Here is a 71505-nt window from a genome sequence, read left to right as displayed (position 1 = left end):
CCCCCATCAGGTCCAGCGCCTCCCGCCCACCAGCAGCCCCGTCAATCAACGCCTCCCGCTCCCTTCCCACACCTCACGATCAGCTGTTTTGTGGCATGCAGGAAGCTCTGGGGGGAGGGGGAGGAGTGAGGGCATGGCAGGCTCAGGGGAGGGGGTAGGAAGCGGTGGAGTGGGGGCAGGGCCTGTGGCAGAGCTAGGGGTTGAGCAGTGAGCACCCCCCAGCACATTGGAAAGTTGGCGCCTGTAGCTCCAGCCCCGGAGTTGGTGCCTATACAAGGAGCCGCATATTAACTTCTGAAGAGCCGCATGTGGCTCCGGAGCCGCAGATTGGGCACCCCTGGTATAATTCAACTGAAGTCAATGGAATGATATTGTATGTAAGCATTTCAGGGCTCTCAAGACCTTGGGTTATCTTCCATCACATGTGCTGCACCTGCATGTGAGTACTTAGGGCTACACTAGGTCTGAGACTTATCTGCCAAATTTCGTGGTTTATGTGGGGTTGAACTCCTCCTATTACCTTCTGTATTTTTTCTTCCCTTTTTTCTCCGACTTTGGCCTTATGAGCAGCATTAAAGCTTGGAGAAGAGGAGGAGAAAAATAGATGGGAATTGAATGGCACACAAGTCAGGGAATTCACAGTTACTTTACCTAAAACAACTGTGTGGCTCTGCCTCCTGGTAAAGCTGGATCCATTGTGCTGTGATCCTAACAACTCTCCCAAGCTAAGGAGCATTGGTCTGGGCCAGTGCTTGGATGGAAGACACAGGTGCTGCAGGCAGTGGTATGGGACTCTTCTCTCTGGTTCAGTGATGAGCCAATACCACAGCAGAGGGTTGGATGTAAGACCAAGGTCCTGACCAAGTTTGGTTACTAAAGATCTCATGGAACTTTTTACCAGGGTAGGGGTGTTTCCCCTAGTGTCTTGGTCAAATTTCTACACAGGTAATTACACTCTGTGTCTTTATATCCCCCTCCAGTTTCAATTCCACACATAGGAGTTACCAGACTGGATCAGACCTGAGATCCATCGAATCCAGTATCCTGTCCCTGACTTGTTAGTTCCAGATACTTCAGAGGAAGGGGTATGAAACTTGTTAATTCCTAATAGTTAGAGGTGGGTTTAAGCCCTGAGACATAAAGTTTAATATCTCTTCCAAGATGTATGTTTGCACTACTATAATTCAGAATGTTCTTGATATCCGTGTAAATGTCCAGTCCTGTTTTGAATCTTGCTAAGATTTTGGCCTCTGACATAAAGTGGCAGTGGGTTCCACAGCCCAACTGTGCATTGAGTGAAAAAGTATTTCCTTGTATTTGTTTTGAAGTTGCTTCATTATAATTCCTTGTTCCTGTGTTATGAGGCAGGGAGAAGAGACGCTCCAGGTAGTAGTCACTTATTTCCCTAAACTTGCTTAGTTTTTAGTGGTAATGTTGCTATTCATCCAGAGGCAGATGGATGAAATGAACCTTGTTTAGTCCATCAGTTTAAGTCTGTGCAAGGGGAGCCAGATGAGTTCAATGGAAATGCAGTAATGCAGTGTAGACTGACTAGTACTACGGTGTAGCCTCCTGCTCCTAATTTTTGATTTGTACAAGTTGTTTAGACTTAAACCTTAATTTGTACATTGGGTCAAATTCTGCACTATTACATCAGTGTAAATCCCCTGTAGTTAGTGTAATTACTCTGGCTTTACAGTAGCATAACTGTGAGCAGACTGTGCCGTGTGGCCGAGATGCTGTTGCTGTGGAAACCTTAATTTGCATTTCCTGGCTTGAACTGTCTGATTAAAATCTCACCTTTAATGTGGCATTGGCATTTGTATTTGTTTGTTGGCATGCAGCATCAACTTATCAACAGAACAAATAGGAGCAAAAAAAGCAGCCAGGCTGCACAAAGCCTAGAGGAAGGATGTAACTGTGCGCTTCTGAAAATAGCTAGATTCAGTGATGCCTCTCCTGCTTATTGGGCCACATCCCTCAGTGGTGTAACTCCATGGCCTTCACTGAAGTTACAAGCTGAAAGAATGACCCTTTATCTTTCATCTGCTGATCAAAGAGAAGTGAAAAAGGCTTATTAATTTAGGGACCCTATAAAAAGCAGATGATGGATCCCCTCACCCCCCCACTTCCCCAGATAGAGGTACTTTGCCTCTCACTGGTACCGTGCGGTGAGTGGAAAAGCAATGATGAGAGGCGCACTCTCACGTGACAGCAGTGCACAAAGTGGGCTGAAATAAGTGGGGCTGCTATCAGAATCTGGGAGCAGTCGCTTTGGTAAAACAGTGCTTAACAGGCACCTCTCAGGGGCCTAGCTTGATTTTTAATGTATTTATTTTTTGCCAGTCTGCAACCCCTTGCAACATTCCCCCACCGCCCAAAGCACCCTTACGCACTGGATAACTGGGACATACCACAGGCAGGGAAAAGATGGTGGGTGGGTGTGTTGGGGGGGGGGGGGATTGCAGACATTCCTGCTGAGCCCTCCTTTTGAGGAGCAACTTTTTAATTGCATTTCACCCTGTAAAGGTCAGGTGAGAGTGGAGGGAGATTATTTACAGATGGGGTTAATCAGGAGAGAAACACCCCTCATGTGCAGGTGTGTAGGGCTAGCAGGGGTTAAGCCAATCAGAAAGGAGGATTTCTGTGTGAAACTTGTACTCTTTTTCCTTAAAACCCCTTGCTTTATTTGGCTGTGTGACTCTTACACTTTTTGTTTTCTCTGCAATCGCCTTTGAACCTTGAAGGGCTCTGCAGCATAAAGAGAAGGGTGGTCATTTTGTGTTCAGTTCAGAGCACAAAGTCCCCACGAAGGAAGGCACTGAGTTCTCTCATCCTGGACACTTTACTGTTCTCCTCAAATAAGTAATTCAGGCCAGAAGTATCTGCTTGCACCTTGTGCATGGAGAAACATAACACATCAGGCTCCTGACTCTCTGCGGCTCTGCTGCTTGTGCTGGTGTTTGCACCAGTACAAAGTGGGTGTAAAAATGTTACTATTCTGTTTGTGGGAGCGTTTCACACCTGCTTTGTTTTAGCATAAATGACAGCACAAGCTACAGAGTGACAGAAAAACAGGCCCTAGAGCCTTTTACATTGCCCATTAGGACAGAGACCTGAGGGGCATATTATGAAAGTAACGTGAGCTGCATAGTCTGTTAAAAATGTAGCTGGAGATATGGTAAGAGGAGAGAAGCAGGCAGCCCTAGAGCAGAAGGAGGTCAGTGGTGCAAAGCAAAGTGAGGGGGAGGGATTTGGAGAGAGAAGGCAAGGAAGGATGCATGGTGTGTAAGAAGAGGGAAGTCATTCCAGTCATAGGAGGAATGTTAAAAAGGCATGAACATAAGTAGGTGGAGGATACAAACAGCAACAAGGTGACAAGAGTGAACAGAGGGCCAGGGCATTTTTTATGCCAGTTCTCCTGCACGGGATTTGAATGTTTGAACTCCAACAAGCCCAAGTAATACTGCTGAATGACCATCTAAAGCAGTGGTTCTCAACCAGGGGCACACACACTGCTGGGGGTTCACAGAGGTCTTCCAGGGGTACATCAACTCATCTAGATATTTGCCTAATTTTACAACAGGCTACGTAAAAAGCTCTAGCGAAGTCCGTACAAATTCAAATTTCATATAGACAATGACTTGTTTATACTGCACTATATGCTATATACTAAAATGTAAGTATAATATTTATAGTCCAGTTGATTTATTTTATAATTATATGGTAAAAATGAAGAAGTAAGCAATTTTTCAGTAAGTGTGCTATGACACTTTTGCATTTTTATTTCTGATTTTATAAGTAAGTAGTTTTTAAGTGAGGTGAAACTTGGGGGTACACAAGACAAATCAGACTCCTGAAAGGGGTACAGGAGTCTGGAAAAGTTGAGAGCCACTGATCTAAAGAGCTCTGCAGAGCAGGTTTCTGAGAGGCTTTTGTGTGTGTGATCCCAAAGGGCTAATCAATATCCCTGTAAAAACCAATAATAATAAGGAGTCTGGTGGCACCTTAAAGACTAACAGATTTATTTGGGCATAAGCTTTCGTGGGTAAAAACCTCACTTCTTTGGATGCCTTCTATAGATCACCATACAAGAATTATTATTATTAATAATAATAATAATTCTTGTATGGTGATCTATAGATCTCAAAGAACTTTACCAAAGGGGAAAACACCATTAATCTCCATTTTACAGATCAGGACACCTGGCTTGTTCCTCCCCTTGGAATTCTTCTCAGGAGCTTCTTGATTAATCAGACTGGAATACTCTTCAGGAGCTTCTTGATGAATCAGACTGGATACTCTTCTGAGGTGGCTGGCACCACCAAATGGGGTCCAATTAGGTTACCTTTATGGAAACGAAGAACCTTCCCATTCCAATAACTTGAGGCCCAGAAAGTCCAGGGACCTACACATTTACCCAGGCAGCAGGTCCGTGGGTAGTTTGAAACATTTGAGATTCTGGGTCAATGCACAGGCACAATCTCAACCCTTCTAAAAGGCCAACTCAAGTTGGAACTGAGAACACAGGGAACACCAGTCATACGTTCAGCCATGCCCAGAGAGGGACAGGTCCTGACAGAAGCTTATAACATGCCCTTTCTATTTTAATTATATTTTAATGACACTCAAAATAACTACACTAAAAGAACGGTATTAAGGTTGCAAAGTCAAGCACTCAGATATTAGGAAAAGCCAGAATTAAGGTTGCCTGTGTGGGGATGAGAAAAGGCATTTCCCTGACATAAAAGCCACACTCCTGCCAAATTTCAAGGCCCTGCTCCAAAGCATGGGGCACTATAAATTCTCAAAGAGAAGATTGACAGCATTCTTTTTTAAATGTGCAAACAATGTAGCCTCATTCTCAGAAACAACTGAATTGTTTTGACAGAAACTTTCCAAAAATTTTCAGCTTGAGGCAGTCATCCAGCATGGAAAATGTCAGCTCAAACTGTTAAAGTTTGGTAAAGTTATAAGCAACTGAAAACAGGGTCCTATGACAGGAAGTATCAGGCCACCTTAGTATTAGGTGATGCTACCAGCCGCACCTACTCTCAACAGATCAGCTTTGAACAGCAATTTTTGACATTCAAAATCTGTCTGAAAGGTTAGACGTCAGCTTGGTCAGTGTGAAAACTCTTTTCCTCCTAAAATCATAAATTTGGGGTTCCATTTTATGTGCCTCACATGCAGGGCTGGCTCTAACTTTTTTGCTGCCCCAGGCAAAAAAGAAGAGCGTCGCCCTGCCGTAACACCCCACCCCCGCGCCGCGCCGCCGCACCCCCCCCCCCCCCCCCCTGCCCGGCCTAAACCAAACAAACAAAAAAACAAAAACAAAACCGCCCCCCCCCCCAACCCCAACATTGGCCACCCCTTCTGAGGTGCGGCCCCAAGCATGTGCTTGGTCGGCTGGTGCCTAGAGCCAGCCCTGCTCACATGTTGATCCCGTCCTCTGCCACCAGGAGACACCCTATGTAGAATCAGGCCTTGATCTCTTCTGTTACTAACATCACAGGCAAGAGAGGAAGGAAGGCCCAGAGATTAGGGTGCTAGACTGGGAGTTAGGGTTTATTTATTTATTTCTTTGCTCTGCCACAGATTTATGTGTGACCTTGAGCAGGTCACTTAGTCTCTCTGTGAGTCAGTTCTCCAAACTGTTCCATGGAAATAATAGCACTGCCCTACCTCACAGGGGTATTTACCCAGTTTAAAGCCCTGTTTTTGTTAGATTTGTCCCTTGTTTGGAACCGATATAAAACCAGACATGATTTTGTCCAATATTTCATCATAATGCACTGCTCTGGCGGCGTGATCTCACATGCACCGTCATGCCAGTCGGGATGGAGCTGCATGCTCTGCAAAATGGCATCCTCCATGCAGCAGACTTCATACACACCCTGTACGTGCATGCGAGGTTATGCCAGCCGGGGTGGAGCAGCATCCACTCTGCAGCGTGACCTCGCACCGAGGGGATGCCCTGTATTCTGGGGATGTCTCAGTGATCATCCTAGGGGTGTTGTGAGAATAAATACTTTACAGATTGTTGAAGCACTTAGATACTAGGGGAATGAGGCTATATAAGTACCTTATCTAGAAAGCTAGATACATAGTTTTCCGGTGACAGTAACCCTAAGGAAATCCTACATGCTAACAGGATGTGGGTGGATTATGTTGTGATATTCTGGTGGACAGGTTCACCAAGTGACAAAGAATAAGAGCCTGTGGTCAAAGGTCTGCTGTCTCCCAGATAAAAGCACACATGGTGGAGGAAGGTTTAAAACTTACTGATCTCTATTCCTTTTTGGAAGGGGAAAGCTAGGGGCAGTCTCAGGATGTTTTCACAAGAAACTTTTCTCATTACTTATTCATGTTGTCCTAATATTGTTACCATATTACCTTGAAAAAATCATGAAAAGAACGTTATTAAGATTGCAAAGTCAACTCAAAAGTTAGGAAATGCCAGATTTACAGTTGCCCGTGCAACTTGCCTTTGGCCCCCTTGCGTGTATGCAGTAGGGTTGCCACCTCTGAGGTACTAAAAACCCCAGGACATCCAGGATGCTTTTGAACCCATAAAACTGGCCTGCTAGCAGCATGAACTGAGCCCACTTACAGATTTCCTGGGGCAGCTACCTCAAAAAATGGACAATCCTGGGAAATCCTGGACACGTGGCAACGCTAACGTGTAAAATGATGCCACTTTATTGACAGAATCACATACTGTTTTTTCCACAGGACTCCTGCTTTATGAAGTGCTCAGGAAAATGGCGCTTCTGAAATGGGTAGTTATTCAATATTCCTTTTTACCCTCCTCATTCAATGTGGGCACCCACAAATTATTTACTGCAGATCTCACAATCTAAACCCTGCATTGAATACACTGAATTCTCTCCTGGGCTTTCTGTGCTGCACCCACTGTAGTATCTTAGTGCTTTACAACCACTAATAAATTTTCACAACACCTGTGTGAGGTGAGGTGGTGTAAGTTGTCCACATTTTATAGGCTAGAAATGAGGCACAGAGAGACAAAGGAAAAGAAGTGTCCACTAATTTTGGGTGGCCAACTTGAGACCCTGAGGCCTGATTTTTCAGAGTCCTTCACATTATTTAGCACTTTATATGTTCAGAGCTTAGCCCCCATTGGCTTCAGCCGCAGCAGTGAGTGCTCAGCACTTCTGTGACTCAGACCCCAGGTTAAGCACATCTTCCCCCCATTCCTTGTCTCCTGCATTCTAGTCAGATGTTTCTTCTTCTCTTCTTCACTACCTGGTGCTACCAGGTTTGGGCGGAGGGGGTGCATTGGAAGTACACACAGGAGACGGAGTCTGTCTGCTTTCAGTTCTGGTGCCTGGTGCCCTGGCAGCCTGGAGGAGCAAGTGCAAGGAAAGTCCTGCTCAGTCCGGCAGTCCCTGGATGGAGCAGGCTTAGTCACTTTGTGGGAGGTGCATGCGAGCCCGGTTGGCAGGCAGGAGCTGTGAGGGGATGTGGAGCATGTCCAGTGCAGACGGATTGGTCAGAGAACTTAGCTGCCAAACTTTCACAAGCCTCTACTGAGCATGTGCAAACAGAGGTTTTTCAGAGACTTCTAATTCAGCCAAATTTGGGCAGATTTTCAAAGGGACAGTAAATGATGCATTTTTAACATTGCCAAATTTCAAGTTCCTGCTTCAAAGCATGAGGGTGCTAGAGAAACTCAACAAAATGGTGGTGAGATTTTGTTAACACTGGCAAAACAAGGCATTGTCCCCTCATCTTGTCCTTGGAAATGGCTGTTCTGGCTGAAATTTCCCCCAAAGAAATTCAGCCTGAGGCAGACACCTGGCATGGAAAATTTCAGCCCAAAGAGTTAAGTTTGGCAAAGTTCTAAACAACTGGGAAGTATAATGGGAAGAGTCAGACAGCCTTAACTGCAGATGGCACTCCCAGCTCTGCCTACAATAGAAATCATGAGCCAGATTTATCCTTGCATGGGTGCAATCACTGTGTGGTGGAAGAAATCTTCACCTTTCACTTGACTGATCTTGAGCTTCTTTCAGAGACCCTAGTTAGTGCTCTCTCCTGCGCTCCCTCTAGATACCCAACCAATCGGGAAGAAAAGGAAGTCACAATTGTGACGAACTGGGACTGTTCTTGCTGGGGTGTGTGAATGCTGACAGGGGAGTGTGACTAGGATGGTCTGCATCGGGGGATGGGAGTCTGCCCGAGGGAACATACCTGAGTTTGTAACATGAGAACCCAGACGGGTTGGAGGCCAGGTGACTCCGGGGCCCGGGAAACTGAACAAAGGCTGTGGGAGGGGTCGCTGAAGGGAGAGTGCTGGAAGCAGGCTGGAGAGATGGCTGGGAGGCAGAGATGGCTCTGACCCCCCAAAGGGGGGTGGGCTGGGATGCCCTGGGACCCCAAGCTGGACCTAACTGAGGGAGGCCCTGTTGTCTGTGCCTGCAAGACCTGTCTTGGACTGTGTTCCTGTCATCCAAATAAACCTTCTGCTTTACTGGCTGGCTGAGAGTCATGGTGAATCGCAGGAAGCCGGGGGTGCAGGGCCCTGAGTTCCCCAATACTCCGTGACAACAATTAGGAGACCAAATGGAACAAAGGGACAAGAAATAAGATAAGGTTGCTGGTTCAAATCCAAAGGTGGCTGGCAGAGAAGGGAAGTTACTACCAAAAGACAAGTGTGAAAATATGAGATGGCCATCAGTTCCTAGTGGATATGTGTCCACATCATTTACATTTGACAATGACTGGCCCGCTCAGAAGAGAGACAAAAATCTGAATAAAATCATAAGAATGGCCATACTGGGTCAGATCAAAGGTCCATCTAGCCCAGTATCCTGTCTTCCAACAGTGGCCAATGCCAGGTGCCCCAGAGGGAATGAACAGATAACCATCAAGTGATCCATCCCCTGTTGCCCATCCCCAGCTTCTGGCAAATAGAGGCTAGGGACATCATCCTATTGGTTATTAGCCATTGATGGACCTATCTTCCATGAACTTATCTAGTTCTTTTTTGAATCCTGTTATAATCTTGGCCTCCACAACATCCTCTGGCAAGGTTGACTGTGCGTTGTGTAAAGAAATACTTCCTTTTGTTTGCTTTAAACCTGCTGCCTATGAAACTTCCTTTTGTTTGAATGAGTCATGAAGTGTGCACTCCCCCTTTAACCTTGGAAATGATTCCTCCCAGGCACTCGTACTGGTGGGTGAGGTGTGTGTGTGTGTGTGTCAATGCTGCACTGTAGCTGCTGTTTGTGCTGTACCTGTTCTTTGAACAAATAGAGGATTTCACTCTTTTGCTGTCAAACCAGCACCTCTTATGTGCGATAAATTCATTTAAACTGTGAATTAAGTCATGGTTCCTAACTTTGTTAGCTTTTTTCACTGCCATTGCATGTGGACCAGATGTTTTCAGAGAACTGTCCATGATAGGAAATAGGGAAAGAACAAGTTAAAAATTACTTGGACAAATTAGATGTCTTCACGTCACCGGGGCCTGATGAAATCCATCCTAGGAGCTGACTGGGGATACATCTAAGCCATTAGCAATTATCTTTGAAAAGTCATGGAAGACAGGAGAGATTCCAGAAGACTGGGAAAGGGCAAATAAAGTGCCAATCTATAAAAAAGGAAATAAGGACAACCCAGGGAATTACAGACCAGTCAGACTAATTTCTGTACCCGGAAAGATAATTGAGCAAATAATTAAGCAATCAGTTTGCAAACATCTAGAAGATAATAAGGTGATAAGTAACAGTCATCATGGATTTGTCAAAAACAAATCATGTCAAACCAACCAGATAGCTTCCTCTGACAGGGTAACGAGCCTTGTGGATGGGGGAAGTGGTAGACGTGGTATATCTTGACTTTAGTAAAGCTTTTGACACTGTCTCGCATGTCCTTCTTATAAACAAACTAGGGAAATACAACCTAGATGGAGCTACTATATGGTGGGTGCAAAACTGATTGGAAAAACATTCCCAGAGACTAGTTATCAGTGGTTCACAGTCATGCTGGAAGGGCATGAGTGGGGTCCCGCAGGGATCAGTTCTGGGTCTGGTTCTGTTCAATATCTTCATCAATGATTTAGATAATGGCATACAGAGTACACTTATAAAATTTGCAGACAATACCAAGATGGGAGGGGTTGCAAGAGCTTTGGAGGATGGGATTAAAATTCAAAATGATTTGGACAAACTGGAGAAATGGTCTGAAGTAAATAGGATGAAATTCATTAAGGACAAATGCACAAAGTACTCCACTTAGAAACTTGCATACATACAAAATGGGAAATGACTGCCTAAGAAGGAGTACTGCGGAAAGGGATCTGGGGGTCATAGTGGACCACAAGCTAAATATAAATCAACAGTTGTAACGCTGTAGCAAAAAAAGTGATCATCATTCTGGGATGTATTAGCAGGAGTGTTGTAAGCAAGACATGAGAAGCAATTTTTCTGCTCTACTCCACGCTGATTAGACCTCAACTGGATTATTGTGTCCAGTTCTGGGCGCCACATTTCAGGAAGGATGTGGACAAATTGGAGAGAGTCCAGAAAAGAGCAACAAAAATGATTAAGGATCTAGAAAACACGACCTAGGAGGGAAGATTGAAAAAAATGGGTTTGTTTAGTCTGGAATAGAGAAGACTGAGAGGGGACATTATAACAGTTTTCAAGTATGTAAAAGGTTGTTACAAGGAGGAGGGAGAAGAATTGTTCTTCTTAACCTCTGAGGATAGGACAAGAAGCAATGGGCTTAAATTGCAGCAAGGGAGGTTTAGGTTGGATATTAGAAAAAACTTCCTAACTGTCAGGGTGGTTAAGCACTGGAATAAATTGCCTAGGGAGGTTGTGGAGTCTCCATCAGGAATGGTCTAGATAATACTTAGTCCTGCCACGAGTGCAGGGGACTGGACTAGATGCACTTACCAACATTGAATTTCGTCTGCCATTTTGTTAGTCTCACCCAGTTTTGTGAAATCCCTTTGTAATTCTTCACAGTCAGCTTTGGACTTAACTATCTTGAGTAATTTTCTAACCTCTGCAAATTCCACCCCACTGTTTATCCCCTTTTCCAGATAATTTATGAATATGTTAAACTGCACAGGTCCCAGTACAGATCCATGGGGAATCCTGCTATGTATCCTACCTCGCTCCATTGTGAAAACTGACCATTTATTCCTACTCTTTGTTTCCTTTCTTTGTTACTGATCCAGGATAGAACCTTCCCTCTTTTCCCGTGATTTGTTACTTTGCTTAAGAGTCTTTGGCATGGAACCTAGTTACTGTCATGTCTTATAGAGCAAAAGCTCACCCAGTATCCTTCCAGTATATTACACCTTTTCTCTGCACGAGCCATGAGAGCTAGAAACTTACTTTTTTTAGATTAAATCTGAGATCTCACACAATCATGATTCCAGGAGTTGGGGCTTTAAGAAAAACTACAAATAGCACGAGACTGAGTTGGCAACACTGAGACCACTGCAGGGAGCATAGGATAGGAGTCAGGGAAAGGAAAAAGACAAGATGGTACAAATTCTGTTCTTTATGTGAGTTTGGGCTGTTTGCTTGCACCAGTCAGAATTTATGATCAAAATATTGATGATCAGAGTAGTAACATTTAATGTTTTATATCAGGGGTAGGCAACCTATGGCACGTGTGCCAAAGGCAGCACGCGACCTGATTTTCAGTGGCACTCACACTGCCCGGGTCCTGGCCACCAGTCCGGGGGGCGCTGCATTTTAATTTAATTTTAAATGAAGCTTCTTAAACATTTAAAAAACCTTATTTACTTTACATACAACAATAGTTCAGTTATATATTATAGACTTATAGAAAGAGACCTTCTAAAAAGTTAAAATGTATTACTGGCACGCGAAATCTTAAATTAGAGTGAATAAATGAAGACTCGGCACACCACTTCTGAAAGGTTGCTGACCCCTGTTTTATATCTTTAAAGTGCTATGTAGATAGGATCAAATTGAGGGAAGGAAGTCCCTTATCCCCATGTCGCAGGGTGACTGTCCCCTTTAAGGAAAGTTGTTCCCCAGCTGGACCAGATTAAAAGGGTGGGGGTGGTCCTTGGTGCTAATAAAAGTGAGAATGGGAAATCTCTCAAGAGAAAACTTTCCGATAGCCAGGAGTGGAACATGCCTAGAGAAGAGAGGGTTGGGCAGGAATCCAGGGCTTGGGGAAGAGAACTGTGAGAAGGCTTGAGTCACAGACTGGGGATGAAACTCCAAGTGACTGGGTGCAAATGTGGTGGGAAGATGTGGCAGTAAGGAGGCTCTGCATCCTCTCCTATGGAGCAGATTCAGGATGGAGAAAGAGAACAAGCTGCTGGAGCCTGGAAGTAGCTTTCACAGTGGGCCCTAGGGAAGGGAGCAAGAACGTGAGGGAAAGAAATCCCAGGGGTCACTGACCTGCTAAGCAGGGCCGGCTCCAGGCATCAGCCGAGCAAGCTGGTGCTTGGGGCGGCAGCTTGTAGGAGGCGGCATTCTGCCCAATCCTAGGGCGGCATGGCCGCTTTTGTTGTTGTTGTTGTTCCGCTCTGGCCGCCCTGTAGGGGGTAGCAGCGTGGAGGACGGGAGCGCCCTGCAGCAAGCCCAGCAGGGCAGCCCGCGTCCTTCCCTCCCAGCCGACCGGAGCGGTGCGGAGCCCTCCCGGCAGGGGGCATGGCGGGAGGGGCTGCGTGGCAGCGCCCCGCTGAAGCCCTGGCCGCCCCCTTCTCTCTCTCCCCCTGCTCCCTCCCCCCACTAGCCGGGGCACATCTGCAGGGCAGGGAGTCCCCCTGCACCCTGGCTCCGGCCAAGCTGCAGGGTTTTTTTTTTTTTTGCTTTGCTGTTCTGGCTGCCGCGTTGTTTTTTTTTTTGTTTTTTGTTTTGGCTTGGGGCGTCCAGAAAGCCAGAGCTGGCCCTGCTGCTCAGAGGTCGGGGGTAAAAGGGAATCTGGAAGGAAGAAGGAATTCTCAAACCAGTGGGACTGAGAGTGAGCAGTGGGAGTGCTTGTTTGGCACCACTCTGGTGAGAGTCTGAGGAAAAAGTAAACCCTGATGGGGGGAGAATTTGGAGGGGGTCACTATTGAGGTATTGATGGTGGTGAAGAACATTGTTACAGTCAGTGAAGCCTTAGAAGGGGTGGGAAAAAAGAGGGGGCCTACCTGGGGGGCCGGGTACTCCTACAACCTGGAAACGATGCTGCTGCAAGAGGGTGTCTGAGAAGTGAGGGATTGTTACGTCCTGCTTTACAAATGGGGACACTGAAACGCAGAGGATTGAGACTGGCCCAAGGCTACAAAAGGAGTTGGTGAGAGAGCTGGCATTCTTGCTTCCCAGTCCTTTGTTCCACCCACGAGCCCTTGCTTGCAGCTGCTGTCTGGGATGACTATGTTGAAATTTTTGCCTAGTATGAGACGCTGCTAAAGTCCTGGAAATACCCTGAGCAGCTGAGCTGCATTTTGCTGAGGCAAGAGGATGATGTTCAGCAGAACATTCGAACATCTCATCTATTTTTGGATTGCTTTTCTGAACCCAGGGTCCCTTGACTATGGTTTGATGTTTGTCAGTTAAGCCCTGCAAAGAGCAACTGAATCAATGTCCAGAAACACTATAAATACCGACCATGGTTTTGAACGAAATCTTCATCCCCATCTCCATTGTGTGCATCAGCAGCAGCAACTGCAGTTTCTCTTCTCAAAAAGTCGCTTTACAGACAAACCATCTCAGTAAGGCGGCTGCTCTCCCCCGCCCTTCCTCACTGAATGAAACTTCAGCTTAAATTGTCTGTGGTTAGAAGCTTGCTTTTAACAGACTTTTCACAGACAGAATTTGTACATCTGTATTAGGAGATGAGCCCTGAGCTGCAAAGGTCAGATCCCAGGATGAACCTTCCCAAAGTGGCAGCAGCTTTGGTTGACCGTCTAAATTGGTTGAGTGACTCCACAAAAAATGACACAGGCAGCTAACAAGGAATAATGTTGATAACAAAACAGCCAAGTAAGGCAGAAAGGGCAACAGAAAACTCTCCTCCTCCCCCACTGTGTGTGGTTCAATGCAGACCTACTACCCTGGGAGTGCAGGCCCAAACTTCCCGTAGGCGTGTTCCCCAGACAGCCACTCTAGTAATTAAGTAGGGTTACCATACGTCCGGTTTTTCCCGAACATGTCCGGCTTTTCGGCACTCAACTCCCCGTCCCGGGGGAATTGCCAAAAAGCCGAACATGTTCGGCTCTGCTCCTCCCCTGACTCTTCGGCTCTGTTTAAGAGCCGGGCTGCCCGAGCGCTACCGGCTTCAGGCAGCCCCCATACCTCCGGACCCTGCACCGCCGGAGCCCGGGAGGGGAAGTGCACGGCTGGGGGCGCAGGGTCCGGAGGCAAGGGGGCTGCCCGAAGCCCAAGCGCTACCGGCTTCACGGTTTGCTGGGCAGCCTCCAGACCCTGCGCCCCCGGCTGGGCGCTTCCCCTCCCGGGCTCCAGCTGCACTGGGGAAGCGCCGGCCGGGGGCGCAGGGTCTGGGAGCTGCCTGGCAAACCGTGAAGCCGGTAGCGCTCAGGCAGCCCTTTCCGCGTGGCTGGGAGTGGGAGGGGGCGGAGGAGGGGGTGGAGTTGGGGCGGGGAAGGGGTGGAATTGGGGCAGGGCTGGGGTGGGAAATGGGCGGGGCCAGGACCCCGTGGAGGGTCCTCTTTTTTTATTTGTTAAGTATGGTAACCCTAAATTAAGATATTGGTCAAAGCTATTTTTTTCCTCTACATTCAATATAGTTAACAAAGCCTCTTCAGCTACAGAGCAGGCCTTCCAATATCATCTGGGCAAATAACTCCAGTGCAAACATATTAGCCTTGCCTCTAATGTTTGAACAATTTCCTTTGCTGGGATCCTCAGCAGAGAGATTTTCTAAGATTCTGTTTTTCTATAAAATAAGTAATTTGTGGCACTCAATTTGCAAGGACACCCCAGCTCTTTTACACCCCATCATCTCATTATCTTGCACTTACACCCCTCTCCTTTTACCTCTGTTGTGTGAGAATTCTAACTATGAGCTCTCTCACTCTATGTCCTGATTATCTCATACAGAAAGGACCCCCTAGTAATTGCTGGAATTCACAAGTGAACTGAAATTGTTATTTTTATCTACTTCCTGGGTGTTTCAGGGTTGTATGAGGCATCACAATGGTTTCTAACTCATTTTTTTCCATTACAGTGCCAATTCCAGATGAACAAGCGTCACAGGCTAGACATGAGATCAGCCCAGCCCAGTTACTTATTTATGAATCACCAGGGGTCCAGGAAGCAGAGAGGATCTGTTCACAGAACCACACAGGGACTAGGAGCTCAGAGAAGGATTAGATGAGGGTAAGTAGCATAAAATGAAGGTCATAGAGTCACAGAATTTAAGCCAAGAAGGGGTCACCAGACCATTTAGTCTGACCTCCTGCATGTCACGGGCCACCCACACCACCCAGCCCCTGCACACTAAACCCAGCAACCAAAATTAAACCAAGGTATTACAGCCCACCGGAGACTAAAGTATTATGAACCACAGGCAGAGAATTGGAGGGACTGAGGTGCACCAGTGACCGAAGCCCCTGCAGCAGCATGAAAATGATTAAGTGAGATCCACCCAGATAATCCTGGCAAGTGACCTGCACCCACACACGGCAGAGATTGGCCAAGGTGCCTGTCAATCTGATCCGGGGGAAAGTTCCTCCTGTCCCCGATATATGGCCATCAGTTAGACTCCGAGCAAGACCCAGCCAGGCAAGCCCCTGAGAGAATGCCCCGAGAGATTACCACTAGCAGCCCACCTCATCCAGTGTGCCATCTTCAGCTGTGGCCATTGCTGATGCCTCAGAGGAAGGAGCCACCCGCCCAGCAGAATATAATGTGTGAGGGGGGGAATCCCTTCTCGACCCCTGCAGATGACCAAACGAAAACCCTCAAGCAGGAGATTTTAGGAACACCAGACATGAAACTGAAGGGACCCTCAGGGCTGCTGAGCACTGCCCCTATCATCACAAGCAACCCCCTTCTACAATCACACTCAAACTGGTCCAGCTGCCTCAAAACTAATTGTTTTCCTCCATGATTCCTATAGGGTGGCTGTTCCAGAACCTCACCCTGCTGATGGTTAGAAACCTCCTTCTAATGTCCAGCCTGAATTTGTTAGTGGCCACTTTACACCTATTTGTTCTTATGCCAACATTGTCCTTTGGCTTAAATAAATCTTCTCCCTTCCTGGAGTTTTACTCCCCCAATGTATTTTGAGAAAGCAATTATATCTCCTCTCAGCTTTCTTTTTGCAAGACTAAATAAGCCAATCTCCTCCAGCCTCCTCTTATCAGATAGGCTCTTCAATCCCCTGATCATCCTAGTAGCTCTTCTCTGCATCTGTTCCAGTTTAAGTTCATCTTTCTTCAGCAAAGATGACCAAAACTGCACACAGTGTCCCAGAGCAGGTCTAACCACTGCCTTGTACAATCGCATTAATACGTCTCTGCCTCTACTGGAAATGCCTCGCTTAATACATTCTAGGATCATATTTGCCTTTTTCGCAGCCATATTACATTGGTGGCTCCTAGTAATCCTTGATCAGCCCACACGCCCAGATCTCCATCCTCCTCTGTCACTTCCAACTGGTGAGCCCCCAGCTGGTAGCAGAAATTCTTATTATTAGATCCTAAGTGCATGACTTTGCACTTCAAACTATTGAATTTCATCCCTTTTCTGTCACTCCAGTCTTCAAGGTAATCCAGATCTTCCTGTACAATGTTCCAATCCTCCTCTGTATTGGCGATGCCTCCCAACTTCATACTGTCAACAAATTTCATTAGTGCATTCCTACTTTTCATGCCAGTCATAAATAAAAGTATTAAATAAGATTGGTGCCAAGACCGATCCTTGAGGAACTCCACTAATAACCTCCCTCTAGTCTAATAGTTCACCTTTAACTCAACCCGTTGTCCTCTCCCCATGAGCCAGTTCCTCATCCACCTCACAATTCTTGTACTAATCCCTATCTTCCCTAATTTAACTAATAATTTCCCATGTGACGCCATGTCAAATGCTTTACTGAAGTCCAGCTATATCAGATCTATTGCATTTCCTTTATCTAAAAAATCAGTTATCTTCTTGAAGGAGGATATCAGGTTAGTCTGGCATAGTCCATGTGGCATTATTTCCCTTTTTCCATTTATCTCCATGAATTTAATTATTCTTTTATTCATAATTTAATAGATCTGTGCAATTACAGGTGTAGTGCAGGCGATGTACGATGCAAAGCAAAGATGGGAGGGTCATGCAAGACAATAGGTGGACAACCCACATCAGTGACTGGATCCCCAGAGACCACAAGCGATTGCTAGGCAGACTGAAAACGTGCTGGGCTGATCCCATGACAAAACTCTTTGGCCAGAAATGGAAAGAACGTGCTCATAACAAAATAGAATGGTGTGGTGTTGACTTGCATTTGTGGAGAGACAGACAAGGACAAGCCGGACAAAGGTGACTTTTTTCCCCTTCTTAAATATAGGTCTGATGTTAGCTGTTCTCTAGTCACATGGTAGCACCCCTGACTAGATAGATTTATTAAAAATCCATGCCCCCAGACTGGCGATCTCATGTGCCAGTCACTTTGAAAAAGGCAGGAGCACTCTGCGAAAGCAGGGAGTGGTACCAGTGGGAAGACAAGGAACTGATGCTGGAATACATAAGAAGGGAGACAGCAATGCACAGGGAAGACAGAATTTCATCCCCAGTTGTTTAACAGCTATTTGGAAGCAACAGAGAGATGGGGAAGATTCTGTGCTGTGCCTTAGATATGTCTGCACTGAAGCTAGAAGATGTAAATTCCAGCTCTAGGAGCCAGACCTGCACTAGAGCAAGCGTGCTGAAAACAGAAGTGTGGCCACAGCAGTGCAAGCAGTGGGACGGGCTAGGCGCCCTGAGTATGATCCCATCTGAGTCACTAGGCGGCTAGCCACTGACACCATTGGGGCTACATTGCTATTTTTAGTGCATTAGCTTGCTCAGAGCTAGCGCGGGTAAGTCTCCTTGAGGTGGAATTTACACCTTCCAGCTGCAGTGCAGATGTACTCTTAGAGACACAACACAAACCTCACGGCCCAGGGGAAATGTGAAGGGGAAGAAGCAAGGAAAAGGTGGTTAAAAGTTACCTAGTGCCCTTTTGTTTCTGGATTGTTCCAGGGAGCTACCTCAAGTTAGCAGCCCAATCCGAACTGCCTGTGGGTGGCAGCCTAACCCAGTATTGCTGTAGTGCTCTGGCCCTGCTCCTGTAACCCCTGCCATTTGCATATCCCGTCTATTCCTGGCGGAAGCCTCATAGGACAACCTGCAGCTGTCTGATGCGGTGCCTGCACTGGTGGAATTCTCTCAGGACTGGTCCCATAGCAGCATACAAAGGCTGATGTGGCGGTGCTGTTATTGGGCTCAAAATCCCACCCATTGCCTGCAGCTTTATCACAATGTAGGGTTACCATATTTAACAAATAAAAAAAGAGGACCCTCCACGGGCCCTGGCCCTGCCCATTTCCCACCCCCAACTCCGCCCCTTCCCTGCCCTAACTCCGCCCCCCTCCTCCCTCCCACTCCCAGCCACGCGAAAAGGGCTGCCCAAGCGCTACCGGCTTCACGGTTTGCCGGGCAGCCCCCAGACCCTGCACCCCCGGCCGGCGCTTCCCCAGCGCAGCTGGAGCCCGGGAGGGGAAGCGCCCAGCCGGGGGCGCAGGGTCTGGAGGCTGCCCGGCAAACGGTGAAGCCGGTAGCGCTTGGGCTGCCCTTTTCGCGTGGCTGGGAGGGGGAGGGAGGAGGGGGCGGGGTTGGGACAGGGAAGGGGCGGGGGTTGGGGCGTGGCTGGGGTGGGAAATGGGCGGGGCCAGGACCCCATGGAGAGTCNTGCCTCCAGACCCTGCGCCCCCAGCCGGGCACTTCCCCTTCCGGGCTCCGGTGGCGCAGGGTCCGGAGGCATGGGGGCTGCCCGAAGCCCGTAGCGCTCGTCTCTTAAACAGAGCCGAAGAGTCAGGGGAGGAGCAGAGCCCCCGCGGGAGGGGAAGTGCCCGGAAGGTATTTTTCCTGGACATGTTTGGCTTTTTGGCAATTCCCCCCGGACGGGGGTTTGATTGCCGAAAAGCCGGACATGTCCGGGAAAAAACGGACGTATGGTAACCCTATCACAATGGGCACCTACACCAGCTTCTCCTGCCCTTCTCAGCCTTTCCCCAGTCATTCAATTACTGTGCCAGATAAATGGAAGGAGATGATGTACCTCAATTTCAGGCACGCATAAGGCAAACATTGCCCCTGTACACGTTCGGGTTTGTATGGCTTTTGCACATATTTAAGTATTTAAAAAGTGCGGGTTGGAAACAAAAGGTCATGTGTACTTTGCACATCAGTTACACTGGTCTTTAATGCAAATCAAACAATGCATTCCCTGTTGCATCATAAGTCATTTGGAAAACAGCCAGAAAATAACCTCACTACCATAAAAACAAATAATGTATCAACTAGGCTCAGCACAATTACAGAGAATTTTACAAGGGTGGTTTTAATGCAAATAACCAAAACAGACCAGCATTACAGTACATTAGCTAGCTGTTGCCCTACATCCACTTCCCCCACTCAGTTTCAAACTACATGCAACCACAGACTGCAAGCAGGGTTAACAGTCACTTCTCTGTTTAGTAGTACATAGGTCAGAGCCAGCGTGACTGCCTGGTCAGTGTAGCCTTGACTGACAGATCCCCATGCAAAATGTTTTCAGATCCTGATGCAAAATGCAGCAGACGTCTAATAAAAACATTAGATACAGAGATACCAGTGCAGCCAGTGGATATCTCCATTTTAATTTCCGTCTACCAAAAGCACACTCCACCCTCGTCGTGCACTTGCTCAGTAGGGTTTTGTTCTCTGTGGGTTTGTAAAGTCTGAGAAAGATTCCTTGAGCCATGGAAATATTGGGCATGCAGGGTCACCCAGGGGCACAGTGTGGACAGAAACACCATCAATATTGGAATTGGTAGGGGATACTGATAATGCAGTTCCCATTTTGCTCACTCTTGAAAGTGCGGCCTTTTATTTTTTATTTTCGAATTCTGGCATTGTGCACTTGATCTGGCCACCCTATGGACCTTTTCATGGATCTCCTGCATTGATCCACTAAGGCCTACATTACCACAGAGAACACTTTTCTGTTAATGTACACGTGGGCTTGTTGAGAAGAACACAGAATAGGTTCTATCAACAGCTTTGGCACAGTTCAGCAACCCAACTGTCTGTATCTTCAGTGATCTTTGGCACATGCACATGTATGCTCAGTATAATATATACCCCCATTTTCTTCTATTGTAGGGGCTCATAGCTGTACCTATTTTAAGGTTGCCCAACGCTTCCCATTACAAGACCCTGTTTTCGGTTGCTTATCGATTGCCAAACTATAACCACTTGGGCTGAAATTTCTCAAGCTGCCTCGGGCTGAATAATTTGGGAAAGTTTCACCCTAAATGCTACAGCCACTTCTGCAAATGACCTTTTCTTTGAGAAACACTAGTGTGCCTGTGCTCTGAAGCAGGCACTTGCAATTTGGTAGGGGCTGGCCTTTGCATCAATCTTGGGGAAAAAATCATTTTGCACAGGCTCAGTAGAAAGCAACAGAGGGTCCTGTGGCACCTTTGAGACTAACAGAAGGAAGGTGCTACAGGACCCTCTGTTGCTTTTTACAGATTCAGACTAACACGGCTACCCCTCTGATCCTTGAGGCTCAGTAGAGACATCCTAGAGTTTAACAGCTAAAATTTCCAAAGGTTCTGTTCTCAGTGAGGATACTCAAGCCTCTCATAGATCTTAGTGCTGATCAAATTGTGCATGTGCCATCCCCACAGAGTGATGAGCATGCCCCAGCCCAGGGCTATGGGGTAAAGCTGTACTTTCCCTCTGATTGCAGCTCCAGGCCTGGGTGTGGCTGATCCCTGCTGGCACCCAGGCAGTGAGGAGAAAGCTGTCTGACTCGACTGCAGAGAGGACAAGAGCCAGACTGGGGAAAGAAGGAGATTGGGGCAAGGAGGCTGGTGAGAGTGAGACTGGAAGGGGGAGAGAAACTGGGAATTTGAGGGGGGGGGGGTGAGACTAGGACTTGTTGTGCAAGGAAACTGGAACTGGCAACTGTGGGGAGAGTGGGGTTTTGACCCCAGACGCACCAGAGAATGTATGAAGTCACTGAGGGGCTTTGCTACTCCTATTGATTTGACATGGAAGATGCTCAGCCACTGCAGTGATGGGGTCAGTATAAAACTCCGATAGACAAAATAAAGACTGTATCATAATGCATATGCACCAGGTAAGCACATATGCAAGTAAGGTTGCACAAGCAGCGTACATCTGGCATTTCTTTACGTTTGAGTGGTTAACTTTGCAAACGTAATGTTCTTTTAACATAGTTTTTGTCTGTAATTTATAGTGAGTGTTTCTAAAAAAATGCTCTTTGACTGCCCCTTTATTGCCATCTGGTGATCAGAGCAAGTAATTCCAGTTTCCTTTATTACTGGGTTGTTAACTATGGCCTTTATTTGCACTGGAGTTTTTAATTTGAAACTGGAGAAAGCCTGCTGGTGCAAATCACATTTTGCGCTGGGACAGTGCATTTACAGTAGGGGCTTGCACTGGTGCAGGTACAGCTGTGTAGCTACCAAAAACCCAGTACAGGCCTACCTCTAGCTTGTTTCTCCTTCATGGATTTGAAATGGATAAACTGTAGGATCAGCCTTATTCTTCTTATTGGGAGTCTGGCTGGGAACACTGATGGTCCAAAACCATGTTCTGATTGGCTAGTTGAACCTTTTATAGTGATTACATGGCTGTGCACTAACCCACAATAGTGCACAATAAAACCTCCTGAATAAAAGAAACAGAATGGGGTTGACAGCCAGGAAATTAACAAGGGGAAAGGGGCTCTATAATAATTATCTTGCCTCCTATTTTTAAATTGAGTATTACAAACATTAAGTGAAAAGGCAGCCAAACCCCATTTTTATGCCTCCTTGCTACCTGCTTCCTCTTCCAGGCCCCCCTTACTTTCCATCCCTACTAACCCCCTTCTGGGGTGCATTTAAACTTGCGTTGTCTGTTTCAGTATTGAAGTAGCTCCTAACTGGGCACTATACAGTTGAAGGTCCCAAAGCCTGGAGACAGCCTACCGCTCTCCAGAGCTGCTCAGCTCTCTGGCTATGATGGAAGAGGAAACAGATTCTCTTTCACCTGCCGCTGCCCAGCCTTGGAGCAGAGCAGTGCAATGCAGTGCTGGGCTGCTCTGAAATCGACTTGGGCTGTACAATGCTGAGGCGAGGTAGCTTAAAGATGAACTACAAAGGGAAAAAAATGGGTCTGTGCTTTTCTTCTTCCTTTTTACAAGGGGGGAAGAAGGCTTGCAAGGTGGATTTCTTCCCTCTCCATTATTATGATTTAATCTTAGAAATGAGCAGGGCTGTCCAGTCTGGGCTTACGTGTGCAGGGAGAGCCTTCTCTGCTCTCAAGTGGGAAAGGGAGGCTGGGTGACCACAAGTACTCCTGTTCTACCTTTTCTCCTGCGTTTATTAGGCGTTTGAGTTAAAGAGGGAGCAACAGTTTCAAACAATCTTCAAACAACAGTTTCAAACAATGAATAAACTCCCCGCCCCTCTCCATTAACCTGCTTCAGTACCCGCGAGCTCATCAGCCCGGGACGGGGCTACTCCAGCTGGCCGGCCAGGGAGGGAGCAGCGAGCGCCCAGGCCGTGCGGTGTGGATGGGATGCAGAGTGTGGAGGTGGGGGGCGGGTGCAAAGCCGGCCCGAGGGGAGCCCCCACGGCACACACCGCCCCCGCAGGGTGCTCGCGGCTCGGCAGCTCGCGGGGACGGGGGGAGGGACGGTCTCAGCTCCGGAGAGGCCGGGGCCAGGCCCGCTGCAGGGAACCTCCCCCCACCCCTCCATGCGGCGCCTCCTCCCCATCACCCCGCAGCGCCGGCCCAGCCCCACCTCCCTGCCCGGAAGTGATCGCCCCGGCCGGGGTTAAGGGCCGCGGAGAGGTCGGGCCGCCGCCGCTGCCAGGGAGAGGGTGAGTCCGGGCAGCCCCTTCCCCTGCGTGTCCCTCCCCGCTGCCATCGCAACCCGCCTGAGCACCTACTGCCGCCCCCTCTGCCCCGGTGCTCTGGCATCCTTCCAGCCTTGCTGCGCCTGGCCCCGCTGCAAAGCGCCCCCCGGGCCCGGGCCCGGCTGCAGGACCCGTCTTCGCGCAGGACCCAACCATCCTCCACAGACCTCCTGCATTTCCAGTGCGTCCATCTTCCCGGCTTAACTCCACTGGGTGCCTCCATCCTCCCCCCTGGGGTGCCCTGCCTGACACCCGGGTTGTGAACGCGCCAGGGACACCATCTTCTCTTGGGGTGTGAGGCGGGTGTTACTGCGGTACAAATATAATAACCCCCTTAAAGTTCCCTCCACTCAGGGCTTTGAGCGTGAGACACTGATCTCCAGTGTGAAGCTACCTTTGGTTCAGCTGTTGGACTAGCTCTTTAAGGACTCTTTAAACCATTGCAGGCTGATGAGCTTTTGGGAGACTGGGCAGAGCGACCAGAGATGCTCCAGCTACAGAGGATGAGGAGGCTTGCGGGGGCAAACTGCCTGCTCCGGAGACACAGCACTACTTGGAGGAGCTCTACCAAAAATGCATCGTTTTCGGAAGTGCTGCAGCTGGAGGATAAAAAGCTCACTGGTGTAGTTTTCCCTCTCCAGGGTCTAGAGAAGTATCTAGCCTCGAACGTGAACACTGCAAGCTTCCGGACTTTCAACCCCGGCCTGGATGACATCCACAGGGCAGAGGCGCTTTTCAAACCCTCGGGCAGACACACGATTGATTATTTCAGTTCTGCTGTCCGCATGGACCATGCACCACAGCTGTCACAGCCTGAGGTGAAGCCATTTCCAGGGATGGAGAGGGAGGCGGTATCCTTGCTCCTGTGGTCAGAACACATGCTGAGTGGGGGGGAGCAGGGAGTCCATCCTATACAGCATCGTCCCTATCTCCCCTTCCCTGAATTCATGCATTTGGGTGCTATAGTTTTGGCAGTTGGTTTGACCACATGGAGCCAAAAGAGAGCGTCTCTGTGCAGCCTCAGCCCTCTGTGAATCATGGGGGCTGCGTCAGCATGATCTTATGTAGGGAAACCTGCTCTGCACTGTCAATTCCCTCGGAGCAAGTGGTGCATTTTTGTCCACACTGGGCAGGCGAACTGATGGAAGCGCAGCTTTTGAAGGGCCTGGGGTCCAAGGACTAGACTAATGCCTGGGCTTTTTGCAGATGTCCCAAGATTTTACAGAGTTGAAGGACTAAGTCCCTTATCAAGGGAACAAAATATTTATCCCTACAGATAGGACAATTACATGGAAATTTCATGTTGTCAGGGTACTAAGTTTTCAACCTAACTTGGCCCTTCCAGCGACTTTTCATATAGGAGGGTATCAACTAGCACAAAGACATTCCCTGAAAGCGAGTCTGTCTTAGTTACATATATGGCCCCCAGCACCATGCTATCTGAGCACCTCACAATCTGTGATGACACCCCTGTGAGATAGGGAAGTGCTATTATCCCCATTTTACAGATGGGGAACTGAGAGGCTACATGACTTGCTCAGCTTTACACGGGAAGTCTATGGTATGGTCTAGAACTCGGCTCCCAAGACTTACGTGAGTGCTGTAGTCACTGGACCATCCTTCCTCGTCTAAGGTGGTAAGGCCACAAGAACTAATTGAGGATTTGCAGGAGTGACCCACTCCTGTTGCACAGGTGGGGTTGGATGAAGGAGAGAAAACTAACAGTAGTATCTCCTTTCTCCTGTCTCTCTCCAGGTGTGCTTTGTGGGCAGAAGCAATGTTGGGAAATCCTCCTTAATAAAGGCCTTGTTTTCATTGGCTCCCGATGTTGAAGTCCGAGTGTCAAAAACTCCAGTAAGTGTCGTTATGGGATTCCCTCCATCTCAACTGGAAGTTCCTGCCAGTCAGGGGAGATGAGAGAAAGAGGGATAACCTTAGCTCTGAGGTAACACAAAGCTCTGGGAGCGTAAGCTGGATTCTGTTCTGGCTTGTGCATCTTCAACAGAAATTTTAAGGTTCATTTGCAAAAGTCCTATTACTGGAAATATGAGGTGAAAAGAACCTAGCTTGACTCTCAGAGCCCAGGGTAAGTTTGCAGGGCTAACAGTTGGGAGGAAAAAAAGAATCTTATTACTCATAAGTTGGAGCATACTTGATGTGCGGCCGCTGAGACAAAACAAACACACAGCCCTACCAAGCTAATTTGTAGTCACTTTTTGAGAGTAGTTTGGCACTCGGAGCTAAATCCTCCTGTTCAAGTAATGACTGTGGAAGGTCTTTGAAGCAGTGGAACTGTCGCAGTCTGCTCCACACGGAGAGGAGCAGGCCACAGGGAGGCTGTGCAAGGGGCCGCCATACCCTATGGACTCACAGAGGCCCAAACTGAGAACCTCCCATAGGCAGAGACTAGGTTCTCTGGCTATGTGTGAAGACCAGGATCCGTAAAGCAGTGGTTCTTCACCTTTCCAGACTACTGTACCCCTTTCAGGAGTCTGATTTGTCTTGTGTACCTGCAAGTTTCACCTCACTTAAACTATTTCCTTACAAAATCAGACATAATGTGCTGTGACACTTTTGTATTTTTATTACTGAAAAATTGCTTTCTTTCTCATTTTACCATGTAGTTATAAAAGACATCAACTGGAATGTAAATATTGTACTTACATTTCAGTGTATACTATAGAGAGCAGTATTGGTCCTGCTTTGAGCCGGGGGTTGGACTAGATGACCTCCTGAGGTCCCTTCCAACCCTGATATTCTATGATACGACTTGTTTATGAATTTGAGTTCGTACGGACTTTGCTAGTGCTTTTTATGTAGCCAGTTGTAAAACTAGGCAAACATGTAGATGAGTTGATGTACCTCTGGAAGACCTCCACGTACCCCAGGGGTATGCATATCCCTGGCTGAGAAACACTGCTGCCGAGTGTTTTCTAAAATCCTTTCTGATACCATGGCTAAATAGTATGGTAAGTACTAGTGTTCTGGTGGCACCTTAAAGGCTAACAGATTTATTTGGGCATAAGCATTCGTGGATAAAACACCTCTTCATGAAAGCTTATGCCCAAATAAATCTGTTAATCTTTAAGGTGCCACCAGACTCCTTGTTGTTTTTGTGGATACAGACTAACGCGGCTACCCCCTGATACTGCTCTAGAGTTGTAATTTCAAAAAATGTAAGTCCAGTACATCATGTGCCTACTGGACTCTCCTACGTGGGCTCATACAGCATCTCCCTCCTCAACTACATAGATTTGTGTAGTCACATTTAGACAAACTTAAGCTTGTGTATCAGTCGTTGGGATGGTATCCTGTTTCTACTAAACCATGAAGTGCTTCCCTCATTCAGTCAGCTTGTCAGTTACCCAGGATACATTACAAAGTCTATTCAGAGTTTCTAATGAATCTAAAACACTTTCCAGTCTTCTAGGCCCATCGGATTCTTGGTTCTTGTCCATATTCAGCTCAGATTTTTAATGTTGGGCATAAAGTACCTTTTAAATAATCCCATGGTCATTTAGTAATATTTAATAAAGCCCAACCTTTCTCTCTCCAGGGCCACACAAAGAAAATGAATTTCTTCAAAGTGGGGAAATACTTTACGTTGGTGGACATGCCAGGCTATGGCTACCGAGCCCCGCAAGACTTTGCTGACATGGTGGAGGCCTATTTACAAGAGCGTCAGAAGTAAGAGAGCCATTGCATGCTGTCGTGTTTTACCTGCAATCTCACAGTGCATCAGAACAGTGGGATGTTTGCGGAGATTATAAAAAGGTGGAGGAGTTAAGTGTAGATATCAAGAAGGCATTACCAACAATGGGGTGGAATGTATTAGACCACGGTATAGCTTCCAGAGTGAAGTGGTGGCATTACCATTGTTTGAGTCCTGTTTTGAAGCTTGGATGGATCAAAGCACTGGAAAATATTCCCCTTAGGTGCTATCCTATATTGACTCCTCTCAGGATGAACTAGATAAGACTAATTCTCTTTTCCCATCTCCAAATCCTATGAGGTAGCGTCTCAGTTCTCTTGCTAGTTAACGTAGAAACAACCATTGTTGCATTGCCCCTCACTTGTGTTACTATCTGTATCTTTGTTAGCTTGAAGAGGACGTTCTTATTAGTGGACAGCTTGGTAGGATTTCAGAAAGCAGACCACATTGCCATAGAAATGTTGGAAGAGTTTGGGATCCCTTACGTTGTAAGTTATACTTTCTCTTTAAAACACGAACCAAATTAAAAATGTAAATTGGCCGGGCTCAAGGGCATTCTCTAAACATTTTGTACCTTCAGCTAGACGAGCCTCAGCAGTAGAGCTCTAGCAGTGAGTTAAAGGTGATCTGCACAGGGAAAAAAATTGTCCCCGCCTCCCCCTTTTTTTTATTCGTACTGTATAGGGAGGCCTGAAAATCTGTCTTTTTTTTTAGGTCTGAATTTTCAAAATTGACCTTATTTTTGGTGCCTACTTTGACACCCCTTAAAGAGGCCTGATTTTAATAGGCTGGGTGCTCAGCGTTCATGTCCTAGTATCCCATTTAGATAGGACATGGAGCAGTTTGAAAGTGGTGGGAGGGTGATACATCTTGGCAAACATTTCCAGGTTTACAGTAAAGCAACATTCTTCCCCCCCTGCTCCCTAAATCTTCTCTTTATGGATTTGTGCAGTTTGTGTTAACCAAAATCGACAAAGCTCCCAAGGGACTGTTGATTAAAAATGTCCTGGAGATCCAAGACTTCGCAGAGAAACACACTCAGGGGTGCTTTCCTCAACTCTTCCCAGTCAGGTAAAGCTCACTTCTACTGATGTCTTAATTTTAAGCACCTGAAAAACACCAAACTCACTGAAAGGTATGACAGTTTGGGAGACCGAACTCCTGTTTATGCCCAGAACAGGTACAATGAGCAGTGTCAGGGCAAGTTATCCTCATGCTGATCCCCTCCTATCTGAGGGAGAACCCCCTAAAGAGGTGAGAGGAGAGTTCAGCTTTCAAGGCCCATTCCTCGTTTGGTCTTTCAGATGAGACTGGCAGCAGAGGCACAACATATGATGGTGGGTTTTGTGGTGTGAATGCCTGTCTGCGACTACCGCACTCATTCTAAACAGACCACGTATGGGCAATAGCTTGGGACCAGGTTTGAAATGGTTGTGGCATTCTTAGGCATACCAAGGATAGTACTTGCAGTTATGCTGCCCAATACAAATTAAGGCTACTTTGCGCTAAGACTGTATACAAAGTATCCCCTCTGCAGATGGGGGAATAGGCAGAGAGGCTAACATGCAGTTCTACTCTGAAAAAGAGCAAGATAAAAATGGCATCTTACGTAACGGCTCTGCTGCCTGTGTGTAACTTTAACTTCAATGTTCTTATTCCGGTTAGCCCTGCAGAGCCTGTACAACTGGGAGAGGGAGCTGGGTTTTGCTTTGGATCTAGCATTAGCAGAACAGGTAACCAGTTTCTGATTTCAGGCCCAGCTCTGCCCTTGGTTACATCTGTACCACCTCACTGAACCAAGCTGCATGGTACAAATGTAACCGAATGGAATTTGGCATATAGAATCTTGTACGGGGGGTGGATGTGTTGAAAAGAACCCAGCTTGACTCTCAGTTTCTGGGGTGAGACTGTGGCAATTTAAAAAAATCTTTGTGTAAATAGAGCAAGGTTGATCTTGAGCATGTCAAACATGGGACCTCAAAATGCTGCTTTTACAGTGTCAATTTTCAGAGTAGAACTATGCTAAGGCCTAGAGCCACAAAGCTATGTAGGCTCCTAAGTGACTTGGCCAAGGACACACAGAAAAGTTGTAGCAGAGCTTGAGATAGAACCCAGATATCCATTGCTCTGCATTTGTGAAGTCACTTACAGCAAAAGGCTACCAAAAATCAGCATGGGGTAATGTTCTACGCCACTTGGTATGGGTATTATTGACTACCCAAAGCCTGTGCTTTGAGTATCATATCTCCTCTGCGGGGTTGCTGCGCCCTTATCTCATATCATAGGATTTTTTATTTGATATTGAGCAGTGAGCAATTGTCAATTTGGGGAGATCAGCACTGGATTTTGTAAGATAACGTGTAAAGGAGTACACCAGTTTGTAACTGTCATGATAACATCCCTTTATAATGAGATCATGAATTAAGTGACGAGTCACAGCCAAGGTTCCATTGCTGAGCACGTTATACCTGATAAAAGTTCAAATGTAGTTCTTTATGGAGAAACATAAATGAAATCCTAGGACATTGAAGTCAATAGGCCAGAATTTGACCCGTGACATTTAAATTAAGTGGTGTGTGTAACTGGGGAAAATCCTATGTAACATTTTTTCCTTGTTTAAAAAAAAATCTCAGCAGAGAGCCCTAGTAAAAATATTAAACATCACTTTATTTTGAACATGTCTTGTGAAGTTGTTAAACTTGTACTAAGGGTTGCTGAACTCTAAACCTCAGCTGCAGAGTGTAGCACTCTGTTATTATTGCAGCAGTAAACTAAATGGAAGAATTAACACCTAATTTCTTTGGATAGAAAATGTTTAGGGCACCACTGAGGTGTAATTTCAAACTCTTGTGAAGCTGCATTTTTGCACCAGAAAGACAAGTACTTCCTTCTACACACAAAGCTAAGTGAAGGGAATCGGTGATGTACCATAAAATTTTTTGCTGATTCCACTCTGTGATTGTGCAGTGGGTAGAGTTAAAGTTGCTGCAGGAACTATACATTTCCTGATAATTTAGTCCCACAACAATTGATGTTTTAAAATGTATCAAACAATTGGCTGACTTTGAAGTTACCTGTTACTTCAAGGGACGGTGGCAGTTAGCAGAATTAGGCACCTGCATTTAAAGGAAGCAAGGACCTGAACATGTAAATCTTTGTTTCTACAGTTCCATAGAGTATTCTGGCATCCACCTGCTGAGGTGTTTTATAGCCCATGTTACAGGAAACCTTCCCATGATGAATTCTTGACAGCCACAACTCTCCTGTTGTATTCTACTCATCCAGCACAACAGGTACCAACCATATTGCTCTGGACATTGCTTTTTGCTTTGTAAATAAGATAAAATAGTGAAATTATTTTGAGGGTTTGTAACAAGTTTCCTTAAATTTTCATTAACAAGTTGTGATTCATGCAGCAGAATGTTATCTATGATTTTCTAGATGCATTTATTGGTATTAATTTACTAAATTGACAAAAAATAAAGGATTTTTAAAGCTTATGTTTTAACAAGCTTCCACTTGTTTCCCTTCCTTGTTATGAAGATAGCTTTCATTTAAAACCTGCTTCACAATTAAGGCTTAGATGCTAGAACATAGCGGTATAGCAAGAGAAACACCAACAGAGTGCATGTGGCCCTGGCTATAGCAACATTCTTTATTCACTGATCAGCTGTGACTGTCAGTCAATTTGTTTTAATACAGATAATATATGAGAATAGGGTCACCCTATGGAATTTGAACTTGTTGATGTATGTGTTCAGTTCTAAATTTTCATGCTTTCTTTAGTGGTGACAAGGAAGTAGCAAGAACACTCTTTCCTGCTGTATTGCTGTAGGGCTTCCTACCTGGAGGTGGAAAGGACCTGTCCTTTAAGAAGTTATGAGAGGATGATGCCTGAAAAGAAAGTCTGGTACACAGGCTGCGTGGAGTTATGTGGTACCTCCACTCAATGCCCCAAAAGAAAATTACCCTAATGTAATCGAGCAGCAGTGGCTACAAGCTGTGAGGGCTCTCCACCACCCCATCAGTTCCTAGGAGAAAGAGCAGATGAAAAGCTGTGACTGGTGAGAAGATGACGACTGCTTTGACAGCACTTGTTAATGGAGCACTCTGCTGGAAGAATTAGTACTTACGTAGCATCTATTGCCTTAGAGAGCAAGGCCTGAGGATTTCAAAGGGGTGGAGGTTACCTCTCCTTTTTGCACTGTGTTCTCTTGCTTAGCACAGACTTCATTGTGGACCTCTCAGGGAACAAACCAAAATTCTAAAGTGATGACAACTGACCATAAAGGAGTGAACTTCCATGGCAAATGAGGTACATGCTGCATCTCTGGCCCTACCTTGTCCCTCAGTGGCAGCCTCCTATTCTTCAGGGGCATATAACAAATGTGGAATAAACTTCTCACACTAAGTTGCATCTGTCCAGCAATGCCCACTAGATGGCATAGCTGTAGTGTTACTGATGGGTAAGATTTCCTTCCCAGAAGATCACCCATTCTTAAGCTCAGTTTACACTGGTGGGGTGTGGAGTATTGGCTGTGTTCTCACTTGTCACTGCAGGGGCTAGCTGTATGCCATGGCAACAGGCTTCAAGAGGGGGGAGCAGCTGCAGCCTTTTACTGGGGTAAGGGAAGGCTTAAGTAGGAGGATGTTACACTGCTAAAAATAGCACTGTAGAGCAAGGAGGTAGGTGTGTGTGTGCCCACACACACACCCCTACCTTTCCAGCCTGGGGGTTCAGGTATGTGCTCTTCACTGCAGCAATGCTGTTAAATACCAATACTATGTCTGTACTCTACATGTGACTTAAGTGTAGATTAAGAGGGTGTGTGGTCAAGTTCATGTCTGTTCATAAAAGGAAATGCTTTACCTAACCTAATTGACCTCAGAAACTCATTGTCATTAGATGTTAATCCTGCTACCTGATAGTAGCCACTCCTAAAAACAGGATCTGGGAGTTGTTGGAACAGTAGCCTAATGCAGTAAACTAATTCTTATGTGCTGTAAGCAAAAGAGATTGATCAAAGTACTTAGGAGTTAAATCCATCAAGCAGAACAAAGGGAGAGTTAGGGCTATGACTCCATCTATAACCACTGTTAGAAGTGCTTAGTGTCATAACAGCAGAGGTGCTGTCCCAAATGGTACATCTCTCAGGGGCAAAGAGTTTCCTGGAGCACATGCTATGGCTCAATGTCAGTTCTTGGTGAATAGTTTCAGCATGCTAGCAAACCTTTTTCAGAAGCATCCACTCAGTTTTGGGTACTGCATGCTCTGGACTCTTGCCAAGTTAAGCATCCAAAATTAATGGACCCTTGTGAAAAGTGTCTTAAATCCTATAGCTTCATATACATCTGCCTGCCGAACCCAAGGTTCTTATTTAAAAAAAAAAATCACACTACACCAACTGCTATCAAAAATCTTTATGAAATACTTTTGATATTTTTAAATACACACAGTTTACATTTGTAAGAATTTAATATATACATACTTAGGAGTAACAGCTCTCAAACAGCACATTGTGGACCAGATCCTGTAGTAATTATGTATGTACAAGGACCATTAGATTGACTGCCTTGGGAGTTAGTGGAAGGAATGCAGGACTGGCCCACATTACAATGGTGCTACAGGAAAAAAAATGCATAAGTAAAGGCCTCCATGCAAGGGTTATAGAGCATTAGCTTTACTTTTATATTTGGCTAGGATTTGTTTCAGGTTATCCAAGAGGTCTTCAGACATAAATTCTTCAAACACTGTATCAGCTTTTGCATTATGCTCAGCCAGGTATTTCTAGGAAGAGAATGTTACTGGTGAGATTTCCAACTTCCGTTTTTAACCTAAAAGACATGCAGCTTCTGTGTCAGCACCATGTGCATCTTTTATTATTATCCACTGCATTGGAATAAGGCCATCTATTTATAATTTAAATAGTAAAACTTGTTTCTTCAATAAAAAAATTAACCAAATAAACTCCAAGATCTGACTCGATAGTAAAGTAACTAGGTTGAAAACAGCTGTGTTTGACAGTGGCATGTCACCAAACTTTGTGAATTCCTAGGGCACAAATCTGATCCCTAGGAGTTCTTGTGAATGAAAGACATACTTGTGTTGCCTATTAAAATAGTCTCAACTCATAGGCTGCTGGTGTAAAAGCCAATCCTGTTCTTGAGGGAGGTTAGTATAGCAGAACACCAAAGGAGCATGGATAATTTGTTGATTTTTAGGAAGCTTTAGATCCCTCTTAAATGTCTGCAGAGTGACTGGGAGCTCTCTGCCATAATGCCTTTTCTTCACAGACCTAAAACGACTTTTTTTTTTTTTTTTTTTGGCTATTTCCTGGTACAAACCTTCAGAGAAATCCAAGTTTCATTGAAGTTAATGGTGCAGGATGTCACTCTGAATATCTAAGTATGCCTCTTCTCTCCCCTAGTCCAGCATTAGTTGTTTCCACATTTCTCCTTCCCATTGAATGTGTAACATGCAATCATGCAATCTGAAACTTGCACTTGGATTACAGTGTCCTAACCATTTACCTTCCCCAGACCCGAAGAAGTGCTGTGAAGCTCGTAAGCATTGTCCCTTTCAGCAACAGAAGTTGGTCCAATAAATATTACCTCACCTAGCTTGTCTAATGGCCTAAGCATTCATCTCCCTTCTGTAGCCATCCCCTGCACCGTCACTACGAGTGTAATTCCATTTTAGAAGGGGTTTTGATGGCCCAATACTTTCACTAACCTAGATGGATTTACACAGCAAACTGCACACTCTTTATGGCTTAAGCCCTCTTGATTAAAATTGTTTTCCCTGAATAAAGTTTCTGGCAACATTAATTGTGAGGCAGATGCTCTAGGGATAGTCAGAAGCCCAGAGTTCTCTTTCTACTTCTGTCATTTCCCTGCCCTTAGCTGAATCCCTGGCCCCTCTCTGTGCTTGTTTCCCCTCCCACAGTTTGTTGTCTATTGTAATGCAAACTATCAATCACATCCCACCCTTTGTGGATTGGTTAATAAGCCTTTGAACTACAGGAGAGGCTATTGTCATCTTTCCAAAATGATCTCTACTTTTTGCAGTTCTGATAACAGAGGGTCTGAACAAACTAGAACATCCAACCACATCAGCAGTACTGAACACCAACAATTCAAGTATTTGGAGACCTACAGTGTCTCCTTTTTCAAATACAGCCCAGGAAGAACAATTGCAATTGTTACTGCTATTTCATCCTACATTCAATCAGTGTGGTGACAGCTGTTTTAGGTGAGGTTGGCAGAACATGGTGCTGTATTTTTGCAGCCTCCAAGCTCTTTGGCAAAAGCTTAATAGACATTGGAAGCATTACAAGGGGTCATTTTACCAGTAAACAGGTCATTTTACTGGCTCTGCCAATAATTTGAGGGGGAGGTTGGGAAGATGAGCTATGGAGAGTGAGTGTGTGCGCACGCACACACACACAATCAGTCATGAAATATCCATAAAAGGAACCCTAGAACAAGAGACTATTAAGAGGCTATTCTCAACACCACACACTGGTTGGGTGCTCTGCTTGCACGTGGCAGTTAGTTTCAGCACATTTTTAATCCACATGGAATTTGCTATTGTGTCACTTTGGGAGAAATTGTGGATTTTTCTGTACAGGAAGGGAGAAGGTTCAGCATGCCCAGACAAACAGGAGAGAGATTTGTTCTTTCCAAGGAGCTTGGAGACACTAACCAGTCACTCCCGAGAGAGAGAGACTGACTGACTTTTGGGGAGAACAGACAACCTCTTTCTTCATAACCTGCCATGAACTGGGCAGGACTTGGAGAAAGAGAGAGAGAATTAAAGAGGGGTGGCGTGGAATTGAACTGACCGTAAATTGCCTTTTGGGCAATGTATATTTCCTAACCATGCTTTCGTGTTAACAGTAATGGGTGTGACTTACCTCTACAGACCCTACATGAAAAGCCACCATCTCCAGGACACGGTACAACTTATCAAGCAGTTGCATTTTCTCTTCATTTGTTGTCCTCACAGCAATCTGGTGTCTGAGGAATACAAATATATTTCCTTAATTGCATGCCCAGGCCAAAGAGAAACCTCTTCATTTTAAGGTTGACAAAATGTAATAAATGTTAGAAAAACTCAATAGGCTGGATAATTTAAATCAAAGTAATTTAAATCAAGGCAATTTAAAAATCACCAAATGGAAAGCTTCGATTTAAACCTACTTTTCCATTTGTACTTCAGTGTCTTTCTAAAGGAAGGTGCATTCTCATTGGAAGATGCAACTATTAAAATGTTAATTTACAACTAAAGCCTTTTCACTAGATTTAGTGCATCTTTTTGCTACCTAAGAGGATACACTAGAACTATCTACATTTAAGCAATTATGTAGCTTAATATTTTCAGATTAACTGTACATTTTTAGTACGTTAGAAAATTGTGAGTGATACTGCTTATTTACTAGATAATTTACTTTTTGCTCTGATTTGTGTCAAGCTGTAGTAGGATGGTAACTGGAATTTAAACAAACACAAAACAGCATATAAAATACCACCTTAAATGTTTTGGCTAGATAATCTCTTATCAAAGCATGTTCCACCTTTACAACTAAATGATTTATTAAACAGAGATTAACTACTCAGTGGATTAAACTGGTTATTTCAGGTGAGCTTGGGAAAATTTTCAAATATGCCTAAGTAAAAGTGAGTTTAAATTCCTAGTCTCACCTAAGTCTCTTGAAAATAAGACTGTCTCCTAAATTACTCAGGCTGACCTATTGTGCCATATTTAAAAAGCTTGACCTCAAAAGTTACTCAGGAAAATACATCTTCTATATAGAAAACAGCTATTAACTCAGTTTGCTTGTTTTTTAAAATCAAGGATCATGGATTCAGCATATTTATTTTATTTCATATTTTAAGAGATAATACATTTAGACCTTAACATTTTGTTTCAAATCCAGATTTTAAACAGGTTTATTTTTATAAAAAATAATTTAAATAAAATAAAAATCCAATTTCAAATAAAATCTAATCCTGAAACTAAGACTATAGATAAAATTGAGTACCTATACAGTTTATACATTCTCTAGCAAGCATCTAGCCAATTCAGCATTGTCAGACATTACAATAACCTTACATCTAATCTCTCCCAATACATTTTTAATCAGTTCAAATATATCAAAAACTCTATAAAGGCAGTGAACCATCCATGTACACAGGAGTATTTTTAGGTATTATATATAGATGTAGTCTAAGATGATCAATCTTAGTTACACAACAGTATTATGCGTGCTTTGTAGTGTTAAAAATATTAACATTCTGCAGCTATATGTGTAGGGCTAGACTTTGAATGTGCATGGTTTATGTAGCATGGCACAAGATAAAGCAGGGGACAGACTCAGATTTGAATTCTATTCCTGGCTTTGCCACTGGCCTGCTGGGTGACTTTGGACAAGCATTTTCCCTTCTGGTGCCTCAGTTTACCCTTCTGTAAAATGGTGGTAATATGGACTTCCTTTGTAAAGCACTTTGAGATCTACTGATGAAAGGCTATAAAAAGAGCTAGAAGGTATAATATTAGGACTTTTATATGTTCAACAAGTGTGTCAAGTCTTTGGGCCTTTCTGTAGAACTTGAAAACTCAAAGACTCTTGATAGATGGGACATGGGATTGGAATATGTAATAACTAACATTCACATGGCTGGATATTAGAGAATGCATGAACTGTAAAGGATACTGAAACCTTTAACTACAGTCCAGTCACTATTGAAAGTTAACTTCTGAATTTCACAGTGTATGGAAATGTGTCCAAACACATACAGGTATTTCGGACTCACTATGGCAGACTCACAGTAGCAAGGCTGATTAGAAATGGGCTTTTCCCCTCAAATCAATTTAGTCAGTCAAAAAAAAAAAAAAAAAAAACACACCAGGGTTAATTTTCAAAAAGTGAAAAGGTTTCTTGACAAAGTCCATTTTCCACTGGAAGTAGCAGGCACTTTTCTTACATTTGTCTTAAATTTTAACCAGCCCTTGCTATGCAGGCATTAATTAATACTCCATACTGCAAGGTTCTGGGAGGAGAGAGAGTTAGTGATATGGGAACCATAGTATATGTGCAAGACTAAGGGCTAGTTACGTACTCAGTCAAGGAAATCTTATACAAACTACAGAAATTCACCATCAACCCTCCAGAGTATGGTTTTCTCTCTACATTGCAATGCAGTCGACTTCTCAGGAAAAATCTGTTTTAAAAAGACCGGCTGGATATGTGCACTTACTTCTTCTGAATTTCGTGTAGCTCATTCATAGCTTCATTGAGGCCCTCGTTGACTCCAGCCTCAATTAGGTTTTTATGCATCTCTAGAGCTTGCAGTTCAGCTGCACTTTTTTCCTCTTCTTCTTCAGCCACCTAAGGAAGGATAAACAAATTCTGATCAGCAGCATGTTCCTCAGACTAAGTTTACCTACCAATAATAAAAGTCCTAGAACTTGCTAGGAGAGTGGACCTCCTGCCAGCAGAGGAATACAGGCAAACCCAAAGAATTCCCCCTATGAGAGGATCAAACCAAGGCCTCAGCAGGACAAACTTCAACTAGTAAAAATTATTGACCCCCTTCCCTTCCCCCCACCCAAGATTAAACAGTTGCTTTTTGGTTATATTGATAAAGAGGTGACAAGTAGCAGTGCAACTCACAAGCATGTTTTAAAAGACAAAGCAAGTGTTCCTGGGTAAAGGTTCAACAACAGTCTGGCAAGATGATGCGGAATGGGAGAGGACCATACTTGACTAGAAATAGTCCCAAACTTAGATCCCTTTAATAAAAACAAGTAACTCCTTAAAGGTTTCCTTTTTCTCTCTTTTCTTTCTAAGAGGAGCCATTGTTCTCATGGGCAGCCTACCACTCAGCCCCCAATCTGAGTGGGGTTCAAAATGACTTAGCAAGAACTATGAAAAAAGAAACCGAAAGAAACACTTCTCTCCTGTATCCATTAGATCAGCAGTTCTCAAACGTTAGCAACCCGAGGACCCTCATTTTGATTTAGTATTTTTTGCAGACCCCCAAGTTCCCTGCTCAGCCCCAGGCCCCACCCCCACAGCGCCACCCCTGCCCCTCCTCTTCCCTGCCTCTTTCCACCCCCTCCCCTGAGTTTGCCCTGTCCCTGCTCCTCCCCCTCCCTCCCAGCACCTCCTGCACACCGCTGGCTTGCAGGGGGCCCTGGGAGGTAGAGAGGGGGAGGAGTTGATCAGAAGGGCCCGCAGACCCCAGTTTGGGAAATGCTGCACTAGACGAGTTGGGCATCAGGTCAGGCATGAACTGTAATGAGCCAGGCATCATGAGAGGCTGTACACCCTGAAGTGTCCTTGCAGCACCAAATCTGAAATATTTTGTGAACCATTTTATTATTTTTTTTAAAGACGTTTTGCCCTGTCTATGCACGTTGGCACCTGCCTATACCAGCATGCTGCCTGGAATGGTTTTTGAGAACCTCACAGGCTTTTTCTACCCCCTCCCCTCCCCCACTTAGTGAGGAACAAGTGAGATTAGGACTGGATTAAGGCAGTCGGGGGCCCTAAACACATCACAGTGTGGTGCAAGTGAACTCAGTTTCTGCTGTAGAGAAGCCATCAACCAGGCAGATCCAGGTCCAGAAAGGGTTGCGGAAAAAGGTTGCAACAAGATATTTGTTCCAAGAAAAACTGAGTGTCTAAATACTTCCATCTGAACAGAAACTGGGAACCATACCTGCCAACTGTTCAGAAAGAAATGGGAGGCAACACATCAACAACAACCAACATCCAAAGGGTGGGTGTGGGGAAAGGGAGCTCTTCTGCTGGAAGTTAGGCAGAGGGATAAGCAGTTTCTACTCACGAGATGCCACCTAAAACAGGACCAGCTGACTGTCCAAAGCCATACAATGATTCATCAGGCTAAATTCAGAGTGACAGAGGGTGTAAGTCAGCGCAGAATTTAGGTCCTTCTTATTCAAAGATTTCTCATTTATTTTCACTTTAGAAAAGTAAATTCCTACCTTGAGCTTCTGCTGGTGATGGTCATCCAGCTTTTGGGCTTCGTCTTTCAGCAGTTTTATGTTGCTTTTCTTCTCTGCTATCACCACATTCAACTTCAAGAATAGATTTGGTTTAAAAAAAATAAAAACACCACACACCATATGTACAGCCGCCTGGAAATACCTTGCAAAACCTCAGAGTTATCTAGAACTTTAAACAATAGACTACCTAGATGGAGCTGAATCAAAGGTCAAGGACCCTTACTCAAGTGCTAGAGATAAATGCTCAGCCTGAACTCACAATGTAGATATTAAGATAAGGGAAATACTGGAGAACTATTTAATGTCATGTTAATTTTCCCACATCAGGAAGCCAGATGAATTTATGTTCCCTCAGAAACAGAGAAAGGTGCTAGTGCGGTTGCAGAGTCCATGGAAAATTTTCACTGGAAAAAATAAACAGATGCTCAAATTTTGTACATTACCTTCGACCCATACAAATCATTTTCAGTGACACTGCTATAATTCTACAGTAGTCTGCACTTATACAGCAATAGGAAGATAACCCTTTTCAATGGGCATCTGAAAAAGGCAGAAAGTGAATGGACTTCTAATAAAAACTAACGAACAATATAAACTATGTATTTTATAAAATAAGTGTTTTTGTCTCAAGGGGTGATGCAATGCATTTCCCTGTGCACTAACTATTCTATCGCACACCTTCAGTAAACTTTCTCCTGGTTTCCTACATTAGAGCAGGGGTCTCAAAGTCCCGGCCCATGGGCCATCTGCAGCCCGAGAACTGCCTGACTGCGGCCCGTGGAGGAGAGAGGCATGCAGCCACGCTGCTGGCAATGTCTGCAGCAGGCGCTGCCCTCCTCCCCACAGCTCCTGTTGGCTGGGGGAGAGGGATAGAGATACCATCACCAGTTGCTGGGCAGAGTCAGCCATGGAGGCAGCATCACTTTTTTCCACAATGAATATAAACAAGTCAAATACCGAACACAACTATCTGATGCACACCTTGCTGCAATCCTGAAGGTTTCAACTGCTCAGTCACTGAGGCCAAACATCAACAAACTGACAGAACGGAAGTGTTGCCAGGTGTCTGGCAAAACACTGAAAACTCTCTGGCAGGTGAAGAACTATATAAAGTTGTTTGACAGTTTTATTATTTCTGAGAAATTCGAAATAAAAAATACAATATAAACATTTTCTTTTCTGAATACCATCTTCAGTGACATTATTGGCCTGCTGGGAGGATTTGAGGACTGGTACTGGCCCTAAGGTAAATTGAGTTTGAGACCCCTGCACTAGAGGGATAAAGTTCATTATGAACATACAGTATTACTCACTCTCCTGGATTAATTTCAGCAATCTTTGCTTCTTTAGAGAGTAACTGGACACCAATGTACGTTAAGTATCAGTGTGCGGATCTCCGCTACCTAGCCCAAGCAGTAATGTTTGCTGGAACACTTCAGTGGCTAACAGGATCTTTTGTCCTGCTGCCACCTTCTCCATGGACCCAACATAGGGACCAAGCCAGTGTCTCAGCATTTAGCAGATTCCTGTTTTTTGTTGGATGGCTTGTGGAATGATTACAGTTCTGAATTACATGTCCTACATGTGCAGAGGCTCAGGGTAGAGGTATAATATTTCAGATTCAAGACCTTGTACAGTGCTCAATTCATTTGCATGAATTAAGCAACGAAGGCTGGAGAGCTGAGGTGGTGAACTGCTGGTGCTGACTACAAATGACTATTTGTGTTACTAACAATACAGGGTCTACCTTAGCACACATAGCGCCTACAACTCAAGTTAATTCACTGGCTGCTTTTTTAGGAATAACCTGTATTTCCTTCTCAGGTCTGGAGCTCTGCTGAAACAAATCAAGGAGCAGCAGACTCATTGCCAACTAAGAATATATTTTGACTCTAAATTTCTCTCTATATTCATGGTTTAAACCTATCACTTAAATTGGTTGTTTCACCATCTTACAACACTGGTCACCTTATATAGCCTAGGCCTGGTATTTCTGCTTGCTGAATTCGTTTACTCTTATATGTTCTTGAATAGGAGAAAATCCACATTTGCTTGACCGAGCTGAGATCTGTAACACCTACAGGGAACTTGGTAGCTGGGCTTGCAATCCATACCCTCTGCTAGATAACTAAGTGGGAAGTTTGCTTTCTTCCAGAGGTATTTACGTGCTTTCACTGCACCAAACCATACACATTTGGATGAAAATATTTTGTGGCAGGTGTTCAGTTAAAGAATGTGGATTTAAGAGAAGTTACAGAATATGATCAGTAGGTTTCTCTAACCAGCAATGCCAAGAATAATATATAGCCCACTGACTCACTGCCTGAAGGCCACCATTCTGAAAATATTTACTATGTAAACCCCGTAAGCAAAGATGTATAAAGCTTTTAGAGCTCACCTGTTCTAAGGAATCCTCTAAAATGATTTTCTTGTTACTAGCTTTACTTATTGCCTCTTCAGTCTCATCTATTATCTGCATAAGCGGAACCTGTAATGCATATTGAAAAAAAGACACACACAGATAAAGAGCCATGTGGTACAGTTCTGAAATTTACAAGGAATCGCTGACTGAATTCTGCCCATTAATGGGTATTCAAAATCTCTCCGCATCTTTAAAACAGACTTTTTTTTTTTAAATCAGCCTGCCAAAGAAATGTTTCCTCCCCACATCCCCAAACATGTATTCTCCCCACCCCCTACCCCCACAAAAGTTACTCCTGCCAGGTAAGACTCAGCCCTACATCAGTGGCAGGTCACTGTTCTAACATCACTGAAACAGTAGAACTAGTGTAGCACTCAAGACCCACAGACAGTTCAGAGATGCAGCCATGTAATGGACAGATTTTGCCAGGTGGTAGGTATTTTCCACCATTTTTCAAAGAGGCAGCACAGCTAGGCAGGGGAGAAGGAATAGAAGCAGTGCAGTAGGCTGGAGATGGTTGCAGGAAAGGGGGCACAATATATGGTGCAGCAAACAAAGAAAAGAACAAGTGAGATGAAGATGGCTTTAGAATTCTCCTCTGAGGGATTGTAGCTTTTAACCAATCCCTACACTTTTACTCCTGAGGGAATTCTGCGCCACTGCACACATGCAGAATTTTTTTCCCCCTGCAGAAAATACATTCTGCCTGAGAAGTGCTGCAGTTCTGCCTTTTGCCCAATTCTGGTGCCACAGAATTTTTTCCCTGCCGGGGGAGGGTTGGGGGAAGGGAGGAGGGATTCTGCACATGCGCAGTGGCACAGAATTCCCCCAGGACTAGAAATTCATCACAGCACCCTGCCTGTGGCACCAGGTTACAACAGAAAGAGTGGGGCACATGGGGCTGCTGGGGAAGGGAGCGGCGGGTGTCTCACACTGGGGTTCAGAATGGCTAGTGAGGGGGCAGACTGGGGCACAGGCTTAGGGGAGCTAGTAGGCTGACAGCGTTGAGCCAGGGGCTGAATGGGAGTGGGGAGGGAGGCAGAGACACATGGGGATGGGGGGTGGGGACAGCGGCAGATATGCCTGACTGAATGGGAGAGGTTTGGGGTCAGCCAGGGTCTGCATGGGGGAAGGTTCCCCATCTCCCTAACAATCCCTCCTCCCTCCCCCCCCCAAAAAAACCTGTTCCATACTTTTCACCCACACTCAACAACACTCCAGGTATACTCCAGGCTCCTTCCCTCTCCCTCAGTTCCTCTGTTACCCCTGACTCCCCGAAATCTTTGCACTGCTTCTGACAGGTGCAGGAAATTAATTTAAATTACATTACAGAAATGTATTACTCAAAGTTCCGTATTAATATGCTTAGTAAGAAATCTATTTATAAAAAATAATAATAATTTTTTTTGGGGTGGAGGGAGGGAAGACGAGGAGGTCTATATTGTGTTATTTTGACAAATAAAATATGCAGGATTTTAAAATATGTGCAGAATTCTTAATTTTTTGGCACAGAATTCCCCCCAGAGTAAGTTTTGTTTGTAACACAATTATGTCTGTCCCTCCCCCTTTGATTCAAGACATCCGGCTTGTTAATGTGGCCCCCCCTCACCCTCCATTCTGTAGCAACGAGTGATGGGTGAAACTTTTTCTTTGCATATTTTTATATATATATATATATTTTTTTTTTTTTTTTTCCAACTAAAAAACAAACCAACTGAAAACAAAACATTTTGGAAATATCAATTAGATTAGACAATCAAATATTGAGTTCAACCTGAACAAAGTAGTTTTAGTTTTTCGGTTTGAGGAAAAAAAAAAACAAAATTCAGTTTCTGTTCAAGACACCCAAGTTTTTCCCAGATGTTTCCGTTCAGACACAAAATGGAAAAAAAATAATAATAATATTGATTATTCGTTCAGCTCTATTGGCAACATCCCACGCAGGCTAGACTGTACTGCAGCTGGAGTAGGGATGTTCAAGGACGACCTTCCTTGTATTTTTCCTAACATTTTACTGCTGAAATACATACACTGTTCGCAGGACTCAAGTGTTCCAAACAAAAGCAGTTGTTAAAGCACACCTACGTTGATCTGCCTTCTGTATTTGGAGAGAGAATGGGGTCCATCCTCCGGGTTAAACTTAATCTCAAAATCGTGGCCTCTGGAATTTTCCATGCCTGCTGGGATTAGCTTCAGCTTCCGAGCCAGTTTGTGATAATCATCCAGCTGTGCTTCAATCTGGGAAATATGTGGAGTTAGAGGGACAGTAAGAGAGAGACACTGAATAGAAAAGGCCAAAACATAGATCACTATTGTTGCCACCTCTAAGAGGGTGCCACTGCCAGGTGGCTTCAGAGATGCAGATATTTTGAGACCTCAGAAAAAAAAAATCTTTAAAGTATTAGTCAGCACTGGAAGCTTTTGAGTGAGACGACCATTTCTTCTATTTACGGAGCAGCTTTTCAGCTATCAATCTCAAGGCACTTTACTAAGGAAGGTCAGCATCATTCTCCCAATTTCAGAGATGGGAAAACCAGGGCACAGAGAGGTGATGTTATTTGAAGCTCAATGGCCTGTAGACACTCAGACTTGAGTGGTTTTTAGCTGTCCATTCCTTTCTGAGCAGCTGTATTTTCCTCTCCTGGATAAATGCCTGCTCCACCTATCCCCTGAATATTCAAGGAAGATTAGCTAGTCTGCATCCTTGGAAGCTGCCTGTAAGGAGTACAGATGGTATTGTGGCAAAAGCATGGGAATGGGAGTGCAGAGTTCTGGGCTCTGTTCTCTGCTCTGCCACAGATTTCCTTGTGAACACGGGCAAGACACACTTCACGGCCCCGTGTCTCAGATTGCCTATCTGTAAAATTGGACTCACGTGTAAAGCAATTTAAGATATTTGGCTGGGAGGAGTCTTACAAGTGATAAATAAATTAAGAATACAGTTGAGCGACCCAGCCCTACAAATGCAAAGACTGTCAGAGGTACTTATATGGCCCCCATCACCACAGTAGCTGAGCCTCACATTCTGATGCATTTATTCTCACAACACCCTGGGAACTGAAGCCATGTCAACTGACTCTCAAGCTGGCACCCTAACCATAACTGGGCCATCCTTCTTTCTTGTCTCTGGTGTTAGTCACTGACACAGCTTGGGAAACTTTATGAAGCACAAGGGCCTGCTTCTAAATGGGGCATCTCACTGTGGCAATAGTCATGGGAAAGAGAAGACTGTTGAGTCTGTACAGTCCATGGGACAAGGCATCAGACTGGGACTCCGTCACTAAGCCACCTGATGTAAGTCAGCATAGCTGTATTGAAGTAAAAGAAGTTACACTAGTTTATGCCAGCTGAGGATCTGGCCCCTTGGTTCAATTCCTAGTTCCGCACTAAATTACTGTGTCTTGATCAGGTAATGGAATTGCTGTGTGCCTCAGTTTTGCCATCTGTAAAATGGGGATAATGATGCTCAGGCTCTTCAGACTATTTCAAGCTCCTGAGCGGTCTCTGCAACTACAGTTGAATGCAATATACATGCCTGCTGTGGCCTCCCGGGGCCTGGAAACTCAATGATTCAAATGGGCATTGAATCAGGCCTTGGCTGCTGATGCACAAACAAGTACATGAACAAATTCCAGGCCTATTGGAAGCAAAGGCAAAAATTTGTGCTTGTTAATTGTAAATCATTTTTAAGTTGTTAGAGTCACTCATCTTGGCCTGGTTTAGTGTCATTAGAAAAATAATTCACAGCAACCTCTTAAATTCCCAACTTTTTTTCTTTTGTATTTTGACCCTTAATATCCAAGCTGCAAAGTTGCCAGATTGAAACCATTGGCGGGACCTGGGACAGGCACTCACTGACTCTTTGCCTCTTGCATATTTTAGCTCCTCAGCCCACAGCTGCTGCCGTTCTGTCTCTAGCTCCTTGGTAAGCTTGTTGATAGTTTGCTGAAGCTCATCTTTCTCATGGTTTATTCTCTCGATGTCTACAGCTGTGTAAAGCTGATTATCAACAGTGTGCTGCAGCCGGGCATTTTCCTGCTTCATCATTTCAACTTCCAATTCTGCAATCAACAACAACAAAAAGAGGAGCTACAGATCTCTGGACATTTACTAAGGGCCACAGTGACGCCACCCCTGCTTTTCCAGTATAAACATCCCATTCATCAGTCAGGTGTACTCCTAGCAGTAATACAGACATGTACTGCTTCCATGAATGGCACTCTCCATCTTTAAAGTGCTCTACAAACTTAAGCCTCACAGCACTTTTGTGAGGTAGATTAAAGTGGGATCTCCTCAGGCTCTACATGCACTTTTCAGAGGGCTATGTCCCTTCTCCCCCAGTGCTGCCGCTTTGTTCTAGGTCAGGGAGATCGACTCAGATCTACTGTTTTTTAAATGGAAGGATTTTCACTATTTAGGGCTGAGGGATTTTCCTTTAATTTGAGGCAAGAAAGCTTTGGTGTGAGATCAGTCTCTGCTTCCTTCCCTCACTGAGCTATGGGACAAGGAGACCAACTGTAAGGAAGCTGGTCCAAGAAGGCAGAGTCTACCCCCGAACCTCATCATCTCCCACACTTGACACCCGGACAACTTTCATGTTTCTGCCTCAAAAGACAATTCTTCTCCCCCTAAAAATCAAGGCCGTGGCTTTTAAAGATGCATCCAGCACTTTCTTGTCCAGGAAGCACTTATCCCTGTATGTACTGCCCCACTCTTTTCCCAGAAAGTACAACAAGATTACTAGCCGAGTAAAATCCACTTTAGTACAAATCCATCCATGGAGCAAGTGTATGTCTGTTTCAGAGCCTTCAATCTGCAGTACTAGCCAACAAAAGAAGTGATGATACATCATCATCAGCTATCTCTGAGGCAGCTTCCTTCTCACCTGATGCCTCACACGCCTCAGTGAGGCTACGTATTTTCTGATCCAGGACAGCTGAATGAGATTCCAGATTAGTCACGTAAGCCTGATATTTTTCAACATCAGCTTGCAGCGAAGCTTTCAGCTTCCTCAGCGTTTCTAGACGATCCTTTGAGGAAAAAGAAGAGTGTTAATAACCTAACTGGTATAATAACTTTTACAGTGGTTACTGGAAACAACAGCAGCTCAATCATCGATTTTCAGTTGCACCCTTTCTTGAATCAGCTGTTACCAAGACAGATAATTTTCCTCACAAGCCTAAATGGTGGTGAACCCTGCCACTCTGTCGATCCCTGTACAATCCCTACCCCGAAAGCCTCTTCTCTCCTTTATCTTATTTGGGTCAAATTTTCAGTCTCAGACTACAAGTGATCGTTATTCCCAGCCTGATAAATTAGAATTTAAAATTCTATCATTAGAACACCAGCTAAATTGAAACATTAAGAAATTACAAGCTACAGGAGGAAATAAGATCAGAGGTGAGGCTGTCATGCATCACAGGAGTCTAATAATGCTTGAGTCTCGTGTACCAGATGCACTGCAGTAATAAGTCACAGCTCTGTAAGGACAGAGAAGCCTCAACTCATATTTTTCTTGCATTAATTTCATAGCTGGCTTTTTTTTTTTTTATAAACTAAAGCAGGATTCTACTATGAGAGTCTGAGACACTGACTTGACTCTTCCACCTGCTGGGGCCAGGAGTTGAGAGTGTCCCAGGTGATACCTATAGCTCTGGAGATAGTTTCCTTTGTATCACCTCAGCCCCTTCCTATCACTTCAGGAAGCAGAATTTCAGGTGCCCCTGATTCAGCTGTCCCCGCCACTTGCTCAGTATGTACATGTTTCTGGTGAGATTACAGTACCTGGAACCCCAATAAGGGAAGACCCAGCTTTGATATAGTTGAAAGAAGTAGAAAGATGGTTTACTAACCGGCTCACTTTCCCTCTCTCTCTCTAGCTTTGCAATCTCTTCATTCAACCTTTTGTTCTCTGCTTCTAAGGTCTTCACTTTGGAATGGTCGACTTTAAACACTTTGTCTGCAAGAAACCACATGGGGTTTGAATAACCCTAGAGCCTCGATAGTCATACCAGACAACAGTGCCACAATACTGTAGTGCAGCAGTTCTCAAGCTTCATTGCACCATCACCCCCTTCTGACAACAGAAATTACTACATAACTGGAGCCCAAGCACCGCAGCCTCAGGCAGGGGGAAGAGGAGGGGGCCAGATCCCTTCTACCCCAGACTCAAGCCTTTGGGCTTCAGCCCTGGGCCCCAGTGAATCTAACGCTGGCCTTGGCAACCCCATTAAAATGGGGTCGTGACCCACTTTAGGGTCCTGACCCACAGTTTGAGCACCACTGCCAGGCACTTCAGAAATGTTTACAGGCAGACGGTATGCAATAACAAGAGATGACATTGCCAACAAGAGAAGCCCTGTCTTGGGAACGAAATAGTCTGAAGAGGAAAATGGAAGTCAGTTTCCACTATTGGAAGTGATTTGCAAAGAGAAACCACACCAAAAAAAGATTCACTCTTAAGAAGGAGAGCTTTGCAATATCCTATGAGCAGGCAGATGAGCAGCTGCTAGTTCTAGGAGAGGGTGTGGAATCCTGACCCAATATCAAACCAGCTGTTTTTAATCAACAGATGGTGAGCTTAGGACATATACACCAAAAGTGACCAGTGATTTTGAGTGCCCAACTTGAGAGGCTATAAAGGAGCTTGGTTTACAGAAAGTGATGAGCACCCACCCTCTGAAAGTCAGGCCCCTTTAAGGCACCTCCAGTTGGGCAACCACAAATTAAGGCACCAAGTCACTTTGCACTTCTGAAAATCATGGCCATAGTGAAGACACTTAGACCCGCACTTTTAAACATCAGCATTTTCCTAAATAAGATACCTAAATATGAACGTGGGTGCTTAACTCTAGGCACTCAATCCACAAGTAGGCACCATCATTTGAAAAATGAGGATATTGGCCTTACTATAACCCCTGTAAGGAAGGCAATAAGTGCGACAAGGCCCAGAATTCTACTAGCCTGCATGTGGTTTCTTGCAATAGCTAATTCAGATGGCCACACTCACTTAGTTTTGCCTGCAGTTCTGCATCCATCTCTTCAAAAGCATCTCCTCCATTCATGAAATGATCATAACACTTCTCAGTGTACTCCATAAGTAGCTGAAAACAAACAATGTGTTTTTTAGAGCTTTTTAAAAACACATTAAGCAAGCTTGACATACAAAGCCACATGGCAAACCAACACCTTAAATATTATTAAAATGGACATACAAGGTCACAAGTTCTATTTTAAAGCTTGAATGTAATGACAAACCATCCTTTTAAATCTAAGAAGGTGCTTTAGGGCAAATCCCCAGTTAGAAGATTGGGTTATTTTTGTTGCTTTTAAAAAGCAGCTTCCACTTCGGGATCTTTTTGTTTCCTGGCCTGGGTGTCCACTTGCTCATTGCAGGCTGTAACTTGGGTTTCTCTAGGCTTGATGTCAGGCCCAGAGCTAACCAGAACTCCATGGGCAGTATGCCAGGTGCCAAGGAGGGAAACTGACACAGGTATGTGAAAATCCCCTTCTGGCCTCCACCAAAAAGAAATCAGACTGAGACCGCACAGACCAAGAAGCTGATTTTTATTTGAGGTGGGAAAGGTACTCCCAAATCCATAACTTGCCATGTGATTTACGGGTGAGCAGAGAGGAGTAGTTAAACAACCAGCTGTCTTCTGGGCTGCAAGCTTTGAAAATAGCTGCTCCTATTTTTGAGAAGCCAAGCAACTGGCCACTGGGGTACAGGGAAAAAGCCTTTGACTTGCATGTGTGGTCCCAAAGTGGGACCCCTACCAGGAACTGGCCACTTCCCCTTGCCACTTCAGCCCAGTGGCATAAGCAGTATGTTCCCTTCATCTACTCCCACTGCTTCTGTGAGAAGAGCAGTATGTGCTGACAGTGTTAGGAAAAAGAGGTGGCTTCAGGCAATGGTCCAAGCTATCAGCCACTTGACAGGGAGGAACGGCGGGGAGAGAGGAGGGGGCGCGCAGAAATCAAGGGATGGCAGATCTATTCCTCTCCTTCAGCACTGTATTATACAAGTACAAATGATGATAAAGTACAAACATATCTGTCTAAAATGATTTGCCTTTTTAAGAGAGAACACTTCTCATCCATACATCAATGTATTTTACAGGGGTAGACCAGTGTCATGCTCATTTTACACAGGAGAAAACAAAGCTAAAATAAATTGCCCACAGTCACATAGTAAGTCAGTAGCATAGTCAAGAATTTAATCCACTCTGACCATCATCCCTCCTCCCCAACCCATGCATTATCCACCAGATGAAATTGCCTCCCAAAGCATGCTAGAAAACAAGGCTGTCCTTTTCTCCCGTCCCTTCTGTAATTAATCCCATGGCCAGCTAAATCCCACTCCAGTTGTAAACTGTAGGTATCTAACTCATTATAGAAAGCAGTGTGTTTTTTTAATTATTATTTTAACAACAGTTCTTACCATTTACATTCTGTCCAACTCTTTTGGAAGAGCACTGAAAACAATACACACTTGAGTATGAATGGAAAAAAGGCTGATTAAAATCTAAATTAAAAACCCCATACAAAATGGGAGTACATTTACTGCATTCGCTACTTTTCCTGACAGTGTCGTGAACATTGTCTGACGAACAATTAATATAGTATGATACCTTATTAACTACCATTTCATCTTCAGTCTCTCCTGACCAGCACTGAGCATCGACAAGAGCATCTGAGTTTCCTCTCATGACACTGTAGATCTAAAAAGGGACAGAGTGTAACTCTCACAAATTAGAAGTGTACGGTGTTCACTGCAGATTCTTATTCGATATCACCCCTCACTAGCCTCCATATCAGAGTCATATTTGTATTAAGAAAACAATGTAAGGAGGCAGAGCTAGCCCCATCGGGGTGGGTTGCACACTCTTGGAGCTCCCTGTTTCTTTGGTGTAGAAGCCTCCTTTTATCTCTAAACAATAAGCTAAACCCCTGGTACTACAGCAAAATGCTGAAAAAAGGAATCTCGATGATTCTAGGCCAAAGTCTACTCCTGGGAGAATTCTGCGCTACTGTGCGCATGCATAATTAATGAGCCATGCATATTTTTAATTTTTTTTGTGCAGAAAAGAGTTTCAGCTGAAATGTTGCTGCAGTTCTGCCTTTTTCCCCACCAAAGGGTGCTGTGGCACAAGAACAGCAGCAGCTCCCAGCCAGCAAGGGAAGAGAAAAAGCCTGCCTTCTTTGTAGCGCCCGTCAGGCCAGGTCAGGAGACAGGGGCTATGGAGAGACAGACAGCATGGGGTGCTGGGGGGGAGGGGAGTGTCAAACAGGGGCTCATAAGGACTAGTCAAGGAGGGAGGTGTAGGGCCAAATGGTGATGGGGAGGGGGTGCTGAGCTACATAGGAGCAGGGAGAATGCTGGGTGTGGACACAGAGAGATTTGGAGACATGGACACACAGGGACCGGGGAGTGGCTGGGTGGGGGCACAGAGGGACATGGGGACAGGGAGGAGGTTCAGGGCCACATAGGCACAGGGAGAGTGGGTACAGAGCAACATAAGGATAGGGAGTAGGTGTCTGAGTGGGGGTGGAGGGACATGTGGACAGGGGGTGCAAGGACACATGGGGATTCAGGAACATATGGGAACAGGGGCAGATGTGCCTGACTGAATGGGAGAGGCTAGGGGTCAGCCAGGAGCTGCAGGGGGATGCTCCCTAACAAACCCTGCCCTCCCCCCACCAAAGAAACCACCCTGTTCCACACTTTTCCCACCCTACAAGATCACACACAGGCTCCTTCCCAGCAATTACTTTCCTCTCCCTCAGCTCTTCCATTACCCCTGACTCCCCAAAACCTTTGCACTGCTTCTGAGGGGTACATGAAATACAGTTCTGTTTTGTAGTTTAAATGAATTCTTACTCAGTTCTGTATTAATGTGCCTAGTAAGGAATCTATTTCTCAAAAAACATTTCCTGAATCTTTTTTGTTGTCCTTATTGTTACACACATACTTGCTGACAGGTATTTTGAAATAAATGATCAAAAATAATTGAAAGTGGTGTGATTATATTGTTATTTATTTTAAAACATTGTGCACAGATTTTTTAATTTTTTGTTGCAGAATTCCTCCAGGAGTAAAAAAAATCTCCTTCGGCAAAATTACATGGGAAACATTGCTCTGTTAACACAGTAATTTGGTCCAGGTAAGCCCCTGACTTCACAGAATAGTGTTACATCTGTTGATGGAGCACTGGATTCTGTGTTAGTAGATGGTTGGCTGTGACACAGTGGTGGTAGGAATGATGGAAAGAATGGATGACATACCCAGGATTAATGGGAGTGATACAACGTTCTGCTCAGAGCAGCCTGTTAAATTGTCAAGGGGGGAAAGAGTTCTCTTCACTAAGTGTCAGTATATTTTGTCTGACTTTTACAGTGAAAAACAAGCCCCTGCACACCACCTAGATAACTGACACATATCAGAATTAATGTAACTGATGTGGTCAAAAAAAGATTCATACTGCAGGGATCATAACCCATTCTCTTCAATCTGTTAATGGCAATACATTTCAAAGAGACAATTAAAGAATGGAATAGCAGATTCTGAGGAAACACTATGAAAATCATGGGAGGGTCTCAAAGGGAGGCAAGAGAAAACATATTTTCAGGATAAGCTTAAAGCACTGCAGCTTGACACAACGTCAACAGGGCAGGTGTACCTAAAAAACACCAGGAAGTCGTATGAGTAAGATAGCAATCACCACACTGCAAGATTTTGCACAAGAGATGGGTTACTGTCCATCCCCCATTCTCCCCCCCCTTCCCCGCGACATGTGCCCAGCTGGGTACCACCACGTGTAAAGATTGCCAATAAAAAGGAATTTTCTAGAGGAAGACAGAAAGAAGTTGATTATGGCTAAGGTAAGAGGCAGTTACTATAGAAAAAGCCACTTTTCCTCCAACAGATGCAGAGACATTACCTCAGCAGCCTTGTCTGCTTATATCTGCAGTCAAAAAGCCAGACAGCTTCTGAATCTAAGATATTGCTGTAGGGCCCTAAGGCTGCATGAAGACAATTCTGGATCTTGGAGGATTATAGATTAAAAACTTCAGTTAATTTCTATCAGAATCTAATGTAGACCTGTTTTCTCTTGTTTATTCTTTCCTCTTACACGCACATACTCACCCACCATGGGTATTGTTATTTGTAATACTTACTACTTTTCATTTCTCTAGCATCTTCCCTTTGAAGATTTCAAACCACTTCAAAGAAGATAATGAATGTATACTGACAACATACCTGTGCAGTAGGGAAATATTACTGTTCCAGTTTTACAAAAGGGAAAACTGGGGCATAGGATTAGGTGCCAGATTTTAAAGGCATTTAGGCACCTAAAGAGGCAGATAGGCACTTTTGAAAATCCCACTAGAATCATATACATGTTAGGTACGTAAAACCCATCAATTTCAATGGGATTTAGGTGCCCACCTTGCTTAGGTGCTCTTTGAAAATCCCACCATTAGGTGGCTTTCTCCATCTTCAGGCACCTAAATACTTTTGAAACTCTGGCCTTAACTAGCCCAAAGTCAATGGCAGAGCCTGGAACAGAACCCATTTGTCCCTGCTCAGCTCAGATCCACTGGATCACAGCTGACCTCCCTTTCTCACCATACCTTGACGCAGTCTATTAACCACACTAGTGCAGCGGCAACCTGAGGCCAGACATGTGGCACACCCACGGTGTACATGGAGCTTTTGGGCAATGGGAAGGGATATCTACAAGGAAAGAAGAGTTAGAGCAGTTTCTAATTACCTGAGCACGATTATAATCAGCAGAGAATTAAAAGACATCTCCCTGCCAAATAGATTTGATTTACTGGACACACGCGGACTTCTGCCTGTTTTACTGATGAACGTTCACTATTTTTAACACTACAGATCATGAACTGATCATATTCCTTTTATGTGCATCAACAAAATCTGTCAGCTAAGGTCAAATTGCAGTATCTTTACCACTTGTAAAGAAGTTTAAAAAAAAAACAAAAACGCACAACTCAGTTTTGGATACCAGGTGGAGTTTGTGGCACTGACAATTAGAAAAATACTCTTGAGTTGCAAATAGAGTACTGACACACTCTGGCACCCCAATATTCACCACTGTCATGTAATTAGGATATGCTTTGTACAAAGTACGCCTTTGAGATATCATTCTAAAAGTCTTGATCTGCTAGACAGTAATATCTCGTTGGATTGTATCTGCTATTGTCGTATGTGAAGTTATGAAATTTGGCTATGTATGTGTTACTGAAACATGTTGTGAGGTTGAAAACACCTACAAGCAGCCTTTCAGGTACAACAGTATAAAGGCCAAACAACGTTAATGGCTTATTAAGAAAATGCACACAAGCACAATGATTACCCCAGGAACTGTGTACAATAGAAACCTCTGAGAGAGAGCACTACATAATGGGAAATGTTTGACCCAGGTCACAGCAAAAGAGCTTTCCAGCAAGTGGGAGGAAGATATACAAAGGCAGAAAATGACATCATGATGGTACCTCACTTTCCCTACAACACCATACCTGGAAACACCTGAGGGACAAGGACTAAATTGTGGGAAGTGATGGTCCCAGGCTAGAAGGATTTTTAGCCTGTGTATGAAAACCCGGGAAAGCCAAGGCAGCTTGTGCCTTAAGAATCTGCCAGCCTGTTTATCGCTCAGGGTGAGAATTTGCTAATTCATATATTACTTATCTAGGCCTGGTCTACACTGGGGGGAGAAATCGATCTAAGATACGCAACTTCAGCTACGAGAATAGCGTAGCTGAAGTCGACGTCTCTTAGGTCGACTTACCTCATGGCGTGAGGCTGACTGCCGCCGCTGCCCCGTCGACTCCGCTTCCACCTCTCACCGCGGTGAAGTACAGGAGTTGACGGCAGAGCAATCGGGGATCAATTTATTGTGTCTACACTAGACGCAACATTGAGTCTACACTAGACGCGATAAATTGATCCCCGATAGCTCGATCACTACCCGCCAATCCATAGGTGTGTTAAGCTCCGTTTGCGGTTTTGTTTATTTATTAAGGTAATCTGCTTTGATCTATTTGCTCTCTCTTATAATCTATCTTTTGTATTTAATAAACTTGGTCTGTGTTTTATCTAAAGCCAGTGTGTGGAAATTATTACTTGGGGCAGAAAGTTGTTGCATCTCTCTCTCCACATTGAGAGAGGGGCGAATTTTATAAGCTTACGCTATACAGTTCCCTGTGCAGCACAAGATGGTGTAATTTTGGGTTTATATTCTAGAGGAGGGTACGTGCCTTAGCAACTGGGAGGTGCCTTAGCTGAGCCTTCCCGTGCAGAGCTGATCTCAGCGTGTGTGTGTGTGTGTGTGTGTGTGAAGCTGCAGCTGGGTGTGCCCCTATCTGTGTATGCTGGTGACAGAGCAAGCTTGGAGCGGTTGGTAATTTATAGCACCACAGTGTGAAAGGGAGCCCAGGCTGGCCGGTTAGGCAGGCTCAGGGGTACCCCAGTTCCAAATGGCACTCATGTGGGGGGGGAAGGGAAGAGGGGGAAACCCATCACAAGTACAACTTATCTGGAATCACTGAGAAATGACAAAACCCATTGTGTCATTTAACATGGATTTCACCAATTCCGGAAGAAATCCACAGTGGGATTAGTCAGGCATAAGTACATTGAAAAGAGAAACTCAAGTAGTTCATATGCAAGGCATTGATTGTGTGAAAAAGCAAATCTACTGCTCAAAATATTTCCCTGCAATATCAGAAACCCAAACATCACAGCATTACTCTAGTGCATGGGAACCAGAAAGTAAAATAGAGCCATCTAGTTTCACTGTCTATGATAAAGGAAGGGCAAAAGGTAGAATAGAAGTCCTGAAAGTAAGTTATTTCGGCTTTCATAGTTTTGGCATTACTAGTAATAAAGATATGCTTTAGTCCAACAAATTATTGAGCTCAATACAGGAGTAGCTGGGTGAAATTCTATCACCTATATTCCCCTGGAGGTTGGACTAGATGATCTAATGGTCTTTTCTGGCCTTAAAAACTATGAATCTGTAACTCTGAAGTCATGCAGGGAAACAAATGTTTTAAGCTATGATATTTATCCTGAAGATGCCCTTGTACTAGCTTCAAGCATTTTCCAGTGTCTCTTGAACACTGCAACCTAGCAGTAGCTAGAACCTACACTGGCAAATGGAGTCAATTCAAACGCTTAAAGGGGGAGGAAAATGTTGAGGTTGAAACACTAGAGGACAGCAGGATACCCCTAAGGGAACACAAAGTAAAAAAACAACCAGAGGCTGAGTGGAGTCAGACAGTCATGGAGTCTGAGAGCTGCAGTGACCTGGTGGCAATGCCTTCTCTGAAAGGAATTGACACCTTGTATACCAACAGGGCACCTGGATCCCATTGCAGGGCCTGACACGAGAACCACTGACTTGTTCATACAACAGAGCCTGGATTCAGCAGTGGGGACCTTCAGAAAAAGATTAAGTTATCAATTTTATGTTTTTCTCAGAATTTTTTTTATCCGGATCTTTATCTTGACTCTAGGGTGAGCAGATGTCCTGATTTTATAGGGACAGTCCCGATATTTGGGGCTTTGTCTTACATAGGTGCCTATTATCCCCCACCCCCGTCCTGATTTTTCACACTTGCTGTCTGGTCACCCTACTTGACTCTGTCCCTTTGAACATTAGGGTGCCCACTTTATACAATCTCTGATCAGCCCTGATACATACCCAAGTTCTTTAAAGACTTTTGGGATCTCCTCTTCAATTTTAGAATCAGGAAGTTCATAAGAAGGGCACAAAAAAGCATATATAAAAGCAAAAATCCTGAAAAAGTCCTTAGTAGATGGAGTTTGGAGAGATTTCACAGACACATTCTGGGCATAGCCATTCTCCACAAGAAACTAAGAAAGGCAACAGACACAAAGGTTAATACAGACCCCTAATCAGATATTTACCAAGGTCACGATTTATCTTGAGGAACATTAAATTTTCATTGCTTCTAATAGAAGTCAATATGCATATACTGATCAGTACATTCTAAATGGGTATTTTCAATTTAAAACAAAGAACTCTCCCTCATAACAGCCACACATTTCTGGAAGAATCTAACATTCAGAGGGGGAGATAGAGGCTCAGAAAAAAATATATTCATGTCTGATGAGTCAGTGAATAAACTGAGATTTGTATATACTCTCTGTTAAGTCTACAAGGATGATAATTGTAGCATTGTTGTCCTCAGAAGGTAAACAACTTACTGAAAAAGTGACTGATTGAACAGATGTTCCTTGTGCCAGCACTTCTGATGGCTCAACAGTATGTGCAATATCTAAACTTTCAGTTAAAAACAAACACGAAATCAAATGGCATTATTCTTGCCCTTCTAGATGTTAATCTTCCAAATGTGACCCAATCCCATGCTGCTTTATTAAGCTGCAGGAGAGAGATGCAAACTGGCCCTATTCATCTCTACACAGTGTTAATTCTGAAGTCTAAATAGGGCAATTTTAATATCAACTGCGCATTTTAGCAGAAACACTCAGCTAATTTGGGATTGCAGGCATAACCTGATTAGAGCACCACCACTTTCTTCCCCAATCTGAAACCTGTTTATCACATGGTTTCTCCACCCAATCACAAGCTATCCCAGTTTTATCTTCTGTGTATCACATGTACAATCCTAATTCTGTAACAGAACCAATTAATCTATTGCCAAAGACGACAGCATCCCACGTTTGCAGTTAGAATACAACATCGTTATGAGCAGATGCAGCAGACATTGATGGCACAGTGGGTGGGAACCCAGGTATACCTCGCAGAGCTGTCGGATGCACTGCTGGATGTAAGTCTTATCATGAAGTGGCCTGGGATCCTTTAACTTTTCTGTGCCAGTAAAAAAGCCCCATGGAGTATTTCGCGACGCTCCAGAACCACTTGTCCTGAAACCAAACAGAGAAGTTTAAACTGCTTTGGATCACATGCTGTGTGCTTTTAGCATTTACAGAACACCCAGAATCACATCGGATAGGATATCCAAAGTGTACAAGAACTATAAAATTCTCATGCTTCAAAACATAAACCAAACATCCAATGAAGGGAGTTAAGAAAAAAAATTGCCCCATAGGCAGGTTATTCCACAACTCTCCATTACAGAGATTCATACATATTCCTCTGAAGCATCTCAGACATGCTACAGTGATCTCATACAGGATAGCAATCTTCCTATGCACTTACATGAGTCTCATTAACATACCATTTGTGCACAATTCCTATGTGCCTACTCTGTAATCTAATGAATGAAAAAAATCAAGCAGGAAAAAAGCCTTTGAGGGGGAAAACAAAACAAATCTTTTAGGTCTTCTTTATACATCAAAACAGGCCCCTCTCCCAAAAAAAGGGACACATATCCATTTCCCTCCTGCCCCCTTTGCAAGCCACTTTTAAATCCTAGAGTTTTAATTATTCACCATTTTATATAGAAAATATTGACTAAGACAAGTCAGGAGGCATTGTAACAGCACCTTTTCACAGAGAAGCTGGTTTTTCCTTCAGAGCCACCAGTGTACTTAGATATGCTCAGTTTCGATCGTTCTCTATAGAAAAGATAACAAAAAGTTAAACTGTAATTTAAAGAGTTATTATGGTGCTGCTAGTGGTTTCACAACTATTGTTACACGACCCAAGATTATTAGGAATCTATTTTAATTACATTTCTGGATTTTTTTTTTTTTAATTTTGATTACACACACAGTGCTATCAAAAGCACAACTTCACCACTTCCCCAGTGAAGTTAGTTTTCTCACTTTGTGTGGGTCTTTTACATAGCACCAATGGAAAGAAAAACCACTGAAAAATTAAAAAAAGTGTTGTACTTAAAGTACTGCACAGGATCTTTTCAGGGGGAATAAGGCAAAACACCACATTTATTAGTAATACATGTATTAATTAACACTGTATCATATGCATATGATCTATATTACACTCATGCACACACACACACACACACACACACACACACACACACACACACACACTCTCAGTCTTGTTGTTGTTACCAATTAGTTGCTCCCCTTAACTTCACTGGCCAGGTGAGTTAGATGGGGGAGGGGGTGGAGCTGGGCTTCTGCCAATCTGGATCGATGCTCCCATGTTGACAAGACGAGACCTGGGGTCCTCTGCAAAATCTGTGTCTGTGTCCATTGGTCCTTTGTGCTGCTTCCTTCTGGGGGTTGTCCCAATGCTGTTCAAAGAGGGTATTTCCAAAAGAAGGTGCTTGCTTCTAACCACGGAGGCCTTCAGTATGTCTGCTGTTCTTTAATGAGCCCACTTGACACGTTTTATTGTCTTTGGGTCTGGCTTCCATCCCCTTTCCAAGGGTTGCAGCTGTCTGGAGGTGCTGCCTTCCAAGCCTTTACTCATTCACACCTCGTTCAGTCAACAGGGCAACTGATTAAGAGTGTGGGGGGGGGGAGGGGTGGAGAGCGGATCTTGTTCTACTGCTAGCAAAAAGACATTTTTCTTCTATCTTATTCTATCCTTAGGGGCTATAACATTATACCAAGGTTCAATGCAAAGTTTCTACATGAGGCTTTGATACAAAGTTTTCATGAAAACAGAGGTCACACATGGATAGACCCACTACAAAGTTATATAAAGAGGCACAATGTAAAGTCATATGAGATTTATCCACAAAAGTGTGACATAACTTCCTCTGCCCCACAAAATAAGCAAGTGGATAGATTAGATGGCAGGTATCATAATAGTTATTTTAACTCATTTTAATTGACAATTTACTAAATTTCAAGACATTGTCCCTTTAAAGGACTTAAAACATCTTTCGTATTGAAAATTCTAATGTGGAGTGGATAGTAAAATTAGTTTACAATGCATTATTTTTAAATGGAAAGTGTTCTGTTAAGTCAAGTACTGTGGTGTTCTTGTTTCCATGAACCTGCCTACACAAGTGAAATTTACAGTACTACCAATGCCACCTATCTGAAATGATGTTAGCCTTAGGCCAGGTCTACACCATACATTTACATCAATATCACTAGGTCAGTGGTTCTCAAACTTTTATACTGGTGACCCCTTTCACATAGCAAGCCTTGAGTGCGACCCCCCCTTATAAATTAAAAACACATTTTTTATATATTTAACACCATTATAAATGCTGGAGGCAAAGCAGGGTTTGCGGTGGAGGCTGACAGCTCATGACCCCCCAGGTAATAACCTTGCAACCCCCTGAGGGTCCCGACCCCCAGTTTGAGAACTCCTGCACTAGGTCACTTAGAGATGTGGTTAGATGTGAACTAGACATCCAGGTGCCATTTATCATAACAGTGAATCTCTTCACACCAAGGCCACAACAAATAACCACAACCCTCCTCCTCTCAGTTACATCAGGATAAACGTGCTTAGAGATCAGCAGCACATACGTTGTTTGAGGTGTATATAGACCGGCTCTGCTTGCGTCCTGAACTCTAATGGGCAGCAGGGAGGCCCGGCCATTGCTACCACTGGAAGATGAGCTCCGTTTCATCTGTTTAAGCTGCAAGACAAAGGACTGTCAGCCAAAAAATGCATAAAAGGAAAACGGGAAATATTGATCTTACAGGTCTCGCAGAACAGCTATTGGAGAACCCAGCCAGAGCATTAAGCCAGGCCAGAAACAGGAAAGTGGGAGGGAGCAGCTCAGAGGGGACTAAACAAGTCCCCCATATTAATGGGTCTCAGACAGACTCTTTTCTCAGTTTGGCTCGTGAGAATGACTTCCCTGACTGGGGCCAGTTTTGCTTTAATTTGTTTAAATATTTTATGGAGTCCCTGACACAGAAACGTGGCCCATCACATCCACCTACTGCCCCTTTAAATCAACCCCCAAAACATCTTGCATCCCTTGGCCCTTTCCTTTAATAAAGGCAGAATCCATGTGTAAAAGTCTAACGGAGCTGCAGGGAACCATCCCTAAAGCCAGATCTCCCCTCAGTCCCGTGTCGCGTGGCAGGGAAAAAAGTTCCTCTGGTCCCCTCTACTCCTTAGCAAGTGCCTGCTCCTTTTCCGGCCACCCAGCTCCCAGCACAGCGCACAAGTCACAGCACTCCTTCCCCGGAGACACACACACCTGGGTAATGGCGCCAATGAAAATAAAGGGCCCAGCCCCAGCAGGGCAGGTGTCCCGCGGTAGCACCCAGCCCCCTGCATAGGATGGGACAGGAGCCAGCGCACACTGCAATCGCCTCAGTGCAGTCGAGGGGCCACGTTAAGAGTTTGGTCCCCATGTTCCCCTCCCCCGTTAAAGAGCAGAAGAAAAGCTGCGGGGTATCTAATCCGTGCCCCAGCTGAAGGGCTGTACCCGGGGGAGCCCCTGAGTGGGGCGGGTCCCTCCCTAGAGCTGGTGGTGTCCATGGCAGAATCCAGTGGCTTCCCCAGGAATTGAAATTGGGGGGCGGGGGTGTTCGAATTTACTGGGGGGGGGGTATCAGGGCCGATGAGGGGTGAGACTGTGAGGGTGAAGGTGGGCTGTATGGCACCATAGTAAAAACTGAAAAATGTTTCATGACCATTTTATTAGATTTAACTCATCTTTTAAAATCATCACACAAATTAAAGTTGGCTACTCAAGCCTTCTATAAAGCACTACATCTACATCCTTCTTGGTTTCTTGTTATAATTTTGCACAACTCTGTTAATGAACTTCTTGAATGCAATGCATTCATCTTTGGTGGCTTCTCATGTGTCCAGTACTTCCATTCCTTCAATTGATATGCTCATTAGTTCATTCACATGATCAAGCAGAAGGCGACTTCTTTCAGAACACAAAATTCTGTTCAATGATGAAAAAGAACGCTCAGCTGTAGCTGTTGTGACTGGGAGTTGCAAGAGATGAATTCCTACTTCTTTCATCCCAGGAAACAGAACACAAAGATTGGGTCGAGCCACAGTGATGATAAAAAATGAAGTTGAAGTCAAATCTTCATTCATTTGTCGTATGATATTCCACTCTGTGTTCAAATTCTCTATTCTGTCCTGAGCACATGGCGGCCTCATTGCTGGTAGTGCCTCACTCCACTCAACTGTTGGTGTTTTATAGGACAGGGATCTGTAAAAGCTACATAGAGGTTGAGTAGAATCTAGAAGTCGCTGTTGTAGATTTTAAAGAATCAAGTCTGTGTACTTTTTCAGTTGTATTAAACACTTCTTGTCTTATTCACTTAAGGATTCAATATAAATGCTTTCATTAGTCAACTTCTGGACTGAAGTCTTTGCTTCTTCCAGTACTTTTTCAATGGATAGATCTCTGATTGATCCAAATGTAGCTTCTATTGCTGGACAAAGATATACTACTGTTGTAGCAGATGCTGTTTAATGACCCAAGTGGTTTCAACAGTAGACTTATGAGAGAGAGAATGGCAATAGTCTTCTCTGAACATAGTAGCAAAAGTAATCCACCAGCCTCACTACTTAGATCCATCCCATCTTGGTAGATACTTTCCAAAGCCAGTAATAACAGCTGGAGTAATTTTAAGACAACAGCCAAGGATCGCTCATGAGAAAGCCAGTGGGTTTTCCCAGATTAGACTAATTTGAACTTCAATGTATCTTCTATATTTTCCAAGATATTCAGTCTTTTTGGATTTTTGCTGAAAAACGAATATAATGAAGACATTAAATTTATAGCTTTTTTAATGTCTTTTGAATATTCTGCAGCTTGTACTAGTGCTAGTTGGAGTAGATGGCCTCTGCAGTGTGTATAGGAGAGATTAGGGTTACACTTTTCTCTGAGCAAAGCTTGTACTCCACTATGTCTTCCAGAGAAGTTTGCAGATCCATCAAATGCACAAGCAGCCATCTGTTTGGGGTCCAATTGACAAGCATTTAACTCTTCTAAGATGTGGGTTGTCACAGATGCAGCCGATGTGTCTTCTATAACTTGAACATCTAGAAATGCATCTACTGGCCTACCCCTGACATCAAGATAATGTACACAATGACTTAATACTTCATGCCCATTTGCAGTGGTGCATTCATCAGACATGTATGCAAATTTTTTGAATGTGGTGAGAGAGTTCTTCACTTTTTCAACTGTTGAGTCTTTCACTGTTGCCGCATGCTTCTAGCCAGTCAGTTGAGTTTCTTGCAGAAAGACAGTGAGCATTTGCTGGTCCTGTTCGGAACCAGTGTTCAACTTCAGGATGAACAAGTGACAATGCACTTAACATTGGCCTCCAGTTTGTAGTGTGTGATATCTCTTGCTTAAATAGAAAGTAGGATGCCACAGCCATGTTTGTTCGCATGAACTGTGTCTCTCCAGCATTCTTAACAGCCTCATTAAGTACTTCTAAAATTGGCTTTGAAAGTGGGCTTATAAGGCTTTCTGCATGTTGATTCACTCCAGAGGCCTGGTGTTTTGCAGCCTTTTCACGTAGTTTATCAGCATTGCCTTTGCTGATCGGTTTGATGAACCAGGCTCCTCCACTTTTACCAATTATAGCATTGGGAAGCTTTCCTTCTTCGTAAGCTTTTTTGCATGAGGTGCACCAGTAGCCATCTTTTGTAACATCAATAAATGGGAACACTTTGACCGACAAACATCGGGAACTGCCTTTAGGTTTTGGAGACACTGTTTCTTCAGTAGGTAGCTATATTTGTGTTTCGGGCTGGTCGGATGTAAATAAATATACCACTTGAACCTTCAGATGACATGTTGATATATTCTTGATTTGTTCTTCACCTTGATTAGTTTTTGAGGCCTTTGAGTGGAAAAATTATTGTATTGTTTTTTGTCTTTTCACTTTGACCTGCAACATAGAAGAGAGATATGAATAAAGTAAATGTTTTGTTAGGATAATGCAAATTTAACGTAAGGATAATGCAAGTTACACCAAAACACATCATAGGTCTAGATTTCTAAAAAATATAATTAAAAAAAAATGTATTTAATTTAAATTGACTTTTGAAAAGTAAGCCCTCATGGGATAAGAGGGAAGTCCTCTCATGGATCAGTAACTGGTTAAAAGATGGGAAACAACGGGAAGGAATAAATTATCAGTTTTCAGAATGGAGGGAGATTAATAGTGGTATCCCTGAGGGGTCAGTACTGGGACCATTACTGTTCAACATATTCATAAATGATCTGGAAAAATGGGTAAACAGTGAGGTGGCAAAATTTGCAGATGATACAAAACTATTCAAGATAGTTAAGTCCCAGACAGACTGCGAAGAGTTACAAAGGGATCTCATAAAACTGGGTGACTGGGCAACGAAATGGCAGATGAAATTCAATGTTGATAAACACACATTGGAAAACAATCTTAACTATACATACAAAATGATGGAGTCTGAATTAGCTGTTAACATTCAAGAAAGAGATCTTGGAGTCCTTGTGGATAGTTCTCTGAAAACATCCACCCAATGTGCAGCGGCAGTCAAAAAAGGAAACAGAATGTTGGGAATCATTAAGAAAGGAATAGATAAGACAGAAAATATCATATTGCCTCTATGTAAATCCATGGTACGTGCACACCTTGAATACTGTGTGCAGATCTGGTCACCCCATCCCAAAAAAAGATATATTGGAATTGGAAAACGTACAAAGATGAGCAACTAAAATAATTAGGGGTATGAAACAGGAGGAGAGATTTAAATGACTGGGAATTTTCAGCTTAGAAAAGAGACGATTAAGGTGGAATATGATAGAGGTCTATAAAATCTTGACTGGTGTGAAGAAAGTGAATAAGGAAATGTTATTTAATCCTTCACATAACACAAGAACTAGCAGTCATCCAATGAAATTAATAGGCATCAGGTTTTAAAAAAAACAAAAGGAAGTACTTCTTCACACAACATAAGTCAACCTGTGGAACTCTTTGCCAGGGGATGCTGTGAAGACCAAAACTATGACAGGATTTAAAAAAGAACTAGATAAATTCCTGGAGAACTGTGACTATTAGCCAGGATGGGGAGGGATGCAACACCATGCTCTGAGTGTCCCTAGCATGTTTGCCAGAAGCTGGGAATGGGCAACGGGATGGATCACTTGATGATTCCCTGTTCTGTTCATTCCCTCTGAAGCACCTGGCCTTGACCACTGTCAGAAGACAGGATACTGGGCTATATGGACCATTGGTCTGACCCAGTATGACCATCCTTATGTAAAAATTAATTATAATAATAAAAATGTTTAGTACAGAAACTCCCCAATATAATGGCCTCTCAAGATAGCAACGATGTGAGATAACAACCTTGGCAAATAATGCATTTTAAAAATCTTGGCCTGCTAGGAAACATATTTATATAAGTTTCCATTCCCAGTCACAAATCTAGCATTCTGGAGCAAAGTCACTAAAATATAGTCCAACAAACAAATGTTTATTTAACATGCCCCTCACTTTTCCCTCCACTGCACCCCACTCACCGGTGTTGTCCTTGGTCAGTGGAGACTCAGAGTTCAGAGGTGCTTTCACGTGAGTACACCTCCCAGGTGGGGGGCAAGAAGGCACCTTGCTCGTTCCTCCAGCTGCTCACTGTTCGCTCTAGCCACTGCTGTTCATTGTGCCACTGTTCACTCCATTGCTCTGTTGCCAATGGCCCTGCACCGTCACCTTCTGCTGCCACCTGCCACTGTGACCTCTGCAAGTTGGTCTCTTGAGGTTCCACCCAGCTCTCAGTGATTTCAGATGAGCTCTCTGGGGGAATGGGGGGTGGGACCTCGCTGCTAGTGCAGTCTGGGTCGTCTCTTCCACAGAAACACTGTCCCCACAGCAGGACTAAGCACTTAGACCTGATTATCAGTGATTTCAGCTGCAGTGGTCCTTAACAGAACAAAAGACTATCTATGGAGCCTAATCAGCTCTGGCTTTAAACAGTGGAGAGGGCAGGGCTGGCGCTTCCATTTAGGTGACCTAGGCGGTCGCCTAGGGCACCAGGATTTGGGGGGCGGCTATTTTGCGGCAGGGGGTCCTTCCGTGCTCCAGGACCCGCCGCCTAAGTGCCCCAAAGACCAGAAGCGCGGAAGGACCCCCCGCTACAAAATTGCCTCTGAAGACCGGGAGCGTGGAAGGACCCTCCGCCTAGGGCGCCAAAAACCCCGGCGCCGCTCCTGGAAGAGGGACAGGTCCCCACCCTCTCTCTTGATGCCCTCAATCAGCACAGGCTAAGTACAGTTCTACTGCCCTTTACTCATACAATAAGAACAACAACATTTCACACACACACACACTCAAGTGATTTGTAACCCAACCCCAACCAAAATCTATCACTTGGGCAACACAGCTCTGTTTGCTGGATGCCTAGGTAGATTAGGTGGGAATGTAAATACAGTCTGGTCCTGAAGCCTTTCCCCCCAGCCCATCACCAGCTTTCAGGGAGAGCTCATTTAGACTTTGCTTACAAATCATCATTTGAAATTATTAGGTTGGCTAACATCACCGAAATGAATGCACTGACATTGTCATAAAAAACAACAGCTGTATAAGGAAGCTAGTCTATGTTCATACTTTTCAAATCTATTATACTTTTTCAGATACATGTATTTTATCATACACTGTATGTGCTTTTAAAGTGTGTATTAATGTTTCAATTTCAATTCAAATTCCAAACAGTCACTAAATTGGCATGTAACTGGTTCACAAAACTTGGGGTGGGGTTGGGAAAATTCAGGGGGGGATGCAGGGAAATCACTGGCAGAAACTCTCCCCGCCCAAGAATGACTGTGTGTTGGAACTGGGGTGTGTGTGACTAGAGGGGCTCTGTCTAGCCGGGTATTTATTCACCTCTGAGCCTGGGCACTGAAGGGGTCCCAGGTTCCTCCCCCGCGCGCCTCAGGCAGGAGCAGCAGCGAGGCGAGGCGAACACACCTGGGCGCAGGGCGGCTCTGGCCAGAGCGGGCAGAGTGAAGAAGGGGCGGGGCATTTGAAGCAGCCGGGGGCGGGGCCCGGTGCCGTAACAAGATGGCAACGCCCCTTATCCCCGGTCCCCGGCACCACCCCTGTGAGCCCCGGGGGCCGCTGGCTTGTGCCGAGGAGCTTCTGAAACAGCCCCGCCCCCCTCGCCCAGGCTGCAGGAGAGTCACAGGCGGGGCCACCGCGGCGCTGGGGTTTCCGCGGGCCCCGCAGGGAGACCGGCTCCCTCCGCCCCTGCTGCTGCTGCCGCGCCTGGCGGGGACACGGAGAGACCGTCTGCAGCAGCGCCGGGACCATTGCTCTGTCTGGAAACCAACCTGGGGCCTTTTCCTGCTGCTTCCCTGTACTGGCCGCTGCCGCCACTCTCCAGCTCGTACCTCCCCCCTCCCCATACACACAGACACACACACACGCTGCTGGCAGAGGATGTGACCAGTCACTGGCGTTGCAGGTCGCCCCCATTGCCCTGCCCTGGTTAGAGCTACTGAGCAGGGAGCTGGAACAATGTGTACAGTGTGGGTGCTGAGAGCCATTGAATCAAACTGTAAACCCTGCGTATGATGGGAACCACTTCAAACCTGGGGTGTGCTGCACCCCGAGTTCCAGCACCTCTGCTACTGAAGGTTTATGGTCCTGTTTCAGCTTTTGACATAGTCTGTTTTCTGCCACAGACTGGAAGCTCCCTTCCATTCTATGCGTCCGATGAAGTGTGCTATAACCCACGAAAGCTTATGCTCTAATAAATGTGTTAGTCTCTAAGGTGCCACAAGTACTCCTGTTCTTTTTAGGCTGACTGTTGTGAGTACAGAGAGTGAGAGACAAGGTGGCTGAGGTAAATCCATATTGCCATACGCTAAACATTCAAAAATCTTGGGTTGGGCTCACAAAAATCCTGAGATTATGTAAAAAATACTACATTTGGTGTTTTTATTTGCCTTCTGCTTTTTGAGCCTTTTGCGTGCACTGGGGCCACATTTTGAAGCTTTCTCCATAGCCACAAGGGCTAGAAACTTTATTTTTTCTTTAAGAATGAAGGCTGAAATCATCACACATCCACTTGACTCCAGGAGCTGGGGCTTTAAGGAAAATAATCCTTCTCATGAGACTCGTGTCACAATCCTGAGTTGGCAACACTGGTTCTTGGACCAGCTTCTCTTGGTGAAAGAGACAAGCTTTCGAGTTTCATAGGGCTCTTCTTCAGGACTTAAGTACAAATAGTTCACATGCTCAAATGGAAATCATAATTAGACAGACATATTCTCCACACTGTAACACTGAGGTGGCTTGGGGCTCTGTGGGTGTGGGGTGGCTTAGGAGACCCTTGTGGGGAGGTTGAGATGGGTGGGGGTAAGAGGCTTGGGCTGCGTGACCACCTGGGCTTGTCTGCTATGCTGCTGTGTCCGATCTCCCTCTCTGGTGTCTGCCTCACCCTAGTTTGAAAAGGAAGCCGGAGGAGGCCCGGATGGTGGGCAGGGCAACAGGAAGAGGCTGTTCTCCAAAGAGTGTGAGTCGACATGTGTCTGTCTATGTCTGGGTCAGTAAGGACCCCCACCATAGGCTCTCTGAGAGCTGCATTTGTGGCATACCAGGGCACCCTTCACTCCTCTGCGGATTATAGTCTGTTAAATGAGGCTGTAGCCTTAAATTGAAATAAGCCAGTCAAGGTGACAGGCCCCAGGATCTGTGTGGGAATCTTGTTATATAACTTGTAATACAGCTTGGTGTAACTATGAAGAAGGCAACAGGCTGTACTGCTGCCTAATTAAAGATTCACAATTTAGATGGTGTAGTCCCTGCACCCATAGCATACCACAGGGAATACGATCCCTCAACATGTTCACTTTGGAATCAGGCACCTAATGTTAAGTCCTGGTGACTGATCTAGGATGCTGAAAATCATTTTCAGTTGAAAAATGAGACCCTTTGAACCTGTTCAGAAAGCAATTCAACTACAAATCACGTTCATCACCGTTATAGAAACTGATAGAATCATTGAATATCATGGTTGGAAGGTACCTCAGGAGGTCATCTAGTCAAACCCCCTGCTCAAAGCAGGACCAATCCCCAACTAAATCATCCCAGCCAGGGCTTTGTCAAGCCTGACCTTAAAAACCTCTAAGGAAGGAGATTCCACCACCTCCCTAGGTAACCCATTCCAGTGCTTCACCACCCTCCTAGTGAAAAAGTTTTTCCTAATATCTAACCAAAACCTCCCCCACTGCAACTTGAGACCATTACTCCTTGTTCTGTCATCTGGTACCACCGAGAACAGTCTAGATCCATCCTCTTTGGTACCTCCTTTCATGTAGTTGAAAGCAGCTATCAAATCCCCCCTCGTTCTTCTCTTCTGCAGACCAAACAATCCCAGTTCCCTCAGCCTCTCCTCATAAGTCATGTGCTCCAGCCCCCTAATCATTTTTGTTGCCCTCCACTGGACTCTTTCCAATTTTTCCACATCCTTCTTGTAGTGTGGGGCCCAAAACTGGACACAGTACTCCAGATGAGGCCTCACCAATGTCAAATAGAGGGGAATGATCACATCCCTCGATCTGCTGGCAATGCCCCTACTTATACAGCCCAAAATGCCATTAGCCTTCTTGGCAACAAGGGCATACTGTCGACTCATATCCAGCCTCTCGTCTTCTGTAACATCATCCTCCAGATCATTAATGTAGATATTGAACAAAACCGGCCCCAGGACCGACACTTGGGGCACTCCGCTTGATACCGGCTGCCAACTAGACATGGAGCCATTGATCACTACCCATTGAGCCCCATGATCTAGCCAGCTTTCTATCCACCTTATAGTCCATTCATCCAGCCCATACTTCTTTAACTTGCTGGCAAGAATACTGTGGGAAACCGTATCAAAAACTTTGCTAAAGTCAAGGAATAACACATCCACTGCTTTCCCCTCATCCACAGAGCCAGTTATCTCGTCATAGAAGGCAATTAGGTTAGTCAGGCATGACTTGCCTTTGGTGAATCCATGCTGACTGTTCCTGATCACTTTCCTCTCCTCTAAGTGCTTCAGAATTGATTCCTTGAGGACCTGCTCCATGATTTTTCCAGGGACTGAGGTGAGGCTGACTGGCCTGTAGTTCCCCGGATCCTCCTCTCCTTTTTTAAAGATGGGCACTACATTAGCCTTTTTCCAGTCATCTGGGACCTCCCCGAATTGCGATGAGTTTTCAAAGATAATGGCCAGTGGCTCTGCAATCACATCCGCCAACTCCTTTAGCACCCTCGGATGCAGCGCATCCAGCCCTATGGACTTGTGCTCGTCCAGCTTTTCTAAATAGTTCTGAACCACTTCTTTCTCCACAGAGGGCTGGTCACCTCCTCCCCATGCTGTGCTGCCCAGTGCAGTAGTCTGGGAGCTGACCTTGTTTGTGAAGACAGAGGCAAAAAAAGCATTGAGTACATTAGTTTTTTCCACATCCTCTTTACTGGGAAGCATAGGAACAGCCACCCTAGATCAGACCCAGGTCCATCTAATCTAGTATCCTGATCCTAGAGTTTGCTCTCAAGCATGGTTCTGGTAGTACTACATGTATTTATTTCAAATGGTTGTTGCTAATATGGTTTTTGTTGATGACCCATTGTTTTTAGGGATGTAAAAGGTTAACGGGTAAGCATTAGGCTTATGGTTAACCAACCTTAACCATTAATCCTGGCTGCGCTGGGCTGGCCAGCCAGAGGGACCCCGACGGGACCCCGGCTGGGCTGGGCTGGCTGGCCATAGCAACCTCCATTAACTAGTTAAACCATATAATTTTAATTGTTTAACTGGTTAACTTTTTTAACTGATATTTACATCTCTAATTGTTATCTACCTATATAGTCCCATCCACATGGCATCTGCATGCCATTCTTACCACAATTCTATCATATTTAGCTTGCACAGACTTCTAGACATGAGTTTGTTTGAAGAATTTAGTGCATGTGCTAAGTCTGCTGCATAGCTGGAACAAGGGAGCTCTTTTAGTCATACCATGTTTTCTGTTTCCCCAGTAAGTTGTATGATGTTTGGGTTTGGAGATGAACAGAATCCCTACAGAGAGTCAATGGATATTCTTGAAGACCTGGTGATAGAGTTCATCACAGAGATAGTAGGTTCTATTAAGAAATCTGCTTAATTTGTTTCTAGACTGTAATGACTAGAGAGAATGGTTAGGAAAAATCTTTCTAAAAAGATTGTTATCAGTGGAAGGAAATGGGTTAGTTTTCTAAAGACTCTAAAAGTATGCTTCTTTTCATTTTTCCCCCAAAAGACCTACATTAAAAAAAAAAAAAAAAAAAAACCTTACAGAAGGCCTTGGGATAGTCCAGTAACTGGCTGATTAAACATTTGATTTGCATCCCAGCAGTCACTAATCCTTCATCCTTCCAAGGTTGAAAATTTCCTGCATTCAACAGTGTGTATAGCATTTTTAGAAGATGCTTTTAAAGGGAAAAAAATGTCATCAGCGTGGAAGCATGTCCTCTGGAACGATGTCCAAAGCATCAAGAGGCATATGAATCTTCAGCGCATCTGGCATGTAAATATCTTGTGACACCAGCTACAACAGTGCCATTCGAATGCCTGTTCTCATTTTCAAGTGACATTGTAATTGTCTGCATTATCTCCCGTAAATGTAAACAAACTTGTTTCTCTTAGCAATTGGTTGAACAAGAAGTAGGACTGAGTGGACTTGTAGCCTCTAAAGTTTTACATTGTTTTGTTTTTGAGTGCAGTTATATAACAAAAAACCCTACATTTGTAAGTTGCACTTTCATGATCAAGAGATTGCACTACAGTATTTGTATGAGATGAATTGAAAAATACTATTTCTTTTGTTTATCATTTTTACAATGCAAATATTTGTAATAAAAATAATATAAAGTGAACACTGTACACTTTATATTCTGTGTTGTAATTGAAATCAATATATTTGAAAATGTAGAAAACCTCCAAAAATATTTAATAAATTTCAATTGGTATTCTATTGTTTAACAGTGCGATTAATCGCGATTCATTTTTTTGAGTTAATTGCGTGAGATAACTGATTAATCAACAGTCCTAATAAAAATGGGTTTTGGCTGCGTTTGCACTTAATGCTGTAATACTCAATTTAAAAATAGAAAACAAAGATAATTATTATAGAACCCCTCTCCCCTTGTTAATTTCCTGGCTGTCAACCCCATTGTGGGTGTAGGGATTTCTGTTTCTTTTATCCATGAGGTTTTATTATGCACTATTGGGAGTTAGTGCACAGCCGTGTCATCATTATAAATGTTCAACTAGCCAATCAGAACATGG

General features: G+C 44.5%; 2 protein-coding genes across 4 annotated transcripts; one reads left to right on the top strand and one right to left on the bottom strand.

Moving 5' to 3' along the window:
- Positions 1 to 22953: 22953 nt before the first annotated feature.
- Positions 22954 to 32237, top strand: GTPBP8 (GTP binding protein 8 (putative)). 3 transcript variants are annotated; one of them, XM_034789467.1, is made up of 8 exons: positions 22954 to 23098; positions 23581 to 23952; positions 24890 to 24988; positions 26691 to 26821; positions 27235 to 27334; positions 27799 to 27917; positions 30014 to 30139; positions 30682 to 32237. In XM_034789467.1, exons 2-7 carry the CDS (start codon positions 23620 to 23622, stop codon positions 30093 to 30095), a joined length of 864 nt encoding a protein of 287 aa, XP_034645358.1. In that variant the 5' UTR covers positions 22954 to 23098; positions 23581 to 23619; the 3' UTR covers positions 30096 to 30139; positions 30682 to 32237. The 3 variants fall into 3 exon arrangements, with proteins under 3 accessions (XP_034645358.1, XP_034645367.1, XP_034645376.1); XM_034789476.1 differs by having other exon boundaries at positions 30633 to 32237; XM_034789485.1 differs by lacking the exon at positions 24890 to 24988.
- A 68-nt stretch (positions 32238 to 32305) lies between these two features.
- LOC117887151 (kinetochore protein NDC80 homolog) lies at positions 32306 to 59848 on the bottom strand. The gene is made up of 16 exons (XM_034789453.1): positions 59739 to 59848; positions 57825 to 57896; positions 57116 to 57242; positions 56035 to 56207; positions 52937 to 53039; positions 49933 to 50022; positions 48312 to 48405; positions 47155 to 47261; positions 46188 to 46332; positions 45158 to 45363; positions 43388 to 43540; positions 41279 to 41368; positions 38860 to 38952; positions 37107 to 37237; positions 34763 to 34865; positions 32306 to 32634 (listed from the first exon to the last, which is right to left on the bottom strand). The coding sequence occupies exons 1-16, from the start codon at positions 59840 to 59842 to the stop codon at positions 32512 to 32514; spliced, it is 1914 nt and encodes a 637-aa protein (XP_034645344.1). The 5' UTR covers positions 59843 to 59848; the 3' UTR covers positions 32306 to 32511.
- Between the last annotated feature and the right edge of the window lie 11657 nt (positions 59849 to 71505).

The sequence above is a fragment of the Trachemys scripta genome, chromosome 1 (genome assembly GCF_013100865.1).
Source record: "Trachemys scripta elegans isolate TJP31775 chromosome 1, CAS_Tse_1.0, whole genome shotgun sequence".
NCBI lineage: Eukaryota > Metazoa > Chordata > Testudines > Emydidae > Trachemys > Trachemys scripta.
Note: the sequence above shows the minus strand (reverse complement) of the source record. Positions and strands in the feature narration are given on the sequence as shown.

Coding starts and splice junctions, on each gene's coding strand:
- GTPBP8 (XM_034789467.1), top strand. CDS start 23,620: ATGCTCCAGCTACAGAGGATGAGGAGGCTTGCGGGGGCAAACTGCCTG. Junction 23,953..24,889: donor CACAGCTGTCACAGCCTGAG/GTGAAGCCATTT, acceptor GTCTCTCTCCAG/GTGTGCTTTGTGGGCAGAAG. Junction 26,822..27,234: donor TATTTACAAGAGCGTCAGAA/GTAAGAGAGCCA, acceptor TATCTTTGTTAG/CTTGAAGAGGACGTTCTTAT.
- LOC117887151 (XM_034789453.1), bottom strand. CDS start 59,842: ATGAAACGGAGCTCATCTTCCAGTGGTAGCAATGGCCGGGCCTCCCTG. Junction 53,040..56,034: donor AAAGTCTTTAAAGAACTTGG/GTATGTATCAGG, acceptor CTTTCCTTGTAG/ATATCCCTTCCCATTGCCCA. Junction 34,866..37,106: donor CTACACGAAATTCAGAAGAA/GTAAGTGCACAT, acceptor TGTATTCCTCAG/ACACCAGATTGCTGTGAGGA.